This window comes from Buceros rhinoceros, unplaced genomic scaffold (genome assembly GCF_000710305.1).
Source record: "Buceros rhinoceros silvestris isolate BGI_N320 unplaced genomic scaffold, ASM71030v1 scaffold962, whole genome shotgun sequence".
Lineage (NCBI taxonomy): Eukaryota > Metazoa > Chordata > Aves > Bucerotiformes > Bucerotidae > Buceros > Buceros rhinoceros.
In genome coordinates, this window is record NW_010398071.1 from 4369 (window position 1) to 67563 (window position 63195).

At 39.8% G+C, this 63195-nt stretch overlaps 1 protein-coding gene across 1 annotated transcript; it reads left to right on the forward strand.

Moving 5' to 3' along the window:
* Nucleotides 1-19898: 19898 nt before the first annotated feature.
* On the forward strand, nt 19899-42685 carry LOC104488840 (TBC1 domain family member 5-like; the record flags this gene model as incomplete). Its single annotated transcript, XM_010130930.1, has 4 exons — nt 19899-19998; nt 35114-35193; nt 35813-35989; nt 42307-42685. Coding segments are annotated over 4 exons (651 nt in total), but the record flags the coding sequence as incomplete, so codon positions are not given.
* Between the last annotated feature and the right edge of the window lie 20510 nt (nt 42686-63195).

A 63195-nucleotide genomic window follows, 5' to 3' on the forward strand; every position in this document is an offset into this window, starting at 1 on the left:
AAGGTCTGTGCAATAAAATGTGGCATATCTGGGAGTAAAACTGGAATAGAGGGTAGGAGCAGCTCAGAGCAAAGAAGGATGAACCACTAGCATCTGTGAGGGAAGTGGTTTCGAATTCAGTCACAACCTTGCAAAGGAGACAAAGCTGCACCTGTGACATCTGAACAATTTAGTTTCAGAAGATCGTTTTTTTGATGCTATAGATGGTAGCATGAAAAGCGCACCAAAAACAAAGGAAAGGAAAAAAGGAGAACGTGAACAGGCTCATCAGAATAGTTGACAAAACAAGAAAAGAGAAGAATTCTAGAGCTTTAATTTTATGTGCCAATTTACTTTTTTTCAAAATGGAAAGTTCTAGAATTGCATTGGATCACTCTGGATTGACTTCCTTGTACGCATAATAGAAATGTTTTTTTTAAACTGGCATCTGTCCAAATGGAACATTTTCTTAATGGAGGTTAGTGAAAATTGACGTATAAAATGGGGGAGGGTTTTGCTTCTGGAGCTAACTGAAATAAAATTTTAAGCTAAATATATCAGGACACTTTGTGAGCTTCAACTAGAAGAAATGGTCCTTACCAAACACTGCCTGTCTGCATATGGCGTCATGGTGAAACAGCCGAAGCTTCTACCCAGATGTCTTTGCTTTGGCAGTGGACAGCTCTTTGATTCTCTTGAAAAGCTGCATGAAAATGACAATAAGAAACTATTGAATAAACTTCATTGAAAAGTCTCTTAGGTGGCGATGGCCTTAAAATTTGACATTCTTTCCTGAACTTAACTTACTTTTTCCTGTGAACAGTAAGTTTTCCTGTGAACAGTGAGTCTAGGTATTTTTATATACAGATGTATCTGTATTGTTATATATAGATGCTCAATGTCCAGCCCGTTCTTGGAAGCTGACACTGTTCTCAGCTTTCTTTGTGAAGTTTTATAGTTTATTTGTTGAGAGAAAAAGGGGTTACTTTCTAGTGCTGATGACATCAGATTTTCTTTTTAATATGAGATGGTACTTTTGCTCATTATGCCACACAGGGAAGAGAAGGTCCTCAGTCTGTGGATATAACAGAGTATATATACTGAGAAGGTACTTATGTATAGATATATATATAAATTGCTTGGCATATAGAGATATATATACACACTAGATAGATAGTGCATGTTTGTATATATATCTATATATATCTATACATATATACATATATGCACTAAGATACTGTATTTTTCTCTCATATAAAAATTAAGTTCCATGTATGTCAGACTAGTCCTTCAATTCCACAGTGCATGTTGACATACTTCAACATTTCATTCTGTGTTGGGTTACCTGTGAATCTCAGTGAATGTCAGTTAAGACAAGGAAGTATTTACAAGGAAAAGAAACTACTTGTTGATTAATTCTTTTGTTATTTTATACTTGCTTTACAGGCCAAAGTTCAAAAAACATCAGTTCATCTCCAAGCATAGAGATCTTGTCTGGAGGACGTGAATTTACAGGTTCTCCACCTTTGTCTGCATCAAAAAAGGATTCCTTTTTCAGTACAATTTCCCGCTCCCGTTCTCAAAGCAAAACTATGAGCAGAAAAGAATCGGTGAGTTTTTTAACTTTTTAAGCTATTTTAATGTCACACTGCATTAGTTGTTAGGGGTAATAATTTCTCCCATTCATGAAGCACTTGCACTTTGAAACGTTTCCCTAAGCACACATTTAGGGCAAAAGCAGAAATAAGCTAATCCAACTGTTTCTCCGTTATGACTTCAATCCCGTAATCCTGCCTGAAATGAAGCTGTGAAAGTGCCTGTTGCCTCTGAGAAAGAGAAGTCCTGTGAGTTTATTTGTTTGTTAGACTGTTGGTGTAGTCCTCAAGTTAATGAACAGTTCTGTGGGAAGCACAAATGCTCAGCAGAGCCAAGCATGTCCATCTGTTGTCCCTGAAATTCCTTAATACATCAGAGGTTTCCCAGTGTCTGTAGCATCTGTAGTCTGCAGTCACAGTTCTATTTCTTGCACAGCTCTGACCTTCTATTTGGCCACAAGGAGCTATTACTTAAACAGATTGTTCTCATCCAAGAAAATTATCTCTTATCATGGGTGTGTTCCAAAGAAATTCTCATTCCATCAAAGATCTTTTAGAGGCACTACACTGGTGAACCTCCTATGCCATGGAGCAGGAGGATTCTTGTTTATTTCATGTACACATTCCCATTTTCTTTCTGTGGATTAGAAACCAGTTACATAATAGATGAAAAAAGATGTATTTTTTGTCAGGCGAGGGCATAGGGCTTTTCTCCATTCAGTTTTCACAAATGTATGCTCATACTGCTTCCTATTGATTTCAATTAATAGGAACTGTAATAGCAATATTTCTACATTACAGCATTCTTCAGGTGTTCAGAGCTAAATATTGTGCAGAAATTTTATATGAACATCTCAGCATTTTTGTCTTTGAACTGCAGAATCAGTTACATCGTATTTTCAATTTGATATTTAAAACATTCTAATGAAATGCACGACTTTGTGCGACTTCATTCAGTTTTTGTTCACTGAAAGAGAGGGTTTAATTCTTGTTCCACATGCTTTGCTGTTGTGTAAAGAAAAGCTGTGTTTTGTGGTTAGTCAACAAGAAGCTGTAATTTTGGTTTGTTTCCATTTAAGTTGAATTTAAAGCTAAAACAACAATTTGATATCTCTCTGCTTGTCCCCATGAGTTGAAGAAAAATAAATATACCAATGCTGCAGTTTTCTTTTTATGTGGTTTAAGAAGATCTAAATCCAGCTTTCATTTGCAACTTTTGTCCAGGCCAAGAACTTGTATTTTTTGCACTAGTAGAGTTTAAGAATAAATCCTCCTTAGTTCTGTAATAGGAGACATAGAAGAATTTGCCATTATAATATTCTTACTCAGTTAGAATCCATTAATTATTAACATGGCTTTCAGGTAAATAATTTCCCAAATTCTTGATATTTTATTAATGATATTTTTTATTAATGATTTTGGACAAAAGAAGTATTAAATGGAAGAGATTTGTAGTCCTTATTATAGTTTTCAGTAGATTAGTAATTGTGATAAACTAAAAAGAACAAAAAATTTCAAATGAATTCTTTTAACTGTGATATATAATTTATATTGTAGCATTTTGTGATTAAACAACTAGAAAAGGTTTTAGGCTACCAAAATCTATTTCCTTATGTTCAGCTTTTGACTGACCTTTAATATAGGAAAAAAGAATTTGTAGCAGCTCCAAGAGGAAAAGATCTGTTTAAATGTGTTCTATTGCTCAAGACAGTGTTTGGGGTTTGTTTTCCTGTAAATTCCATGACACCTCGTTTTCCACGTAGAGCGGAAAACCCCAAAGAGTTCATCTTGAGATCCCAAAATAAGAATCAGACTTCTCTGGTCTTACAGTTCCTTCATTTACAACTGTTTTCTGGAGGCAAAGGAAGGCTTGAAAACATAATGGATTCACATCTTTGTCTGATTAACTGTTTTACATTTTCGCTCCAGTAATTATACAGGTTATGTTGTTAAGTACTGGGGAAATTAACTTTGTTGCAACATGGCCGTGCATCGATCACTTTATAAAAAGACAGTTTGATTCTTGGTGTAACAGATGAAAGCAAATCCATTTCCCCTTCATCTTTGTCCTTCTAATTAGTGCTCTTCCCAAGCGAAGTGGAAATGGAATGCATACATAAAAAATACACCCTTCAACATGGAGTTAAAAAACATTGTTTTCACAGACCAGAAGACACTACTGTAACATTGGCATGGGACAAACAGGAATGTCATCACCACAGGTTGCACCTGTACTACTGTGTGCAGTTCTGGGCTTCCCAGTACAAGACAGACATTGACATACTGATGAGAGACAAAGAAAGGGCCACAGAAGTGATGAAGGGACTGTGGCACCTGTCCTAGGAGGAGAGGCTGAGAGAGCTCGAAGCCGGAGAAGGAAAGTCTCAGGGAGATCTTACCAATGTGTATAAATACCTGAAGGAAGGGTGCAAGGGACAGAGCCAGGCACTTTTAAGTGGTGCCCAGTGAACGGACTAGAGGCAATGGGCACAAATGGAAGGAAAGGAGGTTCTGTCTGAATATCAGGAAAGATTTTTTTCACCGTGAGAGTGACTGAGCACTGGCACAGGTTGCCCAGGGAGGTTATGGACTCTGCATCCTTGGGAATATTCAAAAGACAACTGGGCATGGTCCTGGGCAGCCTGCTCTTAGGTGGTCCTGCTTGAGCAGGGAGGTTGGACAAGACGACCTTCAGAGATCCCTTCCAACCTCCACCATTCTGGGATTCTGTGACAGGATAAACTGGAATGTGACTTCTCTACATTCTTTCTTTGCTAAAGCCAGTCCAACAAGTTGGACTTTCACTGGGAGAGTTGTCATCAGAATTGATACTTAACTTGATTCATCGCCTTCATGAATAGGATGTGTCCATTTCTCAAAGACGCCTTAAGACAGTAACATTTGTGTTATATTCAGTCTTCTAGATCTTTTTTCCCTCTCAAATGCAAAGATCAATGGAATTACTTTGTTACTGCAGTTGTCAGTAACAGATGTCCCCTGTTTTATTTAGATAAGAAAGTGAATCTACAGCTTCAGGGATGAATGCACAATATCAGATCATCTTTTGGCAACCCATGGCAGTCTGACGTTGAGTGGCAGTCACCTGTTAGTGTGAGGCCCACCAAACGTGTTTGAAAGTCTGTTTTGTGCTCAGCAGTGACATGGTTCCATACTCATTTATATAGTTTGTGGCTTTCTGACATGAATAACTTAGGCTGCAGTTTCTGTAGTTGTCTTCCCATAAACAAAACCAGGAACTTTTAATCTATAATGCTGGTTATCTTCTGCTGGGTCAGTCTTCCTGAAAGAAAGACCTGAAAAATTTCCTCTTACAGCCTGCCTACTGCCCTCTCCTTTTCAGCAGAGTTGGGAAATTGGGTGCATTTGTGGTCCATTTGTTTCTTATTATGTTTCATTCACATCTCCAGCAACCCTTAAGGTCAGTCTACCCCTCTTTTTGGCAAATAGCAAAGCTGCTTGGACGTTGATTCTGGCAAATATGGTTGTCTAGTCTCAGTTGCTGGCAGAATATTCTGTAAATTACTTTCAGCCATAGAAATGTGCCAGAGAGAGAACTTTGAGTCAAACAGTATAACCATTCTAGAAACCTTCATAAAAAAACACAGGAGAAAGATGGTTTTGATGGAAAATAAAGTTTTGATTTGGAGAAACAGTATATTTTAATATGTAAATTTCTACACAAAAGGTTTCAAGTTAAGAAAAATCAAATTATCCATTTGGAAAATAAGTTAGTTAAAAAATTCCCAAGAAGGAAACATTTCTAAGGAAAATCTGGAACAATTTATTTTCTTTATTAAAATAATTTACAAACATAGTCAGTCAGAATTCTCATTACTTAGCAAAAACATCCTGAACAAAGGTGTCATGCATCATGCTGGTTTTGATTGCACAGACTTTATAATTAAATCAAATTTGACAACATATGCTGTTGTCCCCACAAGCAGGTATAAATGACTGTTACTGTCTATGATTTACAAAGCTAGTCTGACTGTTTTGAAGTTAGTTATGGGTATCCCTACAGGTTAGAAAATCAGTGTATGCCATTATTTTCAATTAAATAGGCATCATCTCTACTGATTTAGGAAACTGATTTTAAGCATACACGTTTGACAGTTCCGCTCAAGTAGAAGTGGTATACAAAAATGAAGGAGATAATCAAATGAATACTAAGCAACCACACCAAAAAAAATCATGCATGCAAAAATTCCTTTGAAGAAGAGTGTGTCTTTTCTGCGTGGTACACATCTTGGAGCCGTTTTTTATCCCCATGTGTCTTTTCCCTATTATTTTTTAAATCTTTTTAAAAGATTTTAAGCAAAATATTTGTTAGTCCATACTTACCAATGCCAAACATTTATTTGGAAACAAAAATGCTGTGATGAAATGTCCTTTTTCAGTTCGACATCATAAAACATGCCCAGAGTAAGTTAGTGTCTATGTACAACAGCCTGTTGTATGTTGGATTTGTTAGACCTGAAGTTAAAGATGTGATGATTGTTCCCAGTGCCATGAAGTTTAATAAATTTCAATGCCTTCACGTTTAACTGCAGTTAATACTGGAGATTATTTGTCTTCCTTATTCTGATGTGATAGGCCAATTCAGACACTTTAAAAATGCTATTTATTTAGTACTTCAGTGCTAGTTTTTAGGGATAAATTTTCAAGTGTCTAATTTTAGGGATAAATTAAGAGAATATTAAACCTGAGATGCTGCCAGGTCATGTGAACAGAGTTCATAGAAAAACCTCTGAGATATTTTGGAATTGTGATTCTTTTCCCAGTTGCCTTCCCCAGGTTCCCGCAACATGCTGTAGCTCAAATGAAAGAGTACAAGGCAAGATAAGCTGCCTTTTAGAGTTTTTATTAGAAATACTTGCAAGTGTCATGTAATTTAGTAAAACGACAGCTGTATGCATGAGTAGCAGCTTTGAATCCTAATGCTCCTTATCTTTTTTGAGTGATTCATTTCAGGGAAAAGAAACTGTACTGTGATAAAAACAGGAAGTTAATTGCTTAGAATAAAAGATGAATAAAAACCCAAGTGGCTCTGCAGTGCTTTTTCTGTCATATTATGAGCAATAAACATATATACAGAACAGATCTGCAGGGCCTTTTGGAAGATTTAAAAAATGTCAACGTAAACTGCTGTCTTTCTCTGGTACAAGAGACTCAGATGCATGCAGCTGAGTTAGACTTGCCAGTAACGTCTGCACAGAAGCAAATTAGAATGATATCGTTTGAAAGAAGGCAGTAAGAAGTTTTAAAATTATTGGGCAGCCCTTTAAAACTGTCAGGAGGAATTTAAAAACAACAAAAATCATGAAGAGTAAGACTCTCAGCAGTGTTTGTTTACAAAAGGATGAGAGTGACTTAGGAGCCAAGAAGTGTGATTCTTCATTCCACAGCAGTCATGTCACCAGCAGCAGGTACAGAACTTGGCTCTGTGCATACTCTTTCCTTACATTAATCATGAAGTTAATGTTTCAGCATCCCAGTGGCAAAGGCAAATATATCTGAGGATCTGTGTTGGTGGTTTGAGCTGCCCTTTTTTCCTTTTCCATGGAAATCTCATCCCTTCATCCTGCTCTTTTAGGATAACACCACAAAATTACTGTCCATTTCTGTGAAGGGCTGAGACCTGCACTGAACTCTCAGCAAAAACATGGACATGGACGAGAAACATCTCTCTAAATCAGGCTATTGTTTTCATTGGGGTTTTTTTGAGCGGAAAGGGTTTCTGTGTTTGGCAGATTTTTTTCCCACTGAAATAAATTGTAGGTATGTGTTGAACAGCTTGATTCTTATTTTCATCTGTGTTTGGTTAAATCGAATCATTCCCTAGAAAAACAACAAAACCTCTGTGCTTTTAACAGTGTAGCATAAATGAAGTATATTTACTGTTCCTTCAAAATCACTATACTTAAGTTTTACCCTCCTTAAACTCTGAACAATGTAATCAGAGATTTCTAAAAACCCTAAATAGTAAGATCTTGCTTTGGTCTGCATCCTCAATCATATTAGGCACTATATCAAAGGTCAAATACATCCAGCCTGAACAGAGAAGGGGTCACTGAAACTTTTTTGCAACTGATGCTTAGAAACGATTTATCTGACTATGAGTTTAACAAAGGATATACTTTGAGAGTCCTTCATAAAGGGCTGTGTGTATGTTGAACTGAGTGTATATTAAATTGCTTATTCAGGCAGCAAAATTAAGATGCAGAATTACGTAAGTCCATCACACCTAATCAGCCATTTTAATAACATTCAACCAAATACTTCAGTAATATTGAAGTGTAGAGTGTGAATTTTATTAATTGCAGAATATCTATATACTAAAGATGCCATATCCGTATTCATATGCATTTGTCCATACTTATCACATTGTTTCAGAAAGCTCAAAAAATCATAAAATCGTGGGGTTTTTCCCCTGCTCAAATTTATCTAACATTTGCCACAGTGAGTTTATGCAGTCATAAAGGCCAGAAATGTGTGTATCAATCAGACAGGCGGAAAGTACATCAGATGTGATACTGAAACATAGTGGAGGAAATGGAATTCTCATTTGCCTATGTTTATTTATAGCTATTTCCAAAATACAGTCATACCATCTAAATTAATATCTCAGTTTTATTACTTATTAAGAAATAGTCCAATATGATTAAGTCAACACTGCCAACAGCAGCACTGAGGGAAACCTTTTATCAGCATTTCTATTCAAATTTCTATTACCCGTCTGCTCTTTCTGTTCTTACCTGTTCCCTTATCAAGTGAAATACTACAGATTTTCTCAGGTTGTTCAGTGCCTACCCACCCACAATCAGTTATGCACCATTTTTTACTTCCCTTACATCTTCCAGCTTTTCATGATTTTTGTTTTTAAACTGTCTCTCAGCAGTCCCATTCTGCAGTGCCAGCAGGTGGACTTGTGCAAGCAGCAAGTAGATTAAGTCTTGTATAGTCTTGTCTAGTTTTTGCTTGAAAAAGAGGTTTCTTTCCATCCCTACTTTCTTTGACTCTAGGCAAGAGGTTCCTTCATCTTCCTGCTAAGGAGAGATTATCTGAGCATAGGTTAGATGAAGACAGGTCCTGACCATGCTCCAGTAGTACAGTTGCTGGTTTCTAGCTCTATGACAGTGAGGCTGGTGCACCTGGAAATTGTTCCAGTAATAGGTTCAATAGTGGGAGCTGCTTTGGAAAATGTCCAAGCCTGTGGTCCTTTGCCACTAACATCTCTAGGCAAGGTGGGACGTGGCAAGCTAAGCTGACTCCAACAGTGCAACACTGGCAAATTGACTTTGAGCTGTTTAAGATGGAAATTCAACAACAGGACCTGGTGCTTAGCAGCTGTGAGCTGCAGTTTCTGCTATTTTCAGGACTGTAATTGGAATGAAATGTACGTAGGTTGCTCTGAAAGTAATGCCTCCTATTTACATTGTGTTTTTGAGGAAACCACAATAGATGCAAAGAGCACAATAACACTAGTTTATAGAGAAAATTCTCACACTATTTTATTTTTCAGCATAGTCACCACCACTGGCTGTGCATTTTCCCCAGTGATGAGTAAGAGCCTGCGTGACTATAAAAATCTGCTTGTAAAAATCTGCACCAGTGGAGGTGACCCCCTGTCACTGTCACCACTGCTGAAATGCAGCACCCACTGGCCCAAGATGCAGACACGCACTGTTTGGTCTCTGCAAACGTACAGCAAGCATCAGTGAATGTCAGTGGGTGCAGTGTTTTCCTCTTGGAGGAATTCAATGACACCCCTTTGCTTTAGGCACCCCCATGTCAGATTCCGTTTTGTCAGACTGCCCCTCTGCTGCCGTCTGTCACACGGCAACAAAATTTAACGGATTATTGGTGGGAAGGTTCAACCTCTACTGCCACACCACCAACATCTGCCTCTGGCGTGATGGGCCAACATAATAAAATAGGAGGCAGTACTTCCGGAGTGGCCCTCATATCTGTCAGGGGACTAGGGAGACCCTCTGAGGCTCCATCTTTCGCTTTCTTCAGATGCTACTACATGTAAAAATTTTTAGCTTTGTTTTAAGAGATCATAAATCAAATAGAGAACTACACATCCACACAATTGAACAGATACTTTGCCTCAAAGTCACTGATCTTCTCAGTAAAGATTATAAATAAATATTGATTATAAATAAATACTTTTTATCTTGCTGTTCTCATAAAACTAGAGGACAAGGAAGAGGAGCAAAATGTTATTCTAGTTTGGAAGAAGAGGAGTAATAGCTGACCACAAATTATTTCTTATTTCTTGTATTTCAGAAAAGCTACAGATATGTAATGCATTAAAACACATGTCTTTGTATTTCACCCATCTTCAAATTTAAAAAAGAGGAAGAAAAACATAATTTTTCTGGCAATTAAAAATGGTGGGTCTCCTTGACCAATGCTAACTCTAGAGCATTAGAAGTTTCAATATTTGAAGAGAGATTGCTCCTGGGTCATAGGCTATTCTGAATCAGAGTTGCAACTGTTTCAGTTTTGTTGAGTTTTATTCACTGATTTATGGGGGGCGGGGGGGTTACGTACAGAAAAGTGGAAGCTTTTTTCATTTAATTTTTTACCAACAATTGGATGGTTTTGTTCACATGTGCATAGCTTGGGAAAGCATCGTGCAATGCCATTCCTTTCTGCATTGTTACTGAAAGCACACAGAGCAATTCAGGATTGTACTAATGCCCAAAAATATGTGCCTTCACAGGTGAATGCCTTCTAGCAGTTCAATTTATTGGCAAAATTGCCTTGGTCTCATCCCAGTTGAACATTTTTTTCTGTATTATAAAATTCCTTTCTTGGTTTTGATACTTGTTTTCATTCAGAGCCCTCCAAAACAATTTTTTTTTTAAGTGTTGGTCCATAACCTGATTTAGCTTGACTCCTAGGAGACACAATGGATATTTTGTTGACCTTTCTTTCATCCTTTATTTTATTTTCTAATTTTCTCAGTCCCATTCCCCCACCCCTTTCCGAGGATTGTCATGGATGAATGTACTCTGAAGATTATGCAGTGGCAGGTCTGCTTCAGCTTTTAAAATAGGTTATTCGTCTGAACTTACTTCTTTGAGCAGAAGAGGCTGCATTGTGCCCTGAAATGTTTTAACTTTGACAGCACTGCATTTTGAACCTAGACTTCTAGGATTATTGTTTACCTAATTCATTTGTGCTATTTGGAGCTATACAATACTACCAGAAAGAAAATTTCCAGTTGGAAAGCAACAGGTCAAAGTAAAGATAAGGCAGAGGAGAAAAGATAGAAAGAGAAAAGTATGCTTCCATAGCTTTTGTTTTCCCCTTATGCTGCTTTGAGGTGGATAACTACACCTCCATACACCACCGTTTTCTTTATTCATCTGACAGAGAACCTGTTTGTGCTTTAAGGGTTGTGATCTAGGAGAGCACTGGAAGAAGTATTTAGCTATCAGAAAGTACAAAGTCCCATTTGCTACTGTGAATACCTGTGCCTACACTACACAGTGAAATTAAGAGAGAAGGAAAATGAAAAGAAAAGGAAAAGAAGGGGGGAAAAGGAGAAAGATTAAAGAAAAACGGATAAGATAGAAAGATGTTCCTCTTAAGGTACCTTATACCATCTTGTGATTGTAGAAGTCTGAGCTAAAATGGTGTAAAATGCAAATATGAGCAGAAGTTAACATGGTGTAAAATAAAAATATGACTCAAGTTCACTGTGCATGCAGTCCAAAGCAACAAAATGTATGTTTGTAGGATTTATCTGAAAATGCTGTGCTTAAAATGTTTTACACTGATGAAAGTATATTCAAAATAATAAAAAAAGGCAGTTGTGAAAATGTGAAGAACACAAAAGATGAATAAGGTGTATTTGGAAATTCACTGAGCACCAAGATACTTCAACTAGCACAGGGACACAGAAGTATTGGCAGGTAATGGTTCAGCACAGGAAATCAGTACATAACCTCTGCTTCTGCAGGAATTAATACACGAAGGCAGTACCTAAACTCTGTGTCCTCCCAAGATGATATGATAATATCTGGAATTATTCCAATTTATGCAAACATTTCACAAGAAGCAAAATTACCAATCTAAAAGTTACATAGTGTACTCCATGTCTGACTCCGATATGCTGTTGAACTTGCACCTAATCATTTCATAGCCCCTTCCATGTAGAAGAAACTTTCTGTAAACGTCTGCAAAGCAAATGGCTTGTGAAAACTCTCCTAAACACTCCACCTTTCCATTGACAACAGTTTGGTTGCTATCATGCTGAAGCCGTGTCTATAAGACTGACTAATGCAGCCATATTGTTTCCATGTCCTCACCATATGTGTGTCTGCATCCATCTGTTGTCTCTTGGCTTACACTGTTAAGTCCTTTAGAGAAGCGAGTTTTTTCTTTATGTTTGTATGGCACCCAGCAGAACAAGGTCTTGGTCCTTATGATGGCCCATGAGTGATACAATTCAATAATAGGTAAGTTAAATTAGTAAATGAAATAAATTAATTTTGTCTTTAAATTCCACTGTGTGTAATTCATTGTTCAAAAACAGTGATTTCTGGTTTAAATGTTAGCATATGCTGAAGACTGTTCCGTGGCTGGCATAGATCATAAAAATGTATGGGGCTGTTAACCAACACTCAGCTGTCAGGGGTTCGAGATTAAAAGCTTAAATCTTGTGTTTAATTGTTAGATTAAAAAATGAAAACTAAATAAATTCTCACAAAATGGGAACAGTAACCGCTGCTTTTTACTCCAGGGAAATTTGCATATAATGAAGTGAGTAGCAATTTATGCCATGCATCTGAAGCTTGTTTGGCGTGTTAAATGCTACCGATATCCAAAAGGTATACTCTGTGTATATTTTACGAAGAAACACTTATGTACTGGTAATCTTAGCAAGGCTCTGGCTTCAGGATTTCCTTGTATCAATCTCATTTTTCCAATTATTTTTCTCTAAATGTTTCGATATCTCATCAGAATTATTTTCTAATTTGCCCTGCCAATTTGCTAAGAGCTCAGGGGATGTTTCCTTATTGCTCTTACTATAAATACTGAAAGAACTGAAAATGTGACTAGGCAAATTAATATAGGAAAAGTACCTATTAACTACAAAAATTTAGAAAACAAAACAAAAAAAATAAAAAAAAGCAAACCACCAAACACATCTAGTTCAAGAAATCCATGATCTGAAAATATGTGTAGTCTGGGAGTGTATTCTGGGCAGTACCACTACGTGTTCATATCATGACATACTTTTTTCTTTACATCAGGAAGACTGGGTCGTTCCTCCAACACAGTTCTGTCACTTTTTGTGTTATATTTGTAATTGCAGCATTATTGCTTAAACCTCTAAACACTCCTCTCTTTGAAGGTAGTTTGTTTTCTGCTCCATTTAACACTTGGTAGTGCTGTCAAGTTAATCTGTATTTGGAAGGATTCAGCTTTAAGATGAATGGAGTTTTGCTGTTCCAAGTGTTCATTAACGAAGTGCTTGGATGTATATTGTTGTAAGTGTTTGACAATAGTTTACTCTTCCCTGAGCTTCTACATGAGTAAAACAGACAAAATTACAGTTTTTCTTTCATTTCCTGAACAGTAAGACAAAAAACTAAATAATATTATGAAAGAAAGACATTACAGTCCTGATTTTTTGAGTTCACATTCCGTGTTTTCCAGCCCTTACACTACTTCATCAAGCTGCATGTCATGCATCTGGAAGAAAACTTGTTTAAGCTAATAAAAACAAGGTTGGCAAAGAGTGGCTTCTGCCAAAACTACGTTTCTTCAGACCTTGGCTTGCGTAGGATGCTAAACTGCAGTGCCCTTACCCATGTCCGCAAACCTTACTGCAGCTTGTAAAGTGATGAGCCATAAAAGGATAGGATTACAATGTCAAAACTGTAAAACTTTGTAATCTGTTCTGGAAGGTGCTGACAGCTTTCAGTTAGTCACAGCTGTTTTGGGGAAACAGTAAAATCTGATGGAAAACAGGGTATGGTAGAGGCATCACTGATCTCATTGTGATCTCAGGAGAGAAGGAAGGATATAAAGAATTTATTTCCATAGCTGGCTTTGTAGGGTTAGAAGATAGGTGAAAGAAAAGGTAATAAAAAGGAAAGAGCAAGCTTTGGACAAATGGAGAGCACCAGAACTGTATCGATGGGGGTGGGAGTGGGAGTGTGGGGGGGAAAATAGCAAAGAAATGGCAAATAATTAATCATGAAGGAAGTAGTCTTCATGGCAAAGGAAAAAAGAAAATGTAACAATGTTAGCAAAGGTCTTGGAGATGGATAAGAAGAAAGAAGAATGTAAGAAGAAAGAAGAATATGAGAAACATAAATGTACGTCAGGTGTTTTGCAGATTCAGTCTTGCCACAACAAAGAAAGTAGGTTAAGATGTGTATATGGAGGCACTTAATTAGAGTCTTGCTTTGGCCAGAGACATAAATACTAGCCTTTCTATTGTGAAATGTAAATCAGCATAGCATCACAAATAATCTGTATCTGTTCAAGATGTTACTGATTAACTGTAAGGCTCTACATCATCTGGAATGATGAAGATGTGGAAAAGTTTTTTGGGGACCCTGGGACTAAATTTTCAGGAAGTATTATTAAGCTGATTTTCTGTAAGATTGCATCGTTAAATTTGCACATCTTGGTCTGCCATGTCCGATGCAGTGATACCTTTGTTTGATTTGCTGCTTGATTTGTTTTCCCTACTCATAAGGCAGCTCTCAATATTAGAAAATTTTGAGTTTATATGCTTTATAGGACATGTTGTTCAGTAAGTTGACAATGACTTTTTATTTTGGCTAGTTATTTAAATGATTGGTTTTTATTTTGTGGTCAACTGGTTAACCTTTGAGAGCTGTGGCTGAATGAGTTTGAGTCACTGTTCATGTGTTTCTGGTGCCATGTGTGTCCGATCAGGTGAAAGGTCAGTTTCTCAAGGAAGCATAGACCATAATAACATTTTACTCTTGACTTACATTTGGCCTATTCAAAGAATTTGTAAGTCTCTGTTCATGCATAAGAGAGATCAAATCAGGAATGTCATTTGTACACGCAATAAAGATGGTATCCAGGTTACTCACTTTCTCAGCACAGAGAAACGCAAAAATTGGCACTTAGAGAAAAGTACAGTGAATACTGCCTGGACAAGAATCAAGAGCGTCTGTACAATGCTGGCTATAAATCAGTTGTTTCATCTATTACTGCTAAAGAATTTGACTTTCAAATGCTGAAAAGATTTGTCCATTTTTCTGAGGGGCTTTGTGATTTTGCTGGTTACCTTTACAAACCATGAAAACGTTCATAATTCATTGAACAGTTTCAGAAAGATACTGTGAAATGATTAATCTTAGTAATGTTAATTTGAAGAGACTTCTGCTCATGCTGATAGTTGGAGTAGGACAATCACTAACATTGGATCAAGTCAGTGACTTCGAATAGAAACTCTACCATTTCTTTGAGTAACTTCTTCCAGTGCTGCACTGCTTTTCTAATGAAGAATATTTTCCTAATGACCAACTTGAACCTTCCAAGGGAGAATTTTGGGCCATGGTCCCTTCTGGATCATCTGCCACTGCTGGGAAGAGTTTGATTACATCATCTTTGTAGCTCCATGGAGTTGCAGGCTCCCAGCAGATCCCTCTTAGGCTCCTCTTCACCAAAATAAACAAGCCCAGCTCCTTCAGCCTCCACTCTAGACCTGTAACTATCACAGTAGCCCTGCACTGGCTCCTCTCCAGTTTTTCAACATCGTTCTTGAACTGAAGCCCCAAAACTTTTGTTCAAGATGAGGGCTGACAAGCACTGAGTAGAGGGGAGTAATGACTTTCCTGGATCTGCTGACCACATTCCTCCTAATGTAGCCTAGTGCACTGTTGACAGGATTCGTAATGAGAGAAGTTTATTAGTTTATAAACAACTCAGTAGCCTCTGTAGCCTCCAGATCCTTTTCAGCAATCCTGAAACATAGCAAGTTCTTTCCTGGTCTGCACTGGTGCATTGGGTTTTTCGGCTCAGGTGCAGAATTTTGCACTTATTGAAGTTTCTAAAACTTCAGAAAGGTTTCTTTTACCTAGGTTTCCAGTGTCTCATGGTGTTTCTGAATTGAAGTTCCACCAATCTGCATGGTAGCCACACCTCCTGATTTTGCATCATCTGAAAATCTATTGTGTGTATATTCTGTCTTCTCGTATGGGCCATTGATGAAGATATTGAACAGTATCTTCATAGCAGTCCATTGGTTACTGTGGTCATTTCTAGCCACCAACTGGACATCAAGCCATTGACTTTACTCTTTGAGCTCGAGAGTCTGACCAGTTTTCAGTCCACATATAGTCCTTCTGTTCAGCCCATACTTCATCATATTATAGATGATGATGCTTTTGGAAATATTTGTCAAAAAACATAACTGAAGTAAAAATACATAACATTCACTCCTCTACCTTCATCTGCACGGCCAGACATTTCATCAAGCAACCAGACTTGTCAGTCATGATTTGCTCTTGATAAATCCGTCTTGACTTTTCTTGATTATTGTCTTGTCCTTTACATGTTGGAAATTGATTCCAAGAGGACATGCTCCGCAATTTTTCCAAGGACTAAGGTGAGGTCAACTATTGCATAGTTTCTTAGATCCTCCTTCTCCCTCTTCTTTAATATGGATGTGAAATTAACCTTTCTCCAGTCATCAAGGACGTCCGGTAACAGCAGTGATTTTTCACAGATGGTAGCCAGTTGTGTTGCAGTCATCATCAGCTTTTTCAGCACCCATGGATGTATCCCATGTGTCTCCATGGGAAGAAGCATCCTGCTTCTTCAGGAGTTTACCAATCTATTCCCATCCTCACCTTTAGCCATCCCTCTCCTTCCCAAACTGTACATGCAGAGGTCTGGAAGCAGATTTGGCCTAAAAAGCTAGAGGCAAAAATGGTGTTGAGTGTTGCAGCCTTTTCTGTATCACCTGTCATTAGTCCTATCTCCTCTAGTAAGCAACAGACCTACATTTTGTTTGAACCTCCTTTTACTGCGCTCGTGCTTGTAAAATTGCTTCTTGTTACCCTTTAATGTCCTCCATTAATTTTAGCTCTGGCTGGGTTTTGTCCTTCCTAGTTTTGTTCCTGTGCCCGAACAATGACTGTGTGCTTGTCCTTTGTTTCCTGTCATTGTTTTCACATATGTGCTCTCCATTTCCACCATTTCCGACTCCATGTGTGCTTTTCCCATTTTAGTTCATTAAGAAGCTTCTTATTCAGCCACGTGGACCTTCTACTTACCTTGTCCGTATGTGCTGCTTCCTCATGTACTTCTGCGTTAGGTCCCTGTTCTGTGACAAAGTCCTCCTCACTAGGTTAGCAAATCTCATGACAAAGGTGTTTTCCTCTCTGTACCAGGTAGACCTGTTGTCTAAGTTGTCTTTCCTCGTCGAATTGGTGCCACAAGCAACGCAGTTGAAGCCCAGCTGCTGCCACCAAATGTGGAGCCATATGTGGTCTACTGGATATATTTGCACCTATTCAGGCTTTTCCCTTTTGCCATAGGATTCAAAAGAAATACCAGCAGGACTCCTGTCCCCTTCACCCTTGCTCAGGAGGCCTACAGTCACTTTTGAACTAAAATGGTTTCACATCAACATGTCACTGGCATATATGCAAGAATAGGCAGAAAAAAGTCAGAACATTAGGTGACCCCAAACATCTTGCAGCAACACCACAAATCGAGGCTCCATGCAAGCGAGAAACCTCCCTAGTTGATCAGTCTGGCTGGAAGAGAGTCACCAATTACTGTCATTCATCATTTTCTCTTGGTAGTGCTCTGATCCTGTGCCCGGGCTCTGCACACTGGGCAGCCCTTCTGCTGCCAGAAGTCGCAAGTGCCCAGTTTGCACCCTCTTAGGAGCTCATGTCATCTTCCCACTGCATCTTGCCTTGGTTGCACCTTCTCTGTCTGTTGCACAAGCTTTTACACATTGAAAGATCCTGTCAATCACCTGCTCATCACCCCTGATGGAATAAAACACACTTGCCACTTCTTGCACTTCCTGACCTGCTGCCGTGGCAACTACAACAGAGCAAACCTCTCTCCAAGGAGGTCACTTGTAGGGGTCCATTTGTACAGAGGATGCCACAGCACTGCAGGTGACAACAGGGGCAGGGTTTCTGTCTTCTAACAAGCCATTGCCATTTGTGTGCTGTCTTCTTATGCAAACAGCACATCTGGGTCTCTCATGTGTCAAGTGCCAAGTTAACTATCTTGCTTGTTTTCACATCCTGCTGGCAGTGCTCCTTGGTGCCCTTTCGAAGGGTGCCAGATAAGTCAGGAACTCCAAGTGCATTCGCTCAGCCTTGTGCAAGATTTCTCACTTGGCAGGAAGCCCCTGGCACCGTCTGTGAGTTCCCAGCCACAGTACCCTCCTCTGTGAGTGTGGAGTCTGCTGAACGTTTCTGCTCCCCATGCTGGATCCTAAAGATCTGAAAGAACGGTGGGTGTAGTTTACTACATCCACCCAAATGAAGATTTACTGTTGTACAGCTGAAAAGGTTAGTTTCAGAATCTGCCCAAGTGGATAGAGCTGTCCAAAAGCATTTTAAAAACAATTTACTGCAGTTCTGATCCATGAATAAGAAAAAATAATCTTGGAAACATAGAAATATTTATTACCAGAAGTTGAATTTTCTTATTTACTTGTAGGGGATAAACTGGGTTTCAGTTGTGGGCTAATGATTTTAGAATTTGATTATGCTATTTTATAGTAAAATACTCAAATATTGTCACCTTTCCCTATGTTACAACTGCACTTGTAGTGTACTGGCAACTTAAAATTTGTGGTAGATTATTTCTTGCGATCGTTAGCTGTATGTGCTAAGAAAAGGTCTTCTGCAGGGACGTGGCTTGATTAGAAATAGCAATGCAGATAGGTTTGTATAGGCTGTGACAGAACTGCGGAATCTGAAAGAGGTCAGTCTTTCAGCAACTGTAAAATCAATCCCTTTGAGGTGTACCTGCTCAGAGTAAAAGGGTGAGTAAAATAAGGTTAGGTATATTAATTTAAGGAAATAGCAAAGAAAAAATGTTTAATGTCTGTAGATTTATGAGGGGAAAGTGTGTAGGAAGAAAGTGATGTTCTTACAAAGTGCTACTGTTAAATTTCTGTGTATTTATCGATTGGTTCTGGATACATGCTATATTAGTGCGAAGTTTCCTTTGTTTGGCTGCAACTTGGTTTCTGATGGAGATTAAGATCTCTTGTACCTTTAAATTGTGGCTGATGGCTGATTCATTCTCTTTATTCTTGCTGATCAGTTTTGGATTTTTTGCACTTGAAATGTAATTCTTACTGTAATGTTCCGCAATCTCCATCAAACAAGAGTATGACAGAACTGCAAAACAGAAGGCTAAAAAGTTACTTTGCTTTTATCTGCTTGAATTCAATATCATACTTAAACAAACAAAAAACTGCTTAATACTCTGTGTGACTAAGCTTTGAAGGAATTTTTCTAAAGGAGTGGTGAACTTCATCTGTAGCATGGTCTTCAAAGTCAGGACTGGATGCATTTGTGAACTGGAAAAGAAAGGAATTTGAAGATAAATTCTTAGCTGATGTGGTTTCAGTTGCTTATACAGGGGCCTTCTGGGCTTCTGGGCTTCTCCTGGGCCTTAAAATCAATAATCTTCTTCATTCATATTTTAAATTACACTTGATGCACATTTATTAAACATAACTTAATAATTTATAGTAGGTGAATTGAAAATAGTTTTCACCTAAACATTACATAAGACATTGTGTAGAATTGCAGTTGGCTGGGCATTCTTTTTTTACAGATATGGCAGCAATGCATCCTTGAGGTATGGTATTAGGTCTCATGAAATATGTACCTCGAAATAAAAGTAAAAAAATAATAATAATACGAGATTCAAAGGAATCTCCTCCAGAAATTAGCATGTTTCTCATTTGGTGAGTTTTTTCAGTCATTGCTATAGTACTGTGCTTCGCTAACCTTTTTTAGACCAGCGTAGACAGATTTTTGTTAGACTCTTTAGAAGGTAAGAGGGTAGTATTAATAAACACTGAAACACTTAAACCAAACCCTATTTCCAGGAAATGACCAAAAAAAATTGAAAGTCTTTTGATAAATAGAGTTAGAAGGTGATTCTCTTCATTTCCAAAATTTTCTCAAGACCAAAGGAATAGGAACAATTAGAAGATATCTAAGCATGTCAAGAGTTAGTGAACCAATTTTACCATGTATCACAAAAAGGTGTCTTTTAATTCTAATGATCTCTTAATTGCAGGAGGAGGAATTGGAGGCCCAGATTTCATTTCTACAAGGACAACTAAATGACTTGGAAGCCATGTGCAAATATTGCGCGAAGATGATGAACACACATCTGGGTAAGTGCAGTACCTGTAAATCTTTGCAAAGGCTCTTTTCATGTTCGTATTAGAACTAAAATAATATTAATGTAGTAGAGCGCGTATTATTTTATGAACCATGAAGATTGAATTGACGTACACAGTTGTTCTATCAGATACTGCCAACCACTGTATCTTTATATTACCATACTTTTAAACTTGGGAGTGTGATAGTCACCGATGATACTAGGAAAAGGTAGAGGCATTTTGGCACACATGCCTTTTGTTTCTTCCTAAGATTTCTTGTATTGTAAGAGATGTGCTGGAGCTCAGAGCACAGGATTTTACACTTTTTAAGCCCGTTTGCAGTTCATCAGTCCCAGATTAATACTTGGTGCTTGCAGTCATAGTTGTATAAAATTCGTATGATTTCATTAAACGTGGCAGCTTCCCAATCTATGCTGATAACCTTCAGTATGTAAAAATGTGTTACTATAGGCTGGCTAGTTTCTAGTATTTTGTTCAGGAGAAATATAGTAAGATAGAAGTCAGTACATTTGGAGTCAGTACAGAATCAGCAAAGACTCTGATCTGAAGTTCAACTTACATATTGCCAAGACAAATCAGAGAGAAGATCAGAACAAAAAGGTGCAATCAATTCAGCTGTAAATATGCTTAGCTATGCTGTGATAAAAGCAACATTTTTAAACTGTGTTGAACTGCACTCCAAAACTTAGTATATTTAGTTATGTGAAAAAGCGCTGCTGTTAGGAAATCAGGGTACGACTGCAGTAGTTTTAAGGTTTATTTATAGCCTGCAACATCTAAGCACAATAAATTAAAGTTTAATGTTTCAGTGAATAGAACTAAGTATATGATACCTGTTTGCCATGTCAAAACGATCGGATGTGAAAGCCGTATTATACTTGTGGTTTTGTTTTCTTTTATGTGAGTGTTTTAGTAGCCACTTGCATGAGCCTAGGAAAAGCTGAAAATATTGTGTTATTTGAAAGTTTGGAATCACAGTCTTCAGAAGCCAAGTGTAAACCTCTAACCCCAACAGCTTTAGTCTGATGTATTGTATTGCTTCTGTGAGGGCACATGAGCAATGATGAGACTAGAAGCAAGCAAAGGAGATAAATTATCAGCTCCTGAAATGACGGGGAAAAGATTACTGAGTCAAGAAGAAGAGCTCAAATTTCTTTTCTTTAGGAAAGGAGACAAGGAGTGTTTAGCAGGGGTATCAGTTCAAGCACAAGCATAAACATTTCACCAGCTGTGGCTCTGGACTAGAGATCAGAATAAACCCAGACAAAGATACCTGAAGCAGTCTGTCTTTTGACACTGGATCCATGAACTGAAAGCAAAAGATTTGTGATAATATCCAAGTGTTAAATTCTTTTTCACAAATATATTAAAACCAAAAAGATTTAGGGCAGCAGTCTTCTGAGAGCATCGCGCAGCAGTTTGTTACCCTTGCAGGAGAGGGAAAGCCATCCCCTATACAGCTTTGACTGCAGGTGCATCGTGGCACCCCTCCAGCGCTCTCCAAAGCCTTCCAGCCTAGTTTCTTTAAGTCCCGCTCACTGTACTTCACAATATTCCTGCATGTCTTGTCAACATCATAGGCTATTAACTTTGTAAATTTGAGTTACATTAATGTGTTTAAATCCTATAGAGACTAACAGTTACATGCAATAAACAGAGCACAAGAGAGACCAAGATACCACCAACCTTCACATCTTCCGAGCTTGTAGCAAACTGATAAGGTTAGGTATCCCCAAATCAGCCAGTGGATGATCCACAGGAAGGCAGGAAAAAATCACCAAGATTCTTGCTGGTCTGACCTGTGCAAAATCCCTTCTGACCTGAAATCTGTTCATCACGTTCATCCTGGTAATCGGAGCAGCACAGGCCAGCCGGCTGTCCAGGAGGATGGATTCCCTATAGCATCACAGAACACCCTCTGAGGATTATCTCCAGTGTCCATCCACTTCTCAGGGCTTCAGGGAATGGCAGCAAAATAAAACTCAGAGCATATCTGGTCATTTCTGGGTTAAGGGAAAAGTTAGCAGGAACTACTGCTGTACCTGGTCTGATTGTCTCCCAGGTATCTCTGATCCATGAAAATTGATTTGTTTCAGAGACCCGAGAGCAAATAACAATGAGTTATATCACTCCCCTTGTAGTCTGTCAGGACACTTAACTTCGAGGATATTACTTCTGCCTGTGAGGCTGAATTTTTCAGACTTCATCACGGAGCTTCTGGCTCTTGCAGCATTCTTGATAGCAGAGTTAAAAATCCTCCTTTAATTCACCTGTGTGCAGTGATTAAGTAATCTTTGGACACTGTCTTTGCTAGGTAAGACATCTTCAGGTTCATTTTATACGGGTTGCATTTTAGATCCGATCGTTTTTGTGCTCTTCCTTTGAATTCTTCAGAGTGTTCATCCACGTACTGAACTGGGTCAGTCAGTTCAGGATATGCTGTACCAGCGCTGGGTTCAGCAAAGTGGTTAGTTAGCAAAAAGAAGGCCATTTCTCTTGTCACTTTACGTGACATTGCTCTGCTTAAACATTTTTAATGCAACATCATAATAGTGCTCTTTGATACAGTGATAGGTCGAGGTCCGTTATGACCTTTAGACTTAGGTGAATCACAGCTTTCTAAACAGAGGGATTTACCCTGCAGGTAAGATCAGGAAATGTTTATTTCCATGTGTGCTCCTTGCATTTCATTATGTTAAAATTCACTTCCTGTCATTTGGCATGTTAGCTGCATAATTCAGGTCACTCTGCAAAGTGCTCTGTTTTCAGCTGCCACTCTAACTGCAGACTTAGCCATCGTGCATTTAATAGTTGTCTAAATTATCAATAAAAACATATGGATATATAAAATTTGAGGAGCCTTCCAGAAATAATTCCTTTATCCAAGAATTAAACAACATTTTTAAGAATTATCAATAAGTTAGTTCCTAAGTCTAAGGCCTGCTTTTTAAATTTGATAAAGTTTAAGATTCTTATGTTTTAAAAACCCACATTTTTTTAGATCAACGTTTTAAACAGTTTTTTTCAGACTTTATTAGACAACTAATATTATTTTTCCTCTATTATATTTGCAGATCACTTTTTAACAAAACAATATTAAATCAAGCTTATAAAATTGCATATCCAGTGACCATCCACCGCAGAATTATTTAATTGGCACTATAACTCTCAATGTCAAACAGTTAAAGAATGTTCTTTTTGCGGTTTCCAGTGAGACACTTCAGAATTTTTTTGCCATCTTTTCTCAGGTTCTTTCCCTTACAAGAGGGATCCTGATGCTACTCAGATACAGTTGCTTCATGACAGAGGTGACGTGTTGTAGCTGAAAAATTACCAAAATGACCACAAAGTCACCTATTCTCTTTTGAATCCCTAGTCTTTTATAGTTGATTTATATCAAATACAGTTATACCAAGTATAATTTTATGTGATGTCTTTTTGGAATATAATTTTAATTTAAAAATTCTCCTCTTTGCCTTGCAGTGATATTACATTTCTATAGGTTTCAGCAGATACCTGCTAATACTGCATTTTCCAAGTGTAGAGCATGAGGAAAGACCAGAGGGATTGAACAGCAGTTTTTATTTTGTTCATATATTCAAAGATTCTTTCATTAAATGTTTATTTCATTCTATAAATAAAGCACACATTGTACCACATGGCAACGACATGATTAACTGCTTGTAATATCAGGGGATGTTACCATGGGAATGAGTGATGGTTCAGAAATATTACTACTTAGCACTATGTGTAGAAATTAGAAATAGGTTTTTTATTATGAAAATGGATTAAAGTCGTTCCATGATCTTTGTCTCCTTCATAGGGCTGTACATTAGAAAGAGCTTTACTTTTCTTCCCCCCTCTCCCTTAACCACTGAAGAACTGCTGAGGTGGAATACCTTTTAATGCCTCCAAAGACAAATGTTGACATTTTTATATGTATAATGGCCAGACAGGACAGTATTTTTTACTTCTGTTCCCACGCTTTTTGTCAAGCTTGTCATAGGTTTAAAAAAAAAAAAAAGTAATAATCCTGTGTTCAATTTTTCCATTAATGAAATGACGATACATCCAATCTTACAAGCCTGCCCTGTGGCTTTGTTCACAATATAAATGCAGAATATTACACAGATGATAGTGAAAAAGTATAGTTGCTATAGCTATTGCTGCTCCAACATCATCACAGCTACATTTTCTTGATGTTACTTTTACACATACACTGGCCTTTTTCAGGAAATAATATTGCCCTGGTACATTCAGTAATACGGTAATGTTCTTCAGCATTTTTCTTTCTGTGAGGTGCTTTTCTGCTAGTGCACATAAATACCTCAAGGCTCAGTGATTCAGAAAGCCATAATATACCAGTTAAGTATTACAGTATTATAACCTGTCATAATGTTATTTACTTTTTGAAGAATTTTGATTGTTTCCTCCCTTCTTTCCCTCTGTGGGAAGAAAAGCAGAAAGCTAGCAAGTACATTCAGAAGAGTATTTTCCCTGGTAAATGGGACTGACCTCTGTCTGATGTCTTAGAGCAGATCATGAATAATTTGTTTAAGAGACATGCACCCAAACATTACTCAAAAGGCCTCACAGTATCTACTGGAAAGCTCCTCACTTGTCCTTCACATTTGACATGGAAGGGACTTTGAGGTGTTTGTTAATCAGGAAGTCTGGAGGGTCTTAAAGAGCAAAGCTTTGTTACGTGCCAGGCTCCAGCCAACACAGCACTGTTAAATGGCAGTTCAGGCAACATCAGTGGATGACACTGCCAGCTGACACCGTCTGCTATTCTAATATCTTTAGGGTTTGGGCCATGTTTTCACTGGCCCAGGATTAAAGCAGAGCATCTTAACAAAAAGTAAAAGAAAACCCTGGAGAAGCAACAGTCCTCCATAGGCCAGTACTATTGAGAGATTGTGAAGGGTGTTTATGAGCTTGCCAGTTTTGTTCCAGAGAGAAAAGCTTTAAAATGTCATCTGTTTGTAAGGAACATGAGCCAATCCATCACTGTCCTGTAAGACAGAAGAACCTACCACTTGTTTCCAGCAGAGACATGATTCAGACCTCCAAGTGTGTGAAAGTTTACCAAATAATTACACTTGTAGAACAGGAAGTCCTTCTCATGAGAGGCAATTTAAAGGAACATTGGTTCAGTATTAACTTTGGTATGGGGATCTTTATATAGAAAATATTCTTTTTTAATGGGCAATTTATCAGGTTATGAAAGTAGGGAAACTAAGGTCATTCCACACTTGCTTTTGCTTAAGGGCAGCACTATGTAAATGCAGCGGGTTGCTTCTCCAGCTAGCTGAGATTCAGAAGCAATTTAGCTGCTTTTTCAGAGCATAGGCTCAGTATGTAAGCCCTGCAGACTCGTGTCAGTTCTGCAACGAGTCAGCTCACAGACTTCTGCACAACACCCTAGAAATACGTGCAAAGGTACCCAGTTGTGCAGAAGAAACATAAGTCTGCCTGGTTTTATTAACTTCATCTTCATACTAGAGGGACATTCAGCTGGGTCTCAGAAATATGTTGCTCAATATCCACATTTTTAAATCATTTGTCTTGGAGGTTACATCACAAAAACCTCTCGCTCTTATGCGCATCTAGTAAGTTTAAGCTTAAGTATGCTGGCTTCACTACGCTGAAGAGATAAATCCTCCTCTGAGCTACCCATACATGGCTGGTTGTGTTGTCCTTACAGTACATTTTATAATGTGGTTTCTGCTATCTGTAATAAGTTGCTATGCCCTTCACCGGTATTCCAGTACATCTCTGCCCCTCCAGAGTGGTTTATAGAAGGAATGTGGAAAAGTGAAGTTTTCATCCCCCATTCCTCTAAACACCACCAGCATTCTGCCACTGGAATGACATGTCAGCTCTCAGCTTTCATAGGTAGCCTGTAGATAACTGTATGTAGATACAAAATACCCAGAAATTATGCCATCAGAGTAGTAAAAAAATAAAAGCTATCTTTCGAGAGCTCTTCAGATGGGATCACAGGACATGTCCCTGCCACAGCCATCAGGCAATGCTGGCAGTTGTAATATTCTCCGCTCACTACAGAGAGATTGGACTAGGTGACCTTTAAAGGTCCCTTCCAAACCAAACTTTTGTATGATTCACTTATACTGCCTGACATCTCCCAGACAAATATTATTTGGAAGACTTCCTAAACACAGTTCAGAGCTACCTTTTTGCTGTGATTATTTCAAACACCATGAGCAAGGAAGGAAAAATACAGAAATGGAAGAACAGAAACTTACAGGATATAGTTGCTGGTATGTTTTTAGTTACTGTTACAGGTTGAGGGTCCGAGGTATCCACAGTGGTAACTGTCCATGTGAAATAGCACCTTTAAAGGCTTAATTAGGCTGGCTTCATCCATCCCTCTGTTAACATTCAATGCAATTGTTACAAGGATGCATTTTATTATAAGGACCGTTTGCAGTGGGGGAGGGACAGGAGAAAGCTTATTATTTAGGGGCTGATATATTGCCCAATATAGATCTGGATGCAGTACCTGTGAAATGTATCCAAGATAGCACTGAATTCTTGTTTTATGTATCATCTGTTTAGATGAAGGTTATGACATTTTTATAAGCATAAAATGAAATGGAAATTATTCTGCTGCCCTGGGTTGAAATTAAATACTTAAGCATTTGTTGAGGAAGTAAGTGCATTAAATGGGTTCTCTTATGTGTGAGACATAAATAAAATAATCCGTAGTTTCTAAAGCCAGTGTGATTAAAAATGCTGTAAGTTAAAGGGCCACATCAAACACAGCCCTGGGAGTCTAAGGGCATTGCTCCTTTCATTAAGAGTATTGGAGTAAAATAACCTATAAAAACGGCTTATAAATAAAGAACTAACAAATTTATTAAATCAAATACAAGAATGGTTACTGGGAAACAAATATTTGTTGTATAGCATTACTTTCATACTCTCACTTTTGGTCGTGTTTTTATATATATATATATATATGAAGAATAAAAGTGCAATTCTTCATACCCCATGAATTTTAACCACCTTTTTGTCACTTGAGAGTAATCTTAAGGTGGAAAACACACAGTTCAACTGATAGAGAGCTACTTTCTTTCTACAATAACTGTGCCAGTCCTGAAAGTCCAACTGTGGCAGGCATCTACAGACACTTTAATCCCAGTAGTCTGGATGAAAAGGAAAAGGTTAAAAAAATCAAGCTTACGCACCCTACCATTACCTACTTGACAACTTTCCCTGCACCTTTCAGTGAATTCCTGTCACAATGATTGCTTCCATTGCATTCATTCTATTTGTATGATGATTTTCTCCCTGACACTGATGGCCACTAACAAACCACCCTTTCCTTCCCAGCCTCTCTTGGGCATTGGTTTCTCTTCTGTCATCAGTCCTCTAGAAAGTCTGATGTCAGCTTTAGAGGAATAAAACCTTGGCAGAAGCTAAATTCTGGCATGACTGAGTAAAGTTCCCCATCATTTCCATAAAGATCTTTAGCATTATTATAGCTGAACCTTACCACGGTCAGTTTTGCTTATTATTATTATATTCTTCAAGATTCACCTTCATATTAAAGCATTATAGCTATGTCATAAGCAACCAGGTGAGCAGGAGTATATATGATATTTTTCTTTCACTCTTCACACTTTCTTCAGCCTTTCATGGTCACACCTCATGTTCAGAATATATGGCATCATTAGAGGAAGGGCACTGAGGTACTTGAATGTTTTCACTGAGGAGGACTGCAGTAGGTAGATGGACCTGTTGAAATGAAAAAGTCCCCATCTTCAGAACAGAGCCAGTAGCATGACTCAAAAGTGTACACAGGTAGCAAACAAAATCAGTACATTTATCACCTCTGTGCAGGACATCCAAAAGTGCAGGTAACAAAATTAAGGCAAATAGAGGAAACTGGCTTTAACATGCATTTCTAATTATTTTTATTAATGTGAATGTAACTGTACTTCACAGCTTGGGTTGACTTGCTTTTTGGTTATAATCTGGGCACAAATCCAGCACTACTGTCAGTAATCCACTCCTAAGGACTTCTTTATAAGTGGGACAACTATGTCTCAGGGCTTGCGGTATCTCCTTTTTAAAACCAGTTTAAGTCAAAGCCTCTTCTAAGAGGCAAAACAATTCCACGTGCAACTCCGGACACTAATGAATGGATGTACTGTACAATTCATTTGTTTCTGACATCCAGCTTCTCAGGCAATGAAACAGAAATTGCAGTTGTCTTGTCTAAAACCCAAATACACTCTGTGGATACTTAAAAAAATTTTAATAGTGTAACATTGATTTTAGGAGTACTGCCCCATCCCCTCATAGCACTAATGACTATAGTTTGACCCTAATACATTCTATTAGAGAAATGCCGTAGGTTAGAAACAAAAGTTTGTATTGAACAAACAGAATAGAGTTAATAGACTGAGATTTCCCTTGATGAAGGAATATGCACAGGGTAATCATTAAAGTCTCAAAAAATTACCAGAAAAAAGTTATACGTGTGAGTCATTAACACAAAATAGTTTAAATGATACAGTGAGGTTTATAAACCAGCCCCATTCCTTCTTCCCTGCCTCCTGGAGATGGCACTTCAAGTAAGTGTCTTTGCTATATCAACCTCTATCCTTAAAGAGAACCAGAAAGTCCTACAGTTGTAGTCAGGATACATAATTTCTTTGTGTACCCTACTTGAAATTGGAAGTGCCTGTTTCAAACTGCATATGCCTTCTTAGTAAAGAGTAGTCTTTAATTTCAGTGATTTAGCTTTTCTTCCACATTAGCATAGCTGAGGAAACATACTGTTTACTGAGCAGCAGCCCCAATAATTACAACATTAACGTGTATTGGATGTACGTGTGTCAGTATCAGTTGTACATGGTAGGGGAATACGATTGGTCGCTTTACAACAAAGCTTCCAAAACAAGGGAAGTTTTGGCTAACCCAGGACAGGTCAGTTCACCTCAGAAGGAACAACTATCCAAGACTTAAATCATGGGTACTCAGTAGATCTTAATCTGAAATAAGTTACAACCTCCTTTTCTGAATGGCAGCAGAATTTCACCAGCTTCGTATCACGGAAAGCTGTGGATGTTTCATAACTGAGAAATGTAAACTAACCTTTTGCATGCAATATTTTAACCAATAATTTTCCAGTCTACTGCTATTTGTATATGCAGAACTTGCACAGACTAAAATCAACACACAACCTCATGAGTTATGGTTGCAAAATATCAGTTAACCAGGTAAATATTTAAACAATTTAATGTTGTACAACATGACCCAAAATGTAGAAGTTGTCTGAGGAGTTACTGTACATTCTTTGACCCACGATCTTTCCAGAATATAGTATGCAACAGGAGCCTTTTATAATAAAGTCTTCATGGAAAAGGTCATAAAATGCAACAGGGATGCCTCTCTTTCTTACACACAGAAATAGCCAGGTGCATAATGCTTTAACACGCATGAGTGTCTACACACAGGTCAAACACTAAAGCTAACTGGAATTAAATGATTTCTACGCATGATTGTTTCCGTAAGTCCTCACTGTAAGCAGTTACGCTGCTGACTTCTGAAGAGAACAACTGGGTTTACAGCTCCAGTATTTCTGAGCCTCAGTCAAGAGTACAGTTAGGGTATGACATTTCTATTTTGTCAGCACTGTCTTGAAAGAAGTCCAGAATCATGTAGTATCCGTCTGGGATCTCCTACATCTCACAGCAGTGCTCCGACCACCGGGTGACAGGTTGCAAAAGTCACCTTTTGTTTTCCCCTGGTAAGAACTTCCCTGAAAAAAGTATTTTCTTTTTCTGCAGAAAATCATTTGTCATGAACTAAGTGGTCTTGATAAAAGAAAAAAACAAAAAAAAAAGTAGCCAGAGTTATTTGACCTCAGTCTTCTAAGTACCAAAGGATTTTGTCAACTTTTGAATGACAACAGCTATCCCAATACAATAGATACTTATAGTATAGAATCAAACTGCGCTGGGTTTTGAATAATCTACAGATCACATAATTAGTTTGTTTGACTTATTGTTGCAGTGTTTGTTTTAAAGTTAGGAAGATGTTTTCAGGGCCTAAGATACATCTGAGTGCAGTCCTCTATGACGATGACCCTATGCAAACGACTCTATGACTCGTCCTCTATGAGGACTCCATGATGATGATTCTATGACTCATCCTCTGTGACGACGACTGTATGATTCGTCCTCTATGACGATGACTCCATGCCAACAACTCCATGCCGACCACTCCATGACAACGATTCTATGACTCATCCTCTATGACACGTCCTCTGTGACTACAACTCCATGACTCGTTCTCTATGACGAGGATTCTGTGACTCATCCTCTATGACAACAACTCCATGACGATGACTCCATGCCGATGATTCTATGACGACGACTCCATGCGACGATTCTATGACGACTCTATGACGCATCCTCTATGACTTGTCCTATATGACGATGACTCCATGACGACTCCATGACGACTCCATGCGACAATTCTATGACGACGACTCTATGACTTGTCCTCTGACTCGTCCTATATGACGATGACTCTATGACGATGACTCCATGACGACTCTATGATGATGACTCCATGCGACGATTCTATGACGACGACTCTATGACTCATCCTCTATGACGACAACTCTATGACAATGACTCCATGATGACGACTCCATGACAATGACTCCATGACCACGATTCTATGACATCCTCTATGACGACGACTCCATGACAACAACTCCATGACAACGATTCTATGACTCATCCTCTATGACGACGACTCCATGACAACGATTCTATGACTCATGCTCTATGACTCGTCCTATATGACGATGACTCTATGACGATGACTCCATGACGACTCCATGCGACGATTCTATGACGACGACTCTATGACTCGTCCTCTATGACAATGACTCCATGACGACAACACCATGCCGACCACTCTATGACAACAATTCTATGACTCACCTCTATGACGACGACTCCATGACGACGATTCTATGACTCATCCTCTATGATGACAACTCTATGACCATGATTCCATGCCGATTATTCTATGACTCATCCTCTATGAGGACGACTCCATGACGACGATTCTATGACTCATCCTCTATGACTCGTCCTATATGACGATGACTCTATGATGATGACTCCATGACAACTCCATGAGGATGACTCCATACGACGATTCTATGACGACGACTCTATGACTCGTCGTCTATGACGATAACTCCATGTCGACGACTCTATGACAACAATTCTAAAACTCGTCCTCTATGACTCATCCTCTATGACAACAACTCTATGACGACGACTCCATGACGACGACTCCATGACAATGACTCCATGATGATGATTCTATGACTCATCCTCTATGACTCGTCCCCTATGGAAAATAATTATGGACAGCTGTGAGGTTCTGATATGGAGTTTCATAAAAGGAAAAAATAAATATATGGCCAATTCATTTATACACATAAAGCATTTCTCTCAAAATACAGTAACGTCTTCTATGAAGGAAGAATGATACATCTCAGCTTAATGTAAAAGTCCTTTAGCTGAGCAATATCATATCAGATACGCTTCCTAACGCTCTTAACAGATCTAGTTTTTTTAAAAGTATTTATAGTTACAAGGGTATCTTTTGAGATATAGAAGGGTAAAATAAAAAGCTTTTGTCTGCGCTTGGGAGCTTAGTTTCCCACTTCATCTCAGCAGTGACTCACTGTGAGGTCCCTGCAGCTGTGGGAAGAGATGAAAGTCCCTCAGGTGAGGACTGCTGAGCCCTGGCACAGCCATTAACGGGAGTGCAACTGCAGAGATACATACCGAGTCACTTGCCATCCCTCCTGTTCTTCCCACCTCTGCTTCCAGTCCACACGGATTGTGAGGGTGATCCCAGGAGGAGAGTGTGATCAAGGGGGCATTCACGCAAAATCACATTGCCTGTATGCTTCTCTCATCTAAGGACCTTTTTTTTTAATTCCTCACTGGTCATTAGCCAGGGAAGAAGAATGAGCACCGATAGATTTGGGTTCCATACTTGGGGCTGATTTGGTAGATAATAAACTTTGCATTCAAAAGGGATCAGGGTAGTAGATGAAAAGCCATGGGCTGTTCAAGGGCATATTTCAGAAGAAGAAGGATGCCTTGCCAATTTACAGGGAAACCTTCATTGTGTTTTATTGTACTAGAGAAAGACATCCCAATTTATGGCCTTATGTCACAACTGTTACCTACTGGGGGTGGATAGTGGCTGATTACAGTGATTTGCATCTTAGGACATTTTTCTTAAATGGGGTTAAGTGGAAGTTCTTAAAGGGTTAAGTGGAAGTGTGCTCTTTGAGTCCAAATTTATGTCTTGGAGCAAACTCCAAGTGGAAATTTTTTCAAAATGCATTGTAAATATTGTGATATTGTAAATATCATTAAAATTATTGTAAATATCATTAAAAATAATAGACCCTAAATATCCAAGACATATGTCATACTGTATCTTCAAGATACTGCAAATTGAAGTAAAAGTGTGACAAATTCCACAGTTCAGTGTTAGAAATTTTGCTGTATTTCCAAGCTTTTCTCTCTTAATCTTTTATCCTTTAAAACTAGTTTTAAAATCTGGCATTGATTTTGATAAAGTAAATAGGTGATAATATGAACATCTTTATTAATCTTCTGGCTAACTGTCATAGTTCTATTCACTGTTCTAGTCATAATTTCTTAGAAATTACTCAAATGTACTCTTCAGACACAGTTACAATTGGTTTTTGTAGCAAAGATAGATTTTTCTTTGTAAATAATTACTTATAAAACTTCTCTAAAGAAGAGAAATAATAGTAGATTGTTTCCATATCATGTGGAATGCCTTTCAGCTTTTGTTCTCTTGCTCTTGTTTTCCTGATTCTTTAGATTTCCCTAATTTAGCCTTCAGCAGGTTGGAGGTTTGTTTTGAATTATTTTCATGGTCCATCTTCTTAGGCAGTATGCATACCTTAGTTTTTTAATGTATGGTTTTAATTCATGTGAGGATCAAACACTATAGAAATGCTTTTCTTTCTAATGCTGAGAACCGGAAAAGACAGTTGAATTCAGTGAGTCAGGCTGTGATTAAGCGTTGCTTTCTTCTTCCCTATGAAGACTTTGGACTTCTGATGCTTCACATTCTGAACCTTTTAAAAGTAGGAAACTATGCATTGTTTTTTAAACAGTGGAAGTCAGGATCTAAAGCGTTATTTTATAAGTAAACATTAGAATCTTTTATTTACCAAATGGAGAGTCTAGACAATTTAGATGTAAAATGTAAAAAAGCAAGTAAGGTGTCGAATTAATTATTCTTTCTCTCAATTCATGATGCAATATATTTGCAAAAAGATCTGGTTTTATATTATTTAAAGCCTTCATAATACAGTGCCTTTCTGATGTAAAAATTTATACTAGACATTGTTCAATTGTACTACATTTCATTTCATTGCTGCGGGACAGTGCCACTGTAACATGGTAAATTACGAGTGCTAAATAATGCAAACACGGATCTCCTTGTTCAGATAGGCTGCCTATGCAAACCTAAGCAATCCTGCCTCCACTGTTGCTCTTCACCTTGATCACACCACCTTTCATGGACTCTTGTCATCTATTGCCTTTTGTGGCTCTAGCCTCTTTTATTCCTCCTACCTTTCAGCTGCTTCTTCAGCAGTTCATTTAGTACTTGGGCTTGGATCCTTTCTCCTCCTCACTCTTTTCATTCTTCATTTTATACCCATTACTGATTTCTCCACTCAATTTCAAACTTCTGTGTTTATAAGTGGGTTTTAAATCCACCTCTCTGCTTCTAATCTTTCTTCTTGTCCAGTCTCCCACATCTCGTTCTTTTTCTATTTATTCTGTAAACACAAAACTTTCACCAAATTGCTCAATGTTTTCACCTGAAACTTCACACTGTTTCAAAGTCGGCAGTGTCATTATATTCATCCCTGTCAGCATAACCTGGGACGGCAATTTTGGCTTTTCACTGGTTTGGGCCCTGCACGTGTAGGATATCTTTAAAAACAACAAAGGCAGCGCAGGTGGATTAATGGTACAAAGCTCTAGTTGGGAAGCACTGGGATACAGATGTGCAGCAAAGCATTGCTTCCAAATGAGTGTCACTGAAAGATTTGGGCATACATAAATTTGTGTATGTAAGACAGGAGTGGCACAAAAATGTATCCTGTCATTTACAGTTGACAGACACCATCTCATTCTGTAAATCTATCACTAGGAATCTTTGCTGTATTCTAAAGAGGAGGAAAGTAGGAGCTAGGAAGCCAGAGAAGGAACTGACATAGTTTAAAGAGTCTGAAGAGCTATTGGAGCTCTAGTTTCTCTGGGCTGGTTTGGACTGTAGCATTGCCTGGGATTTTCCTGACACAAGGAAGACCACCACAGCCCCAGCTCTGATGTGTTAGACAGCCTCCGGCCCTGACTCCTGCAAACACCATATCACAGAGTTTTGAAATGCATCCTTGGAGGGCAGTGCTAAAGGTACAGAAGTCTTCTGAAGTGATGGTACTGCATGGCTCTTTCTATCAAGAAGTTTTGCTCAGCCCTGGATCTTTCACCTGAGAGAAGGGATTGAAAAGGAAACACACCTTTCAGTCTTTTTATGACAAAAAACAGTGTTCTACTCTTCGCAGTGGCCATGGGATCAAAAGGAAGATTGCTGCATTCCTTCCCTAACCCTTTCTGTGAGCTGCAGGAGATTCCTGTAAATACTCTTGAGTGCTTTCCAAAGCATTTTCAGGTTCAAAGATATATGTAATTCTGTCAGCCAAAGAGACTGTTTTCTTCTAGGGGCCAGTAGCAGCCTGAGACCATTGGTACCCTGAGGCGATAGAAGTCTTGCAGCCTGGGCTGGCCTCACCTCCACAGAGAAGAAGGCTGTTTTCTTACGCACACAGCCTCTATGTCTGTGTGCGAAATTGTGTTTGCAGGTCACAGAGGTTTGTTTTGAGAGCATAAGGCAATGGTAAATTGGCAGCATGTTAGAGATTATTCAGGGAATTTTCTCTCTTTACTTACCTTTTTTTTTTCATTTAATGTTGCAGGAAATATTCAGGAAGTCATATTACAAGAACACTTGGAAAAAGAAGATGAAATTCTGGTTTCCTTGGCTGGTTTGAAGCAGGTATAACTGTTGCTGAGCTTAACCTTCTTGCACCCTGCAGTGCTATTAATCCTTTCTCATTTTTTCTCCTTTTTTATTCTTTTTTTTATACAGCTGTTTTGACTTCTTGTAGCTGTTTTACAATGCATCAACCAGAACTGAGGTGGTGCGACACCATCATTTTTCTTAATGCAAAATGTAGATGCTAAGCAATAATCATTATTTAAGTGTGACAACACTTGAATATCATTGAATAAAAAGAACAAGTACTGCATACATAAAATGAGAATGCTGCTGAGCATCTGTAGTTCTGATTGATTGTACTACCTTCTGCTCCCTCAAAACACATTTTATGAGGAATAAGGTGACATATGTTAAAGCTGTAATGAGGTAGGGAATAGTCTTAACCATGTCATTCTCTTTAGAATTTTTTTTATATATAGTTTTTTTCTAGACTCTGATGCAACCACGTTCCACTGATATTTTTAACCAATCTAGATACCGATTTGACTTGCTGCCTCTCTTCAAAGCAAGTATTTTGGGGAAATGGTGTATGAAGCCATGCTGAACTGAGCTTTAGAAAATTTAGAATTCCTCAAATTTTATAACTTACATCCTTTCCCCTCCCATGCAACAACAGATCAAGGATATCCTGAAAGGTTCGTTGCGTTTCAACCAGAGCCAGCTAGAAGCTGAAGAAAATGAGCAGATCACTATAGCCGATGATCATTACTGTTCTAACAGTCAGAACAAGGGGACAGGTGATGTCCTAAAGGGACCTGTTATGACAAAGCAACAGTTCATCTCAGGACAACAGGTAAGATAAAAACATTGCAAACAGGTCATTGATGGAATTAGTCTTATATTTTTTTGAGACTGCCTTTAGCACGTCCAGGCATTACATGGGAATACACCAGCATTCCTGGTGCATATGGAGCCATGGTAAAAGTGTCTGCCTAGCTACTGTGCTACTCCCATCAGTTATTTTTATTGTAGCCTCATGCTCCACACACAGATATTTAAGTCTAAGTGTTATGCAGTGTTTGGGATGGTTTTTCTTTCAGATTGCTGAATCACAGTCACAGATTAACTTCCTACCAAAATATGTAAAAACTGGAGGTAAATGTTCCCATACCAACTGTTCTCATATGATTCTTCTCATTGTTCCTGTCCTCCAGAATCCCATTATGTAAGAGCTGATTATCTGCATTGCAGTGTATTCATGGCCAGTGCCAAAAAGGAAATAACAAGGAGGTTGCTTTTACCTTCAACTCCATTGTATTGACTTTCTCCTTGAATCGGTAAACAATGTTTTCACATCAAAGCATACAGTTGCAGGACAAGTTCATACACAGAAAGAGGTATTTTCCTTTCATGTTAAAAGGTCCGTCTTCATCTAAGACTCAGTCTGACTCAAGTGTGATCTTAAAAACAAGTACTTACGTATATACCCATTTCTATACTGAAGTTCTGTTAAGCCTGCCACCCCGCTACTGGTACATTGTAAACCAGTGGCAGCACTATTAATTCAGAGTCTGAGTCTGCAACCAGTTTACTTTGGCAAGTTTACTTAGAAATTGCAGGAAATATTTATTCATTTTCAAATAATGACTCAGGGTTGGTTTGGTTTATTATACACAATGTCCCTGAGTTAGAAAACTCTTACATTAAAAATTGTATTTTAATTGTATTTCAGTATTAGAAGCAATACAACATTTATAGGTTCTTACACAGGAATGGCAGGCTGAAAGAGAAAAGCTTTGCTAGAAAGTTTTCTTTGTTTATTTAGTTGTTGTCATTGCAATCACTGCTTTCTGCCATAATAAAGCCATAGGTTAAACTGATGTACAGTATCGGAGTGTTCAAATAACGACCTCCTATTTTTGCCCTTTATCTCCTAGCACTTTGTACAAAGTACCTTTTGCTTTCTTGCCAATATGGCAAATAGTACTTTTTAAATTATTTTTACTGGATTTATTCTAGAAACCAGAGGGTAGAATGCTATGTAAAATGACAACGTGCTGTTTGAGTGTGTGCAGTCTCTACTTGTGCTGCAGAAGCCCTTACCCAGGTGCTAGTCTAAACTGTGCATCACTGAGCAGAGGTGCTGGGGCTTTGCCCTTTGAGTATTGGGAGTGAAGCAGGTGAAGCCTGGTCTGTGCAAGTTTCTTTCCAATGGAAACTCTTGGGGTGAAGTGTAATGAGGTCTGGTCTTATCCCCCTGTGTAGTCAGGGTATATACATCCAGCCCAAGGGCACTGCGAGGCATCCACGGGTCTCACAATTTCAGAGGCTACTAGCAAGCCAATTACGGGCAACATGAGTAGAAGTTGCACAAGCTGAGCTCCTGCAGAGCATTAATGAGGCTTCAGCACTGCACTATTTACATTTGGAGGTCCAGTACATTCATACAGATTAAGCCTCCTCTCGCCTTATCTTCTGGAAGTTCCAATTGTGATAATGATGAGCCACGGTCCCTTTGGCAGAAAGAGGAAGGATTTGGGTTAGAAATGGCAGTCCATGAGGACTGTTAGGATCCCGACAGTCTGTGCTGTTTCTGTGCCCGTTGTCTTTAACTGCTGTGTCTAAAACAAAAAGAGGAGTGCTTTGGACCCCTGTTATTAAAACACGGGAAAATAAAACTGCTGAATTTAGTGGACAATGGCATTTGACTGTTAATTGATGGGCTCAGTTGTTGACTTAAACCAGGCCATGGCCCAGGCTTTTAAGTCTGCTGAAGAAGATGGGCTGCACTGATGTCCTCGGTCAGTCCAGGAGTACATACTGAGATCTGCAAGGGGATTAAATATTTCAACCACTTCTAGACCATTTAATGCATTTCTTGCTAAACAAATTTTACTGTATTTACATTTTCCATGACTTTGGTAATGTGTGTAATTCTGTTTAATGTGACTCACACTGTGGAGGTTTTTCTCTGGTGGAATTATAGGGTATCTCCTAGGACAGCCGAAAACATTACTGGTGTAGATATTGTGTATTTGAAATTAAAGTCAGATCTTTTGTGCTTGGTTGTTATGTAAGTACAAATTTTGTTATCATATTTACTTTTTTTAAAAGTGCTCTTCCTCTTTTTTGCCTCAAAATCCCTTTCTGCAAAGTGAGGAAAAGTATTCATCCCTTCATTAGGAAGGAAAGTTGCAAAATTAAAAATACAAAAAAGATAAGATAAAGGCTGAAAGAAATAGAACATTTTTTTGAATGTTTGTCTTCGGTAGTAGTGTGCAGTTGACACACAGAAGGCTTCTGTTGCTAAATAATGAATGATAATTAACACATTATCTTGCCTTTATGTCTGTTCAGAGAAGGAGGCACAACGAGCTGCTGTCCTTTTAAGCTTTCTTGAATTGTATCCTTACAGTTAGTTTTAACTCATTCACAGTATGAAGGCAGTTGAAATAAGCCTGGTCCTAATAGCTGATATTCATCAGGAAAAAATGTTTGGAGAAGCCGTATGGCAACAGGCATAAGGTTGTTAACTTTCAGAGCTACTGGAAGTATAATTCTGTCATTTTTCATTTATTCAGTAGTGGCAGCAGATGGGAGAAAACATCGTGCACGTCGGCATGAATTTCCTGAAACAGAAACAGGCAGAAGAAGAAGGGAGGAGGTATTTTACCTCTGGAAATACCAGTAGCAACATAACAATGTGTGCCAGGGATAGGTAAACATTTAAGAAAGGCCCTTTTATAGCATTTTGGAGTCAGTATCTATGTTTTGCTGCTTCTCTGATACTTCAGTGAGCTGTAAGTCTCTTTAATTGAACCCGAAAGTGTGGGTAGAATGGAAAGTAGTCTTGCAAAGCACAACACTTACGACAAGAGATTGGGGTGAGTCATTTTCTTTCCTTTCCCTTTATTAAAGGGCAGGATGCTTTTTCAATTGCACAAGTGCACATTTTTTGGAAGTAGAATTTAGGAAATTGCAACACCAGTGCAAGGTTTTTTGACAGAGGGCCCTTGCTGAGGCTCACTGCCGAAAGCAAGACATACCATTAACGTCCTTGGACGTGCCAGTGAGGAAAATACTGATTTTGCTGGGCAAGTGTCACTAGGTAATATCTGTGACACCCTACAGAAGGTGGACCCGTCTCAAATGTGAGGGCTGCGAGGACTGAAAAGGGATCATCCTGATAGCTTGGAAAAATAAAGTGTGTAATTTTGCAAAATGAAACTGTACTGCACTGCCTGAGAGCTTTTGAATAGAAGAGTGGAAAGAAGCCAGGTAAATTATGCAACGATGGTTGTTTAAAGGAATGTATATTTCTGTTGTACAGGGTACAAGTTGGGGGCAAACAAACTGCTGAAATTTGGAACATGGCATTTAGAGCTCCCAAAAAAGTTTCATCTGGCCCTTATGGCTGCACTGAATGCCTAGAAAATCAGGCAACTGCTAGCATGTGAATGCCATAAGGTTCCACAAGGCCAAGTGCAAGGTCCTGCTCCTGGGTTGGGGCAATGTCTGGTCTCAATACAGGCTGAGGGAATATGGGATTGAGAGCAGCCCTGTGGAGAAAGACTTGAGGGTACTGGTGGATGAAAAGCTGGGCATGAGCCAGCAATGTGCACTCACAGCCAAGAAAGCCAACCATATCCTCGGCTGCATCAAAAGAAGCGTGGCCAGCAAGTCATGGGAGGTGATTCTACCACTCTACTCCACTCTAGTGACACCTTACGTGGAGTACTGTGTCCAGCTCTGGAGTCCTCAGTAAAGGCATGGACCTGTTGGAGAAGGTCCAGATGAGGGCCACAAAAATCATCACAGGGATGGGGCACTTCTCCTGTGAGGACAGTCTGAGTGATTTGGGGTTGTTCAGCCCAGGAACAGAAGGCTCCTTTGGCCTTTCAATACTTAAAGCGGACCTATAAGAAAGATGGGAACAAACATTTTAGTTGGGCCTGTTGTAACAGGACAATGGGTGATGGTTTTAAACTAACAGAGAGACGATTTAGACTAAATACAGGGAAGAAATTGTTTTCGATGAGGGCGATAAAACATGGGCACAGGTTGCTCAGAGAGGTTTTAGAAGTCCCATCCCTGAAAACATTCCAGGTCAGGTTGAATGGGGCTTTGAGCAAACTGATGTTGAAGTTGTCCCTGCTCGTTGCAGGGGAGTTGGACTAGATGACCTTTAAAGGTCTCTTCCAACCCAAAGCATTTTATGAAAGGTCTCTTCCAACCAGATGATTCTATGATTCTGTTGGTGGAGCAGATTCACAACTGTGTGCTACCTGTGCACTCAGTCCCCTGGAGATGGCAGCCCACTGAGTGAAAGCTCATGAAGACAGCATTTCAAACAGACCAGATGAAAGCAAAAGGCTGATGCCTCAGTTCAGAATTGTTTAAATAGTGAAGTATCTCTCATTGTAGGATAGATCTGGGGTTTTTTAACTTCAGGGAAATTGTTTGAAGTTGTTGACATTTGAACTACCCAGGTTCTGCACAGATCAGGAGGTTTGAGATCAATTTTGATAGCACTCAGCACAGGATAGTTGTTGATATTTCTAAAAGCAATCTGTTTGTTTTAGTATGAATTTTGATTCTCACCTGAGGAAAATTAATTAATATAAAAAATAATAGATGTAAATTTCTATGTTTGACAACTGTCTCACACTGGAATCTTTAAAATTGTAACCAATACTCTGGGCTTAAGATCCATCCATTTGAATGATAAAGTATTAAAATGGTTTCTTTACAAAACATAATACTATATATTATAATACCTAGATAATAACGTAATATTATTATACCTAAATACTATGTAGATAACACACAGAGAATATAAATTATAGAAAGAAGATGTTTTAAAAATTTACTTCAAGGGAGATATTTGAATCCTTGTTCATACAAATCTTGGAAGATAACAGGTCACAATTCTGTATTTTAGCATTCAGCTAATATTTATCTTGTTTGTGACTTTTAACAATTTGTAACAACTATATAAATAACAACTAAAGACATCCAGCTTCCTCATTTGATATTATAGTTGTTCTTTATCACTGGTGGGTTTTGCTCTCTGAGCTACCCTCCCTTTTACCCCAGTGTGAATTCACATTTTTTTGTTTGATGAAAGAGGCACAGCTGAAGGGCTTGTAGTTGACACACATGTTGGCATAGACATTTCCCCCGCCTCCCCTCTACTTCTCTTTTTCTCAGTCTTGCATTCAGTAATCAAACATATTGGTTTCAGTGTCACACCACTTCAGGCTGCTTGGCAGGTTGCATGTGTGGGAGCAACTAAGAAAGCATTCATATTCTTGTTAGAGAAACATAGTGTTAAATAGGGGAGGAATACAGCTCTGTCAGAAGAAAATAAAGTTGTGTCCATTTGGGTTGCAACTAAGCTAATAGGCTGGCAGTTGTCACCAAGTGAGAAGTCCCGCTCGGCAGTACATGGAAGTCTACTCTTCTCATTGCGTACACCTCTGACTGCTTAAAAGCTGGCGTTGGTATATGGGATTGCAAGTTCGTAGAGTTTTGTGGTACACTGACATGTAGTCTTGATCCACTGCTTGAGTGCTCAGGGACACACATTTCCCAAGGTCTAACCAGACAGAATAGGGATTTCCAGACCCTCATTTTCTGGTAGAGTTAGGAAATACTCGCCAGCTACGCCTGGAGGCCTATGTATGCCACAGATTCCACAGGTCAGGGTTTTACCAGGAAACTTTATATCAAACCATTCTCCTGACAAGCCTCAAAATGCCATTGTACATGCAAACCAGCAAAAAACTCCTCAGTGCTACCTCATTAATTACTACACAAAACTAACAGCAATGAGAATATAATTACTGAAAATCTTCACAGCTGTAATGTATGGGTTAGATGCCTAGCTGCTGTGACCACTGTGATGATGGATGCGCATGGATGCACTGTGATGGTGAAACACATGAGACTACTACACTCAATAATGTATTTTTAGAGTAAAATAACAAATAAATTATTTAATCAAAAGTTAATACCCACTTATTTTTAACTTCTTGAATTGGACTTTGCTACTTTTGGAGAATGATTATTCCTTTATCCCATTCCCATATCACTGACATGCATCACAAACCTCATTAAGTGGTAAAACTGGTACTAACTTCAAGTCCTTCCTGTGCTGTTGTCTTACAGACTACAACTGATTCAAGCACTAGCGAGAGCAAGAGTGCTGATGACTATATCATGGTTTCCAAAGAAGAGGAGGGAAGTAGAAGTGCTGTCCCGGAGCCAGCGCAGTCCGTTCAGGCACACAAGGAAGGAGCGGTGAAGCCCGAAGCTCCACCTCGTTCTCCTTTGATATTCTCTGATCCACTGATGGGCTCCATTTCAGCCTCCTCCAGCAACCTGAGTTCCAGCCCTGATGACGACAGCAGCAACAACAGCAAAGATTCTGACTTTGCTATTGTCAGCCCATTGGACATCTAAAGAAACAGGCTGGGAGAGTTTGGGAGGTCACTTGTTAGAACTCAGATCAAATTCCTATGACTCCATGGGCTAGATAGTTCTTTGGATTAGAAGGACAGAAAATAAAGGTAACCTGTTTCAGCTGCAAAAGCCTAAATTTAAAAAAAAAAAAAAAAATAGAGAAAGAAAAAACCACAGCTTTGCAACTTTTCAAAAAGAATAGATACCTTTTAATAACTGCCTTAAATAAAAACCCGGTTCTAATATACATTATACCATTATGTTACTTACGAGATTTGTTACTATAGAGCTGCTGCTTTTCCAAGACATAGAATAGTATGTGCTAGGTGCCATATGGATTAGGAAATGTGTAGATACTTATCAGACCTGAAGCAGCAAAAACAAGGTAGATATAATAGGGTCCTTTTACAAAATCTGCTTAACTGGTTTTTCTGAGTAGGAACAGCTACTGTTTCTTCGGAGACTGTGATTAGAGAAGTAGGGAATGTATATATCAGAAAGATTAAAAGCATCACCTTGGCAGTAAGCTTGTTCTCAGTTAAAGAATCCTAGTTCCTTCATTTTCATCCGGCAGTAGCCTGAGGTGTGTCCAAGGCAGAGGTTTGTGTAGCTGTTCCTCAGCGCTGTCTTGCAGGAGAATGTATGACAAATTCCTTGAGAATGGGACCTATAAAACAAAGCCTTATTTCCCTTTGCCTACTTTTTTCCCCCATGAGAGTTCCCAGTTAACCTCTTAACTGTCTTTATATCTGTCTATCTTTACTCCCCCGCGTGAATTGTTTTTTATTTTACTGAGACTACCGTGGTTAAAACAGTAGGTACAAGGGAAATCACAGTATTTCATAGTGTAGACCTGAGCCAGTTGAACTAAAACTAGCTTGAGTACGCTAACCAGCGAAGGGTGCAAAGTGAAATGAAATGTTTGTAATTAAAAGCACTTTAAGTCTCATTACTATTATCTGCTATAGACTCTGTTTACATATATTCCTATACAATTTCCACATTTCCAGTCAAGAAAAATTTATTGGTGCAGCAGCGTTAACCAACAGAAAAGTTTCTGATTAACTCTAGAACTTGTTCTTCTACAGAAAAGTGTATTTCTTTCCAATCAAGTACATAGTACATCTAATAACAGGGGTTTTTAAGTAGATAAGGGGCGATTTTTATACTCTTTAAACTCTGTTGGAATTCACAAAAGAAACCAGTGGTGAGTGAACACCTCCTGATGCAGGACCTACACAGAGCTAGCTTGAGGAGGGAATGCTAGGAAGTCACTCTATAACAACTGCAAAAAAATAGCATTGTCTACTTTTAAGATACATATACATTATACCATGCAACAACTTCAAAACTGCATGGCAAAGTTTGTGTTTGTATGGAGTTAAGAAATGGTAGTAATTTGCTGCTTAGTCTGTGATTGTAAATGGAGTTAATTACCCTGTTCCAAAGATGAGGTGACGTGCCGTTTGCTGGTCTTAGATTTTACAAGGTTCTGTGGCAGTGACTGAATTGAGGAATGAGTTGTTGTGTAACTATATGGTTTCTGCCATACCCTTACATGTTCAAAAGGTGCCATGTATTTCTTCTGAGTTTATTTGTGCCTTGTAAAATGATAAAATGCTATGTTAAAATGATAAAATTAAATGTTACGAGCAGGCATAGCAGCATACCTCTCTGCAACAGAAGAGTGTGAAGATGGCTTTTTAGAGGAAAGATCTTAAATGCATAACATTTCAGAGAGGTGTTTATTTTTAAGCTTCATAGAAAATCACTTCAGAATTCAGCATGCTTGCCTGTCTCCAGGTTTAGTTTATTGCCCTGAGTTTGCATGAATGCCAGGGGATTAGGTGGCTGTTGATTTATTTAAGTCCTTCAAGCTTTTCTAGCCTTACTCAATTCAGCAAGGTTTGTGCCACACCACCAACAAAGGGGAATCTGTTCAAGGAGTACCTATGGAAAGAGTAAAGAAATGTTCTGGGGACAGAGAGAAAAGTTTTATATTCTGTGATACATAAACCTTCAAAGATTCCAGTACTTTGGCAGGGGGGAATGTTTTTACTTCTTTTTTATTTTTTTAAGCATCTGCCTTTTGATTTCTGTTCTGGTGGTTTGTTTCAGGGATCACATTGCTATTTTCTTGAACAGTCTCATTGCCAATAGAAGAGTGTGATTTGTACAGTTCTTTTATTTTTGTAAGTTAGTTGTATCTTTAATATTGCATATTTTAAAGCAGCGCTAAAAGTATATAAAGATTTGGGGAGTTTCTAACAAATTTTCACGAATCGGTGAATACCGGTGAGCTGAATACCTATAATGCCATGAAATATGATAAAAAACTTCAGTAGCAGAGAGATGATTATAGAAATAAGATCAGAGGGAATTCCAGTATACGAATCTGCTTTGGTTATACCGTGTCCTTCCACGTCTCAAATATGTTGTCTCTGATACGTGGTGGTAGTGTGGATATAGTTAGAATTTTGTACATTCATTAAGTTAGAAACATGTAAGTTAGACAAAATGTCACGTTATCACCCTCTCTTGCATTATGTTAAGAGTATACCGAGAAAGGAATTGTCATTTAAAATGCAAGATTATTCTTTTTCTCCAAAGATGGCCTGCTCATGGATAACAATAATCAGATGGAAAAAAATCATGTGCATTGCAACTTAATGATGAAAACTAATAAGGGATTAAGATATGTATCTGAGACTGTTGTACTGTATCTCACATCTGTAATTTATGACTGATTAAAGTCTCTTGCATGTCATGTTAGTGGTATGTACTGCAGAAAGGCAGTACCATATTTTGACTGGGTATACATTTAGTCATAGAACTTTGTATCTTTACTCTGGAAGAACATCTAGCCCGCTTTATTAAAGAAAGAATCTACACATTTTCTGGGCTGTGCTTGTGCTGTTTTCTCAAAAAGGAGGGAAAGCTTTTTGTCTAGAATACTTCAAGTATGACTTCTGAGAACAAGAGTGATTAAAAACTTTAAAACTATCTCATTATCTATATAAGCACAAAGGCAGTTAATATTTTAATCAGATTTTATATATATGATCCAGGGAATAAAAGTGAACATTTCGTATTTTACCACATCTGTTGTATCTGAAAACTGGAATTTAACATGGTACAACTTTTCTGCAATTTCATGAAACTTGGTATAGTGACATCGTTGTGTCTTGGTCACGGTGCCAGTATCTGTAGAGTACTTTTCTGAATCTCAGTACTTTATTTCACATTCTTAAATGTTTCCTGTTATTCTTCAGTATGTTCTCCTCATTAGATGGCACTGAGGCAGCTATTTAAAAGATTGAATTTCAGATTTAAGGTGTACTTGTGCCTGGCAGTTACAAGGTCATCTGTTCAAATACAGACACAGCAGTGGTAAACGTGAACAGATTACCGAGTTCTGGGTGTCAGCCCTTAAGTAATACTTCGGATTTTGTGCTGCATGTGTTGGTCTTGAGTGAATGTCTGTAACAGTTTATTAGACTTGAAAAGGTGCAATTTCATAAAATAAACTTCATCTGGCTACGGAATAGTAATTACACTGTCTCATAATCTTTGCTGTTCTTTTAAGACTCCTTATATAGAGGCTCTGCATTAGTGTTTCCTGTGTCACTGAATCTGCTAGACTCCCACTTCAGTAGCTAGCTAAATTTAGAGAAGAGCAAGCATGGAAGAAAGTCATCAGGGAAACAGCAACTAGAAACATGCACATAGGAAATTTATTTCCCTGATGCTTGCAATACATTTAAACGCTAAAATGGTGAGGGAGGTTTTAGATATGTGGGAGGATCCTGCAAGAGGTGAGGTGCACAGCCCTAGAAACACTCAGAAGGGATGCAGCATGAGACTCTCTTAAACTACAAATTCTTTAGGAACTATCTTTTTCTCTGAGTTTCTACAGAGCTTTTCAATCGTTGCCATGATTGAGACACTGTCAAAATTAGGATAATAATAACACTAATATACTCATTATTTGACCGGGTTTCTCCCGTTCAAACAGTGAGCTAGCTGTAATCCAATAATAATAACTTAGCTGATAGTAGTAGTATTGTGTCAGAGGAATTTGGTCCCACATTGCTGAAATAAGTGCAACTAAAGAACAGTAGCTTAAATAAATAAAACAACAACAAAAAACCCACGCAGAAACAGGACAATAATGTTGCTAAATACAAAGGGTTAAATTTCTTTGCAGTCGTATATGAATGAAAAGAAGAATTTTCTAAAATGTGTTTCGGGTACCACTTGTGTACCTTGTTTGTGCCAGTTGGTTTGTGCAAACCTGTCTTTGGCTCTAACTTACAAAAGCCTAGCTGATGCTGAGATGCAGGAAGCATTAAAATATGTCAGCTGCAGAGGGAAGACACTGGGGTTCCATTTTCTGTGAGTGGTAAGAATGTGATCCTTACAATCCCACGGATTTAACACTTTCACTGTCTTACGTAGTGACAACATGAAGAACCCTGTAAATGTTTCCAAAGATGTGCATTTGCAGAGCTTTGAGATGAGGAGGTTTTCATAGCTTTGCCTTTCACTGTGAGCTTCAGGGACTGCAGTGAGATTAGGTTGGTCTGAATTTTTAACTAGTACAAAGAAGCATTCAAAGATGCTAAAAATTACCGTGTCTGTATTTGAGACACTTTGGAATATGAATTGCGACATAGTTTTGAGATGGAAGAGTAGTTGTCACAGTATCTTCATTTCCCACCGCTGTGTTAATTGAATCCAGTGGATGGGCAACAGCATAGCATTTTCAGATCAGCATTACATTCCCCTTTAAAATAAGACAAAATATCAAGCAAACAGATATTAAAAGGTGGATTGTCAGAAGTGTCGTACAGCTTGCTCAATAGTATATATGCCTCTGGGCAGTACTCAAGACCGTGCATCACTTTTATCCATGAACAGGGAGAGTTGCAAAATTCTGGAACACGTGGCAGAAAATGTGCATGAATGTGAGCCTATTCTTAAAATCATGTTTAAAGCCCAAGTATTAAAATACATCAAAACATTAAAAAAAAAGTTTAAATACACACAGAGCTTCTTTAGGCTTGCCAAGATTATCAGCTCTCAATGAAGTTCCACCTAGTTTGGAAAAGTGTTAATTTTTCTTATTAAAAGCTGGTGAGTTACCTTTTTGCTTGTTCCACCATGCAGATTTCCATTTACCGCTGACACCGCTGTCTGGGTTGCTGCAGTGTTTGCACCCACAGTCAATGTAACACCCATTCCACTAGCAGCCCGGGGGTCGAACACCGTTAGGGTACGTTTTGGTGTGAGCGCACTCACCGTTACTTACTCCAGTTACTGCCTTCTGTACTTCTTACTGCCTCGCAGTCCCGACCTGTACTTCATCCACGTGTGTCTTTTCTTACTGATCTTGATTGTAAGGGCTGCAGGTCTTTTGGCATCACATGTGCAGTGCACATGCTGCCATGAAACTCCAGCCTCCAGCTGATGCCACGGTGTGACTTACACAGGCACCTAAAGGTAAGAGGTTGGGGCCGCAATGAGCTTCTTGTATTTCAGAATTGTGCTTCAGACCAATAGCTTTCAAAATCTGGAGAAAATAAATTCCAGTATATGAGCAATGAATTGCAAATGTTTACTAAGTTGAGAAGAAGTTGTGATGGGAGAACTCCCCAGCAGACCCTCTTTCCAAACTCCTTTTTTTCTCATTTCCCACAGTTGAGCACATCTGGCAGTTTTGTGATATTGGACATAACCCATAAAAACTTCAGCTGTTTAATCTTCTTGAGTAAGTGAATTCCCAGTCACTGTGATCAAAATTAGCTGTTCGTCATCTGAGGACTCCAGTACCCTAGGCCTGCAGCCTGGCCACCAGCCCAACCAGTGTGCTCCTTGTCCTCTACGTGTAAAATCTAAAATCCTGTTAAAATCTCACAATACTTACACAGCCGGTGGTACGGATATTCAGGTCTCACAACTTCTCTGTGGTACACTTTATTGTAAGTTTTATTGCCTGATATTTTCCCTACCCTCGCTTTCTTTGTAATTCTTACCATCAGGAAAGAAACAGAAGAAAAATATTGGCTTGGCCCAAAAATGCTTTGCTTTTTCTTTCCTCCCTCTCCCGGTAAAGTATCTTTGCTGAAGATTTTTGGTTCTTTTACTTGTAAAACAGCCTATGTGTATTTTTCACCCTGGTGAGACCATGAAGAGCGAGAATAGCCTCAGGTCCAGGAGACTGATGTGGCATGGTGCAAGAACTTACCCGTGTTCCTCAGGACAGGCACAGCTGTATTCGGAGCAGGGTGCTCCTGGGCACAGGGGAAGGTGGCCCATGGCTACGATTGGAGGAAATGCGGTACACCCGAGGCCACACCACACCAATGTGTGCCCCCAGCGTACATCACATACATCAGGAGGGTTCACCCTTGTGCAAGGGCCACAGGCTGCAGTGCTGCTAGGAAGGGGGAGGATCTGAAGCTGAAAATTAGTGTTTGCTGTCTTCCATGGATCTTTAAGCTTCAGCATAAATAAAAATGGGACAGCAGTTCCCAAGCATCACGAACTGCGCTGATACCGCAGTCGCTGCGATATGCTTTCCTCAGTGTTTTCTTTCTTTGGGACACAAATTTTACATTGTAGAGTGGCTTATAAAGAAGAAAGAATAATCTCCTTTTTCATATTTTGGCAACAACTTCTTTCCTCCTCTGTCTCCCGCATATCAGGCAATAACAGAAAAGAGAAAAATAGAAACTTGTAATCTAAGTGTTAGGCTTTTTTTACAGACTGGGATTAGTATGTTTGGTAGCTTGCATTGAGTAGAAAAACAATGTCTGTTAAGATATGTTGGAGAGGCGCAAAATTTCAAGAACTCTTCAATTACACGAGCACTGCATGGTTTGCCGGTGCTTAATAAGGTACATCTGGCCTTACTGGAGAAAGTTATATGATTAATATGACTTCTGCAGGATTTTTTTAAAGAGAGCAAATCAGTATGTGCTCCTGCTTATAAAAAATCCTAATGTTCTCTAAAATCTTTGGTTCTCTGTAAATAGCTTTTCATGCTGCTTCTCTAAGGTATGGCAAGAGTTTACTTTCCACTGTCATCCTCTGTCTTCCTGTCTGCACCCTGGCTCGTGTACAACCTGCAGAACCATCTCATCCCCCCAACCACTGCCTTCTCCAGGTCAGGGTTTACAAGACGTCCAGTTGCAAATCATTTTGGGAAAACTGCAACGAAGGATGGGAGGGTACAACACAAATCACAGCCCAACTGAAATTCACAGGTCACACCTTGCCAGAAACCATTCACTGGTTCTCTGAACTTGCACAGCAGCAAGCATACGAAGAGTCATGGGCTGTTGAGTCTGGCTTTTTGTGAAGGGTAAGCATTCATAGGAAGCAATCTGCGTGATAGAGCTATATACCACTTGAGAATAACTGCGTCCTTTGCCATCAGAAACAGAAAACATGAGCCTAACTTCCAGCAAGCGTGTAAAATGGACAGTGAAGTAAGCACAGAGAAACATTCCCAGATCCTCTCATTTCATAAGCCTTTGTCGTTAACGCACTCTGTGGATGCTGAAAGGATATAAATGCAGGCATGGGAGGCTGGTGATAAAAATACAAACTCCAACTTCTACTGCAAAATGCTGATGAGACCAAAAAGAAACATCAGGTAGAAGAAAACAGGTGAGTTCAACAAATAGTGGAACACAATTTCCTTCCTGCAGAAAGAAATTTTTAAAGTTTCAGATATACTGTTTTGATATTGTTTAAGAGAAAGTCACCTTCTGGTTCAAAATCATTTCATTTGGAAATTTTATTTAATCCTTTACAGAAAGTAGAAGAAGTTAAATATATACAACACATTTCAAATTCACCAATGTATTTCAATTCATGCCATTTTAAATTTCCTGTATCAAATCACTGAATCTTTGATGGAGGAAGCTTATCTTTAGTAGGAAACAAAATCTACATCGAGAGGATGAGCCTGTGCTGCAGGGTGCTCCTTGGGAACAGAGCCAAGCAAGGTTAAAATTGAGAGACACTTAAAATTCAAGAGTGGGGCTTTGCAGCTTACATGCTCACAGCCAAGACTGGCATTTTATTGTGCTGGCTGCTGGATGTAGAAGGTTTCTGGCCTGACAACTTCGCTCCTGTGGGAGAGCCAGTGAGCAGCACAGTCAGGGACAGTTCAAACACTGAGGCAGCTGAGGTGTCTCTGTTGGTTGTGCTTTGTATGTGCTCGCCTGCCTATCTGTTTGTCAGAGGAGCACGCACTGCTATCAAAACCATTAGCTGTGTGTCTGGCATTCACTGTATTTTGGATGACAGAATGTTAGTTTAACCCAAGGGGTTTAGCAGTGTGCTGGGCACTCTCCTCTCTAACCTTATGGCACATGTGGAGCCTCCTTGGGGAAAGGTAAATCCCCATTTTCAGAGCCTGCAGCACAGACCTGTCTGTTTAACACAGACCCAGCCTGCTTGGCCCAGATCTGTCCTGGGTGCAAATCAGCACAGTTCTACCGATCCTCATGGTCACAGCAGCTTATTCAGATCAAGGTACATTTGTTTGGTATCCAACATCTGCTGCCCTAGATAACCAAATGCATCGATGGTTCATCACTGGGCTTGGGGTGGCAGTGCAAGCCAGCAAGTCAAGGTAAAGCAGGAGTTCTCTGCAAACAATTCCCCACAGGAGCCACCAACAGGAATTTTTTTAATTACTCTTGATAACAGGGTCTGTTAAAATTTGAGGGGTTTAGAAAGAATGATGGAGGATTAAGCTTATTAAGAGCATTTTGCCTATCAATCAGCTACATTGCTGCACTAGTGACTTAGGTAACCCGGATGCTGGGGAGAGCCTCTTCTCCCCTCCTCCTTGACAAGTGGTTTTACATCTCTGCTCCGAGCAGTTTACCACAGATCCTCCCCACCAGTTCCTACCACAGCTGCTAAAGGTGCTAAATAACATAGCAAAACCCAGCGAGGGCGGCAGCAGCCTCTTCTTGGAAGTCATCACCTCGGTTCAGGGAAAGTCTAGAGGAGGAGTCACAAGCCACCAGGCACCCCTCGTGCCTGGGCAGGATTAGGACACTTGCCAGCAGTTGAGTACCGTGACCTTGGATGTGGCCTCTCTGAAACCACTGGTAGCATATGGGCAGCACACACCTGGCCCTTGCCTGCTTTGCAGCCACTGCACTGATTTTGAGGGATCCATGGTGCTCTTGCATCCACCCTGCAGCATGGTCCCTGCCAGGCCTCCTGCCCACGCTCTACATCTCAGCCTTTCAGCATTACTGATCACTACTTGGGGACTCTTGTTGCGGTAGTGGCAAGTTTGCAAAGGCTTTCAGTGTGAATTGGCACTAAACTTCATACAGGCTGATATATTTTAGTTTTCATGCATCCACGTGCCTTCCAGTTAGCCTACATCTGTTTTGTTTGTGATCGGCTTTGTGCTGACAGAGTTGTTGCTAGGACTGGAGCTCAGGCAGACCTTTACAGCTCTTGGGGTGGGGCGAGTGGGTGGGTTTGTTGTTCTCTCTTTCAAAGCCAGGAAAGTGTTGAGTTTTTTTCTTTTAAATGTGCACAGACCCACCTGCTGGTAACAGGCAAACTGCTTCCCTGATGCTGCTCTGTACCTTGAGTGGTGGCTGTGAGTTACCAACATCCCACCAAGCTGTGCTCCAAGAGGTAGCGCCAGACATGGTGGGAGATGTCTGTATCCGAGCAGGCAGAGCAGCAGCCCTTGTCCACCCCACACACACCCCAAAACCCAGCCCTTGCCGCAGACCGTGTCAGCAGTGAGCTGGGGGGAGAACAGACTCCAAACTTCTCCCTGAACCAGGCTCTTTGATAAGCAGAGCATGAAGAACCCCGTTATCAAAGGTCCTCTGCAGAGCAACGCATGGGCCAAGCACTGCCCTGCAGCCTGCAGATGCCCAGCAGCAGTATGAATCTGCGCTGACCTGAATCAGCATTAAAAATAGATCTCAAGACACAAGACTGGGGAGAGGGGAAAGACTAAGCATAAACTCATAGCCACCACTCACTTTTGCATTTGAATACATATTTTTTAAAAAAACAACAAGCAACTGTTTTTAAACTTGAGTCCATGTTTTAGCACCATAATTACTATTGCATTCGGAGTTTCCTTATTTTACATTTCATATCGCTTAATGAAAGTGCTGAAAATACTTGTGCAATGTCGAGTAGGATGACAACTTTAGGAATACTTGGTAAATAGAACACATTTTCTGTTTCATAAGGAACACTTTTTTTTAAAAAGATGTTATACAGTGTCTTGTGATTTGTGGCCTGCCTTCTCAGCTAGAGATTGAAGATGAGTTTTTCTAAATAAAGGTGTGGGAGGGAAAAAGAAATTAGATACCATGACAATGAGGGGAGTGTGTGAGAGCAATGCGAAGACTGTTGACTCGAGTTGCCTCGAGACAGATTTACAAACAGCTCAAAGAATAAATTTAAATACACATGAATAACAAATGCATTAGTCACATCAGGGTTTAATGAAGTGTTTATGAAATAGCAGCTTTGTAGCACTGTCCCTTGAGGTGTCATTCACTAAGATGGATCTGATAGCGTATTCTTGTTTTTCCTTGCCCACTATATAGGCTTCTTAGGAAGGGAGACAAGGATAGGATACCTGTCATTGCTTCAGGATTAACGATCAGCTGGAGAAAGAAAGTTGCAAATTCTCCTGTGGTATCTGTGCTTTGTCAGATGCTACTTCACCTGCAGTAAATTCACTGAGGCCCTTAAAATCAGCAGTAGAGCCTACACCGAGCTTGGACTTTCACACAGCTCTTAGTAGGAGCACTGCGAGAGACTGGGGCTGGCAGTGGGATTCAGTTCATAACAAATGAAGACTGCCAAACACTTATTGTTTAATCAATGCAAGGCAAAGCACTGCCTTTTCTGCTCCACTTTGGACACTTGCCCAAGCTGTTTGTCTTCCTTAGGTGACCTGTGACTAGGAAGGAAGTCTGATATCCTCCAAGGACAAATACAACAGTCTCTGCTATAGCCTCTGTAGTCATTATGGAAATGGGAAACAGGCTGGGCTCCCATCCCAGCTGCACCAAGGTCTACCAGCTACCCAAATGTCTTACAGAGAATAAAGGAGTCAAATACTTCCGCTTTGATGTAGGAAAAGGCCAATGTGACAACTCATCAGCAAGCTACAAGATGGACAGCCAGTGGGCTGAGCTGCACCGAGCAAGAGGAGCTGTTTGCTCTTTGGTTTGGTTGTGACCCTACGTGTACATGATCCGCAGGGATAGTGTGGGCTAGTGGGCAGGATGCTGCCATGGGACCAGACAGAGTTAACATCTGAATGGGTTAGGTGCCTAAATACTACTAAAGTGGTATTTAGATTTAATAACTGAAGTGCTTTGCTGCCTCTGAAAATACTGCCAGCAGCTTTTAAAGTCTTGTCTTAGCTGTTCCGTATGCCATTTTCCAGGCTCTGGGGAGTATAATTATAGCCCTTCTCTAATATTGCATAACGAATGCATGAAAAATGGTGTCCTCTTCTGCAAAGGTACTAGGGAGACCCTGCTTACTTCTGATTGATAGCTGGAGCGGGTTTATTGATCACGGCATTTCTGAAGACTATAAACTGAGAAGTGAAAGAAAATTAGTTGGCTGCAGAGCTAAGTTTAAAGGTACTATACATATATCAGTAGTATCACATACTTGTTTCTATAAACTCTGGGAAAAAAAAAAAAAGCCTGCAATGGCTCATATTCTGAGAGCATACCTGCTGCTGCTCTCCGCTTTGATTTTCTACAGAATTCAAGATTAAGGCCATGTTTCAACAATAACCTGTATCAAATAGGTACATGAGACAAAAGTAATCAGATGAGACTGTGTTTGCTACATTTACATAAAGTTGCTGCCCTGAGAAATCATTCTGTGACTGCAATAACTCTCTGGGCATGGAAATCCTGACTGATATATGTGTGACGACTTCTGAATTATTACTTGCCTACACTTGCTAATGCAGAGAATATAGACAGTGCCTATTCTTTGCCAGTGACTGCAAAAGTAATTCATGCTCTAGGTTACCTTTGTGGTTTTTAACAATAAAGGCTGGACTAGCTTTACGCTCTCGTTAAGGAGTAAATCCAGCCCAGAGAAAAAAGAGTGTTAGATACGTCAGCCTCTGTGCTGTTACGTGCCAATTTAGCCAGTGTCATGTAGTGCAATCTCTCTGTAGCATGAGAGAGTGGAAGAGTTTAGAGCCGGTTCTTTTCCTCAGAGTCTTTCAGGCACCTCAGCTCCAGGTCTTTGCTATTCAAGCCATTCTGCAAGAAGGAAGAAGTAATTCTCTGTGTGTGTGTGTTTTGTTATTTTGGGGTGTTTATTATTTTTACATAAAAGCACTGAACTTTATTTGAATTAATTAATTCATTTATTTTGCATGAGAGGAAGTTTCCTGCAGAAACAAAAATAAGTTATAGAAGTCCGTGCACAACAGATATGGTATGTTTTTGTGTTTAAGTCTGGAAACCAGAATTTCTCCTTTTAGATAGTCTGAGAAAGAATACCATGAACTGTTACATATGGAATGACTTTGAAGAGTCTCCTTAAGCTGAAAAGCTCTAACATTAACAGAGAACCTAGTATCTTTGGGGAGCATAAGCAAGCCTTTATGCAAGGATGAAGGGAGTTTGGACAAGGATGACCTGTCCAAGATCAAAACCCAACATACTCCCAGTTGGTTTGAAACATTTTGGCAGTTGCTATATTTTAACTTGTTCCCTTTGTATATAATGAAAACCCTCACTAAAACAACAAGCTTGCAATGTTTATCTGGCCTTAAATGGCCAGATTTAGCATTGTGGTATCTGACAGTCATCACAACCACAGACAGGACTGGTTCTTTGGCTATTAACTACCTTTAAAAAGCAAATCCCTCAGAGTGCCTTTGATACAGTAAGTTTTTAGGATGGAAAGAACTTACTGACAGATGTCTGACATTGTCAGATGGGTCTTCGATAGTGATCTTCAACTGTCGATTGCTATGTTAAAAACAGGTGTCCCTTCTGCTATATCTGAGCTAGTGATATCCCTAATGGACCTCCCAATCTCCATCTTATTCATCTTCTCACAGTAACAGACAGTACTTTGTTGGGACTGATTTTCACTTCTTTCAGGGAGGGGGAGAAATACGATGACTCCCTTTATGATGAGAAGGATCTTGCCAACATTGCTAGAGTTGTTCTTCAAGAAGAGACCTCTGTCCAAGAGCATCACTGGAAAGCATTTCCTAAAGATCAGAGCTGGAGATGATTACCTCACCCCTGGAAATCTGTTTTGGAGCTAAGAACTATAAATATGGAATGGCAATTAACATGTTGTCTCCTCTAACTCTATTATTCTACTTTTTGTGGTGGTGTTGTTATTGTTTCTATAAAAACTTCCAATTTCATTACTAAAGATAGGAAGCCCATGCCTTTTGGATAGTACGATAAATAACATAGACGAGGGTACTTTCAGTGGAGAAAAAATCACTTGCTGGTAGTGTTCTTGATGATACAGTAAAAAGTATGCCCTTCAGGAAGTGGAGAGATGTTGTTCTTGCATGTTATCTTTCTGTATTTCCTGCAAGGCTCAGCATGTTGGTTGGAGTAAACAAGGGTACTCCGAGAGTGTTGCTGCAGGTTATTATGAGTTGAAATAGCAGGGAGTTCATACTATTTGTGTACAAAGATTCGGTTCCTTAATAGAGTAACAAATCTTGAAACCAGGCTTAGGCGCCTCTGTAGTATTTGGGAGCAATGCATGTTTCCCCATGAAAGACTTCTTAAGCAAATACAGATCTTTATACTTTTGTACTGGTTTAAGTTAGAACATGAACATGAACTAATTCTGTTCAGTGATTTTACTTTGCAGCTCGGTCTCCTCTCAGTGACAGCGCTGTCTGAAGTTAACAGCCTATTTCTGCTTCAGGGCGTGGTAACGCTGGATGTTCACAGCTACTACCAGGGACCGGTGTGCAGAAAGGCTCTGGCTTACACTTGCTCCTGTGCAGACCCAGGTCACTGCTCAATCCTGTGTGCCACGGTGGGGGTGCAGTAAGTGAGAGGCTGCTCCTGTGGGGAGGAGTGGACAGGACAGGACAGGACAGGGGAGGTGGAAGGGGGAAGGGGCAATATGGAGTGTCTGTCATTCATCTAGTAGCCGGCCCAGCTCTAACCCTTGACAACTTTGATTACAAATTCTATATGTTGACTAATTTAAGTTGACCAAGATTCTCAAACAAAACCAGTGAAAATGCAAATAATGCTTATTCCTTTTCAAGAGAAAGCTTCGAAGAGCATATAAATATTTTGTTAGAAGCTCCATTTCAGCTAATAGACCTTCAGAAATTAGGGCACTGAGCTGTAAACTTCACATCCTGCTTTTTCCTTAATACCATCTGGAGAAAATAGTAAAATCTAGGCTTTACAGTCTTGCCACAGATCATACGTGAGATAATGGTACAAGCAAAAAGGCTATTGCTTGCTTCATTGCGTTGACACTGTCAACATTTGTGTGAAGCTTAAACCTTATATTAAGCTCTGAACTGTGCTGGCCTTGTTTTCAAAGCAGCAGTCTTGTTTTAAAAGCTGTATGTGAGTTGAGGCCGCTGTGATCTATGGGTCTTCTCACAGTGGCCGTATCTCACCAACCCCTCTCTAAAAGGTGCTACATTCACTCAACACCCCAGCAGGAAAAACACAGACTGTTTCACAGTCATTGGAGCATTGTCACAGGAAGGGGAGACCTATCAAGGCCGTTTTTGCAACAAAGGATTTAGATGTTGCACAGAGGAAACAGCAAACCCATCAGTATTGTTACATAATTCTCCACCCTTCTGAAAAGAAAATAAACTTCTGGGTCTTTTCAAAATGCAGCGATGGGATAGTTCATGATTTCCATCTTGGTCTGTGTTTTCAGAAGACAACTCTCAAGTGGTTACTGCTAAGGACTCAAGATTGCTTTTTTTACATTTAATGTAACAGAAATAATATTAATGGGTTTTGAGTTTTTATTTGCTCATTAATCAGTCAGCAGGAGCTCACTTAACAGAGTAAAAACTAACAGTTATTACATTATCACTTAATTATTCAGCACTGATATCACTGCGTCTTCACAGCAGGCACACTCACAACTTGGAAAATGGTGCCTTTCACTTCAGCTTTGTACGTTTTGATGAAAATATGGTAATAACAGGAGTGGCTGGAGGCAGCGCTGGGGTGGACTGATCCTGCCTTGCTGCATACAGGCTTTTATGCAAACCAGGTCCTCAGCGCAGAGCGCAAGCCACAGGAAGTTATTGTGAAATAGGGCATCTACAGGGAAGAGTAACCAGGGGAAAGGAGCTGCCAGTAAAAATGTCACATTGCTGTATAACTGTACTCACCAAGATATTCTTAGGTTGTTTAATAGATAGAAAGGAAGGGAGGGATAGGTGGTAAAAAAGATGTTCAGGTAAATTTCCTTTTGTTGATCCAAGGTAAAACACATTTAAACACCATGAAGATGCTGCTTTTCCATGAGTTAGTTTCGAGTATAGCCTTCTGTGGAATCCCTGGGGGGCTGGCTGTCTCTGGAGTCTTTCCCAAACCTGTCGAAGGGCTAGGCAATGCACGCCAGATTACCCCACCTCTCCACAAAGCAGTGATGCAGGGGGAAGCTGTTTTCTGACAAAATCTTTGAGGTTTTATTCTCACTATGGAGTTTGAATCATTCTTTTCAAACACGTGTTACAGCAAAGGCCAGACGCCATGCAGTATAAGATCTTAACAGAGTCTCTTCATACAACAATGACGCTGCCAAAGCCAGTCATTATTCAGGTGGTAAAATTATTCAGTCCTCGTGAACTAGGGTGCAAGTCAGTGCTGCTCAGCTTTTGCAAGGCTCACTGCAAGAAAATGTGGTGGATCAGCAAGGAACAGAGGCAGAAATACTCTGCACAAGGTCTTTTTGTTGTTCTCTGCGGAAGAATATGCCTTCTTAATGCTTTGTCCTGGGAAAAGAAAAATCTCTGTTTTTTTATGGAAGTGTTTGGCAGATTGACTCAGCAGAACATGCCTGCAGATAAGTGATTGCTTGTAATATAAAGGAAGAACTTTCACAGAAAGCCTTGAATGCACAACTTCCAAGCATCTTATAGTTAAGAAAACACCATGACACAGGAATTTGTAGTCACCGTAGTGACATGGAGACGGGTGAAGTTTTTGGCTGTGACTTTACAGAGTATATTTGTTGCTGTGTCTCCTGAGATTTAGAGATTATTTTAAAGACTGATGTGCAAAGGCAGAAACGGTTTTGATCTATTGACATTATCAAGGTGCCTGCCTTTGTGTTGCGTCTATGACTCTGGGTTCAGCAACTGGCAGCCACAGAGGGATTTGCTCACCCCATTCCCTTCTTATTTACCTTTGTGTCCATCATTTTCTTATTGCAGTTAGCAAGGCAACACAGAGGTCATTACAATTGCTGCAGTTCAAAAAAACTTGGTTTGTTTAGCAGAGTTTTGATACTGCCAGAAAATTGCCTGAGTAAGCGAGGAACGTGGGGGCTATTACGACAAACTACTAATAACACATGAGGCTTGAGAAAATGGATCTGATGACTTGTGAAATATTGAATATTACAGAAAAGTGATCCCATATCTCTAACTATGGTTTGAGCTCTACCTACCTAAGAGGTTACTGCCTAGTAAGATTTCACTGTGTGTTTTGGATCTTTTGGTTGATTTGAGTAGACTTTAGAAATGTTACGTGTCTCATTACAGAGCAGGATCAACAGGAGGCACATCAGATCTCTGATATATTACTGCACGGTCTGCGCATTAGTTTTATAGACTCTGTACTAAAACTCATGGACTTTTTGTGAAGTCTAAAGTCCTCTGCATGCAACACAGCTGTGGCAGCAGGCCTGGCAGAAGCTGAGCAGTCGCAGGAGCAACAGAAGCCCTACAGTTTGGTGCATGCAGATGCAGGGCTTATGAACCCCACACTAAACCTCTTTAAAGAGATTCCTTCATTGCAAGTGTAACCTAGGTTAGGATTGGCATTTGGATGTAAGCACCTGGAATAGCTAAATTCAGGAACTTCATCATAAATCTAGAGTCTACACTGGTATCATATTCAGTCTTTTGGGGCTTAAGGCGTTCTGCTGGCACAGTATCTTTTCCTTAACATCACATAACTCAAAGTCATCCTATCACTTCTTTCCCCCCTCCCCCGCTGTTGGAGTGGTTTGGGGTTTTTTGTTTTGTTTTTGATAAAACTGTCCAGCCATGTGGAAAGACATGATCTTAATTCAATTATTTATTCAATAAACAATTTCTGTCTATAGCTTTGTTCCAGTGGAAAAGAACTTTAAACAGCCAAGGATGGTGACAACCTGTACTAACAGCTGGCATCAGTACAAATCTATTTTTGAGAAAAGGAGGAGGTGTCTCATAAACCCAGGATGTACTTGGGCGCTCCCTGTGGCCAGCCACCCTTTACCTTGAGAAGACTGAGTAGCTACAGCAGTAGCTGGGCTTTGATAGCTGCACACTTCTGCTCCAAGGAGGCCAGCTTTCTTGAATGGCATGCATTAGCCGTGCCATGGCAGGACGCACAGAGTCAGAGGTCATGCCTCTTTGGACGGGGATAGGAAAATGGCAATTCTGATTTGTCTACCTCCCCAGCACTAGAGGTGATCGAGTCAGTATTGAAGTGCTGCTCGTGGAAATTTGCCCTGCTTCAGTCCCTGTGGCTGGTCCATGCATGGAGAGGATTGCTGAGGCAAAGGGGTAGCAGATATTCCAGACCCTGTGGCCATCAGGGGAACCCAGCCAATAGCTCTTCTGGCACTCCAAGAGTACCTACTTACCCCATAGAGAGATCACTGTTCACCCATCCTGCCCAGAGATTCGTCACTGGGATGTTTTTGGGAGGGGGGCATCCGGGGAGGTGGAGTGGGGAGCGGGGTGCTGCTGCTGTTCAGAAGTCAGTACGTGTTACCAGTGGCTGGGGAAAACAAGTACATGGAGAGCAGTTTAATAACGAAAAGTGCAGAAGCGACACCAGGAGTGGTATTTTTCTGACTCTCAACTTTCCAATAACGAGCAGAATCGCGCTGTGTTTTACACTTTATATTCTATAACATCACTCTGCCTCCCAGAACTGAACTTTTTATGCTCCCTTAGTTCATTTTGCCCTGCTGGTGGTCAGGATTGTGACTTGTGGCCTTTTAGGCCTGTGACCAGTGTTTCCTGACTGTGCATTAGCCCAAGATATTTCGTGCATTATTTGACAGCACTGAGATGAAACAATTAACAGTTGATTGCAAAGGTGATAGCTCTGCCTTGTAAGTACTCTGCCTTGGGAATTCACCTGCTGCTTTGCCTTGGTACAGAGAAACCCTTGTCTTCGTTGTGCAAAGCGATGGCCAACTGAGCTCTAGTCATCTTTGCTGCAAATGAGACTTCTGCATTCTGGAGCTGTCGTCTCAAGAGCGTTATTAATCATCTTAAAGTGTCCCCTTTACTGCAGGGCCAGAATAACGTAGATTTATCAAGGAAGAGTGGGGGAGGGCTGTGCAAAAACAATCCGTCTGACAGATGTGCCTACAGTCAGTGGATAAAAGAGGAAGGAAAACTTGCTTTCTCTGGATTTATATTTAGCACTACTAAAAGCTTAAATTGATGACGCTACTTAAGATGTTCAAGTATTAATACTTTCTCTTGTATAGATGCAGTTGCCTCTAAAATACCCCAGTGAATTGAAGTAGGGAACCTCCAGGAAGACAGTCCTCCTCCCCTGCAGCATGGAGGAGGTGCAGCCCCACTCTGATCTTCTTACAGCTACTCCACACTTCGTCCCTATAATTTATTCCTGAGAGGCTGACGCTAACAAGGGAGTGTTAATTATCTGCTGACTGCCTTTATTAACCCTCAGCGACCTACTCCTGCGGCTGTGCCGGCAGGAGCCCCCTCCCCACATTACAGGGAAGTGACAAGAGGTGCCGCTGGTGCCCCAGCGGGTGTCTCACACGTGAGCGCAGCCATCTGTGCTCCCTGTTGATCTAACACGTGTAAAATATAAAATTAACATGATGAAGGCAGGCGGGGGCAGGTGAATATGAAGCTGGAGAAGACTTTTTCTTCCCTTGTTCTTTTATACTACTCTTGTTTCAACATGCTTCTTTAAAAGGTTTTTATCTGCTGCGTGGTGACGCTTCTGAACAGTGCCACTACTGTTCTTGCGGAAAACTCTGATGTGCTTCTTCTGGGTATTTAGTTTTGGCACAGGAATCTCATGTATGGCAAGTTTATTACTAGCAGGAGTTAGAGCACTGTGGTTCCTCTGCGCTTCAGGAGAGTCTGTGCTGAATCCCACAGGAAATTCAGTTGCTCTTTTCCAAACAGGCATGGCTAGAACAGAGAAGGGAGGACCTGCCAGCAAGACCAGTACTTCCCCCTCCAGCAGAGAGTGGGCAGGAAATGTAAAGCTCTTCTTTCCCCCCTCTCCACCAAAGGATGCCTTTCCCAGTCCTTTGGCAAAGGGCTGCTACCGGATTTTGCCCTGAGGAGTACGAATGCGGCAGAGGTGACCTGCTAAGCAGAACAGGTAGAGATGCTGCAGCCTGTTCCCCAGCCCTTACACTGCCTTTGTGGCATCTGCGGGAAAAGCAAGGAGGTTTCTCTCTACTTTCTTCACTTCCAGTTGCTGTTCTCACCAGTTAGATAATTACTTTTTTTTCCTTTTGCTCTCCACACAGAGGTCTCTACATGAGCATGAGGGCGATAATTTGTGATAGGTTTCTGGTTGCTTTGGCTTTCATTTCTCTTTTGCCCTACTAGAGCTTGTGATTGTCCATAAAAGATTGTCCATAGCCTCCATGCAGGCTATGGGGTGTAGGTGCCTATGGACAACACCGCACAGTGCAGAGACCTCCCAGCCTTGCTCCAAAGAGTCCATGGCTGGAAGCAGTGGGCTGATGCTGACATAGTGTTGCAGCAGGGCTAGCTTCACCTCTCTCACAAGAACATGCTTGAGACGGCAAGCTGAGCAAGCAGTCATGTTCACACTCCTAGAGCAATGCAGAAGTGCAGTAACACGGGATAACTTATGTCCCTGGCTGTGCTGTTCAGGACCTACAGGACTGCAGTAGTCAATGATGTGGTGACTTACATTAGAGATGTCTGAGCTACCTGGAGAGCTGCACCGGACCCTCTGACTCTGGCGCAAGTAATCCTTGTGGTCTTTTGAAAAGCTTACATCATGCACCAATCCTGTTTTTAATAAGCCATGTTTTACCCCTTTTTTTTGAAAGCTAATACTATTATCACTAAATTTATCCGGATCTCATGATCAGCCATGCATAGCATAAATTAGCATACTGGCCTGGAAATTAATAGACGTGTGAGAATGGCTAATACTGGGTCTTCTTCAGATTGCCTGGAAATGACCTTTGTTCCATCCTTCAATAATAATCCTTTATGACAATCCCTTACTCAGAATCCTGCTCTCTTGGAAGAATCTGAATCATACCTGTGCATAGGACTACCCTCCTGTCGCGGTTTGAGAAGGGGGGCAT